The sequence below is a fragment of the Trematomus bernacchii genome, unplaced genomic scaffold, assembly GCF_902827165.1.
Source record: "Trematomus bernacchii unplaced genomic scaffold, fTreBer1.1, whole genome shotgun sequence".
Taxonomy (NCBI): domain Eukaryota; kingdom Metazoa; phylum Chordata; class Actinopteri; order Perciformes; family Nototheniidae; genus Trematomus; species Trematomus bernacchii.
The window spans coordinates 9,040,250-9,112,338 of NW_022987803.1; positions in this window are offsets into that span (position 1 = coordinate 9,040,250).

Below are 72,089 nucleotides of genomic sequence, written 5' to 3' on the forward strand. Positions count from 1 at the left end.
TCACCAAGCCAGCCCATGCTTTAATATAGATATTATGGATATTGTTATAATTCCTGCTGTCTTTTGTGAACTTCTAATTATTTGTAATTGTTCTGTTCCACAGATGCTGTAGTAAACCACCATCCAGGGACCAAGACATCAGATATAAGAACATCCATTAACACAAGAATTTGTGAGTAAAGGCACGAAAAAAACAAGATTGACGATCAAATAGGGTACAAGACTGTTTTTTTGGCCCTGTTCCGGACATTGTTTTAATGAGTGATCAGCTCATGTTTAAAGTTGTCACCAGGTGAAACAAAAAACAAGATTGTTAAATAGGATAACAGACTGCTCTTTTTGGCCCTGTATGAAATAACAATGCATCATTTATTAACTATACCTATACAAAATGTAATACATTTTCCCTTCATTATGTAATAACACCTCCTTTTGTAATAATTTGCCCATTATGTAGTAAACAAGTTCAATGCAAATATGTAATACATGTCGCCACATTTTGAAATATATTATTACATATTGCTGTGGTTATTACAAAATGAGTTGCAAACAATAACATTACAACTGTTTATTTATTCAACCATGAATCATCCTTACTCATAATTTAAAAATACTTCAGTAGAATATCTTTCATTGGCCAAAACTAGATCAAGTGTTACCATATTCATTAGCCAACATGTATATCAACATCAATTTTGGGATATATTTACAGTTTGGTTATGGTTACATAATGAATATTACAGTTTTTTAAAAGGGCAACTCACGCATTTTGTAATAACCATTGCAAAATGTAATAATTTATTACAAAATGCAGGGACATTTATTTTATATTGCGTTCAGGCTGTTACAGAATGCAGCAGATTATTACAAAATGTGGGTTTTATTACATAATTACATAAAAATGTTCTTGAGTCATGACATAATGTGTTGTTTATAGGCCTTTTCTTTTATTCGTTCCTTGTCCTTCTTTTAATGAGTATTTTGATAACTGTTACACATTGATAGAAAAAAACAAATTAAGCTTCTCATTATTCAGACTCAGCTCTCAGCGCTTAAGCTTCTTTTAAATGTTGATAAAACCAAGGTAATGCTCTTTTCAAAAGCTAAAAAGACACCAGAGCCTGTTTTAGATATTTTAATTACACAAGGAATAAAACTTGAAGTGGTTACCTGTTACAAATACCTTGGTATCTGGCTTGATGATTGTCTCACTTTTAAACTTCATGTCAATAACCTGCTTAAAAAACTGAGGGTTAGGCTAGGTTTCTTTTCCAGGAACAAGTCCTGTTTCTCACTTGAGGCCAGGAAAAGGCTAGTCACTGTGACCTTTTTACCTGTACTGGACTATGGTGATCTGATCTATATGAATGCACCTGCCAATTGCCTGGTCAAGTTAGATGCCGCCTATCACAGTGCACTGAGATTTGTGACAAACTGTAAAGTATTAACCCATCACTACCCTGTATGCAAGGGCAGGTTTGCCTTCACTAACTGTACGGAGGCTCAGTCACTGGTACATTTTTATATACAAAGCCATGTTAGGGAAACTTCCTTCCTACATCTGCTCCCTGATCTCACGGCGAATTGTAAGTGGCTACTGCCTGAGATCGAATGCTGTGGTTTTATTAAATGTGCCAACTGCTAGGACTGTCTTAGGGAAGATAGCATTTAGATGCGCAGCTCCGCTAACTTGGAACAGTCTGAGCAATTTGGTTCCGCTAAATGTTTTTAAAGCAAGGATAGATGCTATCCAATCGGAAACTGTTGGAACCTGTAAATGTTACTAGCTATGTAAACTGTAGTCACTGTAAATATGCTGTATGATGTCCTTTTTTGTTTTTCTGTTATGTTTATATGTATTCATGTGGAACCTACTTGCAGTAGGTCACCCTTGAAAAAGAGATCAATGATCTCAATGGGATTCACCTGCATAAATAAAGGTTTGAAATGAAATGAAAGATTTTTTTTATCAGAACATGCATTTCTCCTCATTGTGAACATATATTGCACTCATGTTCAGAATATATGGTACGTACATGGTCTTTTATAAATCTGAATATATATAGTGCATACATGTCCCCATATAATTGTGAATATATAGCGCATACATATCCCCATATAATTGTGAATATATATAGTACATGTCCCCATATAATTGTGAATATATTCTGCATACATGTCCCCATATAAATCTGAATATATAGAGCATACATGTCCCCATATAATTGTGAATATATAGCGCATACATATCCCCATATAATTGTGAATATATATAGTACATGTCCCCATATAATTGTGAATATATTCTGCATACATGTCCCCATATAAATCTGAATATATAGCGCATACATGTCCCCATATATTTGTGAATATATATAGTACATGTCCCCATATAATTGTGAATATATTCTACATACATGTCCCCATATAAATCTGAATATATAGTACATACATGTCCCCATATATTTGTGCATATATATATAGTACATGTCCCCATATAATTGTGAATATATTCTGCATACATGTCCCCATATAAATCTGAATATATAGAGCATACATGTCCCCATATATTTGTGAATATATATAGTACATGTCCCCATATAAATGTTAATATATAGTAAAATGTATGTTCACATATATACACACCAATATATTATATATATTTACATATATTACTCAATATATGGAAAGCGGCAATTACTGATGTATTATCCCATATATTACAATATATTATCACAATATATTATTCAATATATATATATTGTAATATATTAACACAATATATTATTCTATATATCTTCAATATATTTTCAATATATTTTGTAGATATGAATAAATATGTTTTTCATGTTGATTATTAATCAGTATCACTTGGTGTAGCCAACAGCAAGATTTCCTTTATTAAATCTTTTCAATTAACCAGTAAATCAGAAAACAAAATAATGCAATATATTGACAGTTAATATATGGGGAAATATATTTTCTTTGCGTAAGGGTCTCTGAGAGGTTTTTCTGCAGCTCCTCATTGGTAGCCATCAGATGCTGGTTCTGCTCCTTGAGCCCTGACTGTTGCCCATACCTGGTGGATAACCCTTTGGGAGCAACATTATTCCTTGTCCCGTTGTCACCAGTTTTCTTTGTTTCTGCAGTGAGCTGCGCACCTCTTGGAATCTTTGAAGACATTGTGCTTTATCGTTTTCGAATGAATACGATGCAGGTCAGGACAAAGGCCTTTATCGATACGAAAAATGTGAGATTTGTCAACAGTCACAACTGACATGAATCTTGAAATCTCACCCACGGGACAGTACATCGGCCAAACTCACACTTTGCCAGATTCACTGTTAGCGAGGCTCCTGCAAGTCGCTTGCGAAAATCGGTGCAGAAACCCGGTGTTCCGTCAGATTTAGGAGCAAGCAAACATGGACTGCTCCAGGGGCTGCGGCTAGGCTTGGCTAAGCCATTTTCAAGCAGATAATCCACTTCCTTTTTAATTTTCTCCCTTTTCTCTATGTGACAACGATACGCATGTTGCCTAACTGGATGAGCATTTCCAACATCAATGTCATGCTTTAACACATTAGTGCTCGATGGCACATCACCAAATAGGGTCGGGTGAGCATGAAACAAGCCGACTACGTCGCTTCGCTGTCTTTCTGGAAGATACGCCAGGTTAGACTCTAAGCTCAACATAAACTCAGAGTTCGATAACCTACCACACTGCTGACCACCAGAGGGCACTATCAAATCATCCTCAACCATCGACAATGCACAGGCTAGGGAAGTGGCCACGCTGGGAACAGCAGTCACACAGTGCGTTGCTGCTTCCCCTGGGAGGCTTCCCTAGCATGATAGGACTTAAGCATGTTAACATGGCACAACCTTGTTTTTCTCCTACGCTCAGGTGTGTCAATGATATAGTTGGTGTCAGACACTTGCCTTACAACCACATACGGACCTGAGAAACGCGCGTTGAGAGCAGATCCGGGTGTAGGCAGCAACACCAGCACCTGCTCACCAGGCTGAAACTGCCGCTTAACTGCTCTCCTATCGTACCTGTTCTTCATGTTTTCCTGCGAGGATGCAAGAGCTTCCCTTGTTAGCTTAGTCGCCTGTTGTAAACGCTCACGACACTGGGACACAAACTTCTTCACATCAGTTTTCGGAAGGGACTCAGACATCAATTTATCTTTCAGCATCTTTAATGGGCCACGCACATTGTGCCCAAACACTAGTTCAGCTGGGCTAAACCCAATAGACTCCTGCTTTGCATCACGAATAGCAAATAACACGAAGGGAACACCCTCATCCCAGTCCCTGCCTGTGTCATGGCAGTATTTACCAAGCATCGACTTCAATGTCTGATGCCAACGCTCAAGTGCCCCTTGTGATTCTGGATGGTAGGCACTAGACACTGAATGGGAAACACCCAATGACTTTTTGGTTTGTCTAAAAATCTTGGAAAGGAAGTTAGTTCCCTGATCAGTCTGCACAACCTTCGGCAACCCAAAGGTGGTAAAAAAACTTGGTCAGTGCTTTAATGATGGCGGGTGCAGTGATTTTACGCAAAGGGATAGCCTCAGGGAAACGGGTCGATACACACATCACAGTCAGCAAAAACTGATTACCTGCCTTGGTCTTCGGCAACGGACCGACACAGTCAGCAATGATATGGTCGAAAGGCGCACCCATAGCCGGAACAGGACACAACAGCGCTGGGGGAACTACCTGATTTGGTTTACCCACCACCTGGCATGTGCTACAAGTTCTACAGAAACACACTACGTCATCTTTCAATCCTGGCCAAAAGAAATGTTGAAGGATCCGGTCATAAGTCTTAGTCACACCTAAGTGGCCAGACCACAAGTGCTCATGTGCTAACGCCAGAACCTGCTGCTGACAACTCACAGGAACCACTAACTGATAAACGCTGTTCCAATCAACACCTGAACCAACTTCTGCCTCACTTGATTGGTCAGCCCACCGGCGCATCAGCACCCCATCATCCACAAAAAACAACTGTTTCTTATTGCATTCGTTAGGGTTCTCAGCAGCGTTGAAACACTTGATCAAGGTAGGATCATCTCTCTGTGCCGTGATGAGCGCCTCACGGGTCAAAGGCATAGCCACCTCTGGAGCAATAGGTTCCATTTCACCATCACACACTGTTGGAGGACCCTCCACTAATCCATCAACAGAGGTCAACCTGTCATTAGATAGGGCAGAAACAAGGCAAGAATCAGACAAATCCACATCCTGAGCCTGCTTACGGGCCTGAGCTCTGGTCAAAACACTAACTGCAAATACGTCCGGATGAGTCAGCGATAGGTTATCATCTACAGCACCAGGAACTGGAATGTCAACAACCTCTGGAGTAGGATACACTTTACCTCCGGCTATATCGTTTCCCATTATGAAATCCACACCGTCGATTGGAAACCTGGGGAGTACGGCAACTGTGAAGAAACCAGTAGCCAGTTTGGACTGGATATGGACATTGTGGAGAGGTGCGGGCACAAAACCCATTTCGATACCTCTTACCACGGCACTTGCATCACAGGCGGACTCAGTACTCAAGGGCAGAGCACTGGCAAGAATGAACGACTGTGAACCACCACTGTCTCGTAACACCGTAACCTGCCGCTGGTCATCCACCTTCCCTGATAGAGAGACAAAAGCAGTGGAGATGAACGGCTTAAAACACTCATCAGGCCCCGTTTTAACAGTGGTCTGACCACTAGGACACACTGTTTTAATCAAGCCCACCCCTTTTGGTTGCTTGCCACCTGCTGCCCGCTCTCGCTTCAAAGCAGCACAGGCTGCTATCACATGACCTGGGTCATGACAAAAAAAACAAGCTCTGTTTAGCCTGGGATCCAACACTGGAACACTGGCACAGTGAACGTAATTGTCAGGAGCTCTACGATAAGTGTCTCGCTGAGGAGGATCACGCTGAAAAAAAACGCTCTTGTGTATCAGTGCAAACTCGTCTGCCAGAGTGGCAGCCTGCTGAAGTGTAGTTACTTTCTGCTCGTTCAGGTAGACTACCGTACGCTCAGGTACACAGTTTTTAAACTCCTCTAACATCATCAGCTCATACACTGAAGTAATGTCATCAGCTTTACAAGCTCTACACCACCTGTCAAAGAGGACTTTCTTCTCCCTCGCGAAGTCCACGTAAGTTTGGCCAGAAGTTTTCTTCAGGCCGCGAAAACGCTGCCTGTAGGCCTCAGGCACAAGCTCATATGCCCTGAGAATTGCACCTTTAACATTCTCATAAACTAAACTATCCTCGACAGAAAGAGAAGAGCAAGCCTCTTGAGCCTTGCCGACTAGCTTACACTGTAAAAGAATAGCCCACACGTCTTCTGGCCAGCGCAGAGCAGCAGCAATGCGCTCAAATGCACCAAAATAGATCTCCACCTCTGATTCACGAAACACAGGGACCAAAGAAATATGCCTACTCACGTCGAAGGAGGCAGCAGGACCAGAAGATGTAACGGCAGAATCACCCCCCCCCAGCTGCCTGAAGCTCTAACTGACGCATCCGGACAGCAGTGTCTGCCTCCAACTTCCTGATCTCCAGCTCCCTCCTGAGCTGAAAATCCCTATCACGCTCCTCCTTCTCCCACTGGAGACGAGCCATACGCACTTTTACCCTGGCATCTAATTTAGACCCCGTAGATGAGGACCCTGCCGAAAACGAGTCAAACTGAGGCATGTTGAAAAGTTTTGCCTGTTCCGTAGCACTCTGAACACCTGGAGTAACACCAACACGGCCTCCACCAGGAGACTCTGCTGCTACAGCCCCGGCCACCGTTCCCGGAGATTCCACTAAAGTAGGCAGACTCAAAACCCCCTGTTCAACTAGTCCCGTTAGCAAAGTAGCCTTGAGTTCACTTTTAACAAGAGCAGAGGAGACAGAAACGTGATAATGGTCAGCAACTAACCGCAAATCAACCTTCCTACACCAGTCTAGCTGACCCACTGTAGGACTGGCCACAAACTGCTCCAAAACAAAAGCCATCCTTATCAACGACTACTTACAATTTTTTATTTATTATTTATTTATTTTTTAAACAAACTTCCCCAGATCCTGCCTACCAAACTTACCTAACTATCTTCTGGAGCGTGCCGGGCTCGAGGCGACTTTAAAGGCAAACATCAGCGGCCGAAACCCTGAAACGCCTGCCCCCAACAGGGAATAAATCCCCACCCAGGATTACCCCGAAAATAAAAAAGGCAAAATAAAAAATGAGTGCCTGAAGGAAAGACTGATTCAGCCCAGCTAGACACTGCCCTATCTAAACTGAGGAAGCTTTTAAACAGCAAGATACTTCACAGCCAATGCTACCAAACACAATGTCAACGCTAAACCACAAACAGATACTCACTCTTTGTCTCAAAGATTGGACGAGCCCCCATTTGTTACGTTCCCTCCAAAATCTAGGGGTACGAAGGGGAGTAACAAAACACAGAACGACCAGCACGAGAAAAAAGAGAGGAAACTGATCTCTTTTTTCACAACATGAGATTTAATCCAACAATAATAGACAAACAGGTCCCACACAGAGACCCAAGACGCCGTGCAGCCAGAGGAGAAAGAGGGTGTTTCTCAATCGCGAATACGCTTGCTTGGTAGCACATGTCTGCCGAGCATCTTGCTTCAGAAGCGAGGCAAGAATACTTCCTGGCATTCGGAAAACAAAGAGTGGAACAGGCTAGCAAGTGTGCAGGTGTGCGTCACATGAGAGGCCCCGCCTTACATCTTCCGCCACAGATTTGGGGAAATTGGTCCGTGCGCAAAGCATTGTGGGGATTTTAAGACCGCGGAGTCTACTCATGTGCAGCCTCGATATTTCTCCAAACGGAGTACGCCGGGCTCGGTAGATTTCCAAGTATGCTGGAGATTGGAACAGTCCTTTGGCGGCACTCGATGACGTAGTATGCTTGAAATAGTGGCTCTGAAGCAGCTTTACTCGCGATTGAGAAACACCCAGAGAGACCACTGCAGACTTCCTCAGGTCCTTTAATGGCGCATTTCCACTACACGGTCGGCCTCGGCCACACTCGGTACGGCTCGGTACGGCTTGGCCGCGTTGGGCCTTAACAGGGCCGACTCACTTCATGCTGCGCTTCCATTACAGTTTAGGAACTGGGGTAGTTACTATAGTAACGCAGTGTAGGCGGAGCCGTGACGTCATCTTCAATGAGAACTCCAGAAACACAACACAGCCGTTAGCTGTTAGCACTCAGAGCTCACAGCTCCTTATATATGTTCAGAAACTCGACAAAAGTTAAACAAGTACAAACCACAGACTGCCTGTGTCATGGTGAATACAGTCGCTGCTTTATTTATGTCTGTATAGGCCGTTGTTGTGAGTGTGGACGGTCAGAGCATATACTGCGTTAGCTTAGCCAATCTCCATCTAGAAAAACACGCATTTTAAAAGGTTTTTCGCCTGCCGTCTGTCTGCAGACTTGACAAAGCATTAATTCATGGTTTTTACTAACCGGTATCAGTATGTTGTTACTTCGGCATCATTTTGAAACGTGTATTACAATTAAATCACGGTCAAATATGTCCATCTTGTTGTAGTTCTAGCCCTCTTGCCAGCGCTCCTCTCTCTAGTTTAGCATACTCAGCCCGACTCAGCCCTGTTTGTTGGCCCCGATAGAACCACAATTTTGTCGGGCCAGAAAAGAGGTGAAAAAGTGGCCCCGGGCCGGGCCGGGCCGTAACTAGGCCTAGTGGAAGCGCAACCAAAAACGGGTACGGCACGCTTAAAGCGAGCTCCGCGCTATAGTGGAACTGCGGCATAAGGAAGGCCCTGATTGGGGATTGGGAGCACCGGGAGAGAGGCTGCACCTGGAGACAATCAGGCTGCACCTGGAGAATCAGAGGGAGAGAGAGAAAGACACACACACACCCACTACGGCACGTAACACTCAGATTTAACTATGATGTATTGATAAGCTGGATGCAAAGTCTACCTCAAATCAACACATACAATATTCATAATTGAAGGCAGTGAGAGTTAAAAAAGCCAACGCATCAGGCGGAGTGAGATGGAGATTTAAAGGCCGGAGCGAATGGATCCCAAAAGCTTCTGATGTCCAACAACATTAATAATAAATATCACCACAGGCAGCCATTAGTGCGAATGGTTCGTAGGTGGGAAGATAAAACTGATTCATCATTTTAGATAAGTGCTACGTCTCCAAAAACTCCAGGAACTGCAGCTGAAATGGTGTCTAACAAACGTCCATTTGAAAAATTGCCAATTTTTGTGAAGCTACCGAGTGAAAACAAATGAAGTCTTGCACATTTTAAACCATTCTCAACATAACTTAGTTTGATAAAGCATTACTGAATTATGCAAACTTTCTTGTTAGCATGTCTTTGCTTTGACCTTTTTTTTTATGTTACAGTGAAAGATTGTTTTAAAATTCAGAGATACAAGGATGATGTAAACAGCTGAAATAGTAATAAAACATGATTCAAATAGAAAATATAGTAATAGTTTATTTGCTCGGTTTTCCACTCCCGAATGATACTCCAGTCTACAGGGTCTAATTGCCAAACACCATCAAATAGTTGCTATTGGTAAAACAAACCCGATTGGCTTGGAAAGCAAAAAAATGTTTGCTAAAAGGGAATCAAGGGTTCTGGTGAAGAATCCCTACAGCTGCCCCATATTGCCTGTATTCATTTCATCATATACACCTATTTATTAGAGTTACTTGATATTTTTCTTTTTTGAATGACAGTTCAGCCCTACATTTTGGTGTTAAGAATTATCGAATGCAAGAGGCTTTAGAATGTCTTAAATGATTAAAGAGAGTGTAATACACTCTCCCTGACTCTCAGGGCTCTATTCAGAAAAGCTCCCCCATCTGTAGCTTTAAGTGATGGATTTAAAAATAGTATGCAAGGGTAAAGATCTGCAGAGTATTGAGCTGTCAGGCCATTAACATCTTTGAGCCTTGATGATAAAACATTGCTTCTGAATCTGCAATATTTACAAATCTAAAGAAGGAGAGAGTGCTCACTAGCAGCCAGAAAATAATGAACGTCCGCTCCTGCTGTGTTGTTGGGCTTTGGTCCACATCCAGAGTACAACCTGCCCAGCATGACACCGCTTACTTTAGCTTTCACTCGGACTGTCACCCTGTCACCTTTACAGCTGCTTAAGTGATAGGCCGCTGTGTATTAAAAACAAAGATTTATCTTTCTATCTGTTGTTTCTAATCCATTCAATGCCCCTTGATATTTGAGAATACATGAATTCATTTGCACCTAATTTTTAGTGAAGTCTTTAATGTGCAGCTTGGGTAGTTTGAGGTGCAAATTACAATATGTAATGTTATTGTAAATATAAACAAGAGCTTTTTAATTTTAAAAACGGTCTGTTTATCCAAACTGTGGGGACTGCCATCTACTGAAGATAATACACTGACAAACACTCCCATTAAATTGATAATTAACATTATCATAAAGAAGAAAGTAAAATCCTTAACAAGAAGTCTCCTTCATGTTCATATTTTCAAATAAATGGAACAATTAAGGGACTAGCATACAGTACCAAATGGGATTAGATTTAGTTAGTTTTCAGAGGTAATTTAAGGATGAATTATTAGGTATTCTAAGAGACTGTTGTTCCCCGTTGAGCTTTATTCCTGTTAACCCACAGGAAACTCTTGTTAAAAAAAATTACAAAAAAGCAATTACATATTTTGTGCATTTAAGAAGAGATTGGGGATTGTAACCTGCATGCAGACAGCAATTCTTCTATTTAACACATCCTCTCTTTGTCCCTATGGTGCGGTGGTTTAGAAGCTCATTCACTCAAGACTAAACTGTGATGGGCGTGAGCTGTGAGAACTGATGTTACCCTTGGGCCACTGTAGCTGCTGATTGCTGGTCTAACTTGTAATAAGATGTTCCATGTAACCGTGTCTATAAAGCAATGAAGCAGATTATGGGTGCATCAAATTCCCTTTAGTTTTAAAATGACAATCCCCTGTCTGTCTTCAGAGCACCAGTGGGTTGGTCTGAACTTTTGAACCCGGCGCACTAATAGAGTGGTGCAGGAATGAGTCCTAAATCTGGAAATTAATTAGCATTCGACCAATTCTGGTTCCCTTGTCTTGAAGTAAACGTTCTTTCTTAATCGGAAATTTGGCTTAGATGTCTGTAATGAGGTCTGTGGTTAATAGATTGCTTATGAGAGATGTTTTGATCTAAGACATAAGATACATCAGTAAATACCCAACTTGTGAATGTCTGAAGCTTCTGTTTATACAAAAATTGCATTTGCTAACAAATGACCTAATGAGACTTCTATATGTCATCATGCCTAACATTAAGCTGCCTTCACATGATACCTGATTTGCCCTTTGCTCACCACAAGGTTGGGTGCAGAGCCTCGCTGCCAAAATAGCTAGTTAGTTTTGTTTAATGATTGCGTCCCTTGCTAGACTGTGCTGCTACATACAGCTGTCATCTGATTGGTTGTGCATTGAAAGGTTATTGGTAAATGAGATCAAAGTAACAAAAAAAGTAACTTGGTTAAAGTTAATATACCTCAAATAAAATCATTTGAACTTTTTGTTCCTTTATCTTACTGGTGGTAATGTGAAATCATGCGACGGTGATGTAATTTGATTATAGCCTAACATTAGCATTTTACTTCAGCTGATGCATTTACACTTCAAAAATCATCATTGGTGTTAACATGTGGAGATACTCCTGCTGAACAAATGGGTCAAGTATCATAAACATGGGTTTGCCACAGATCTATGTACTGAAATATTCAAAAATCCAACGGAAAATCCCATCGTATCTTATTGAGGGAGCCCTTAGAAAGCTAACTTTCTGGGCGGCCTACAACAATATGTCAGACCACTCTATAGACTGGGGTCTGTAGTAAACTGACCTGGTCACCGAGACAGCATGACCACGTATGCCCTGGCACAGACTGTTGCCTTCAGGTGAGAGTGTTCACACACCTGGCCCAGCAGAGTGCTGTCCACGCCGAATAGCAGGCATGTGCACACATAGACATCAAAGTGGGCTTGAGCCCCTGCCCTTTTTATTCCTCCAGAGAAAGGGCCCTTTTTTAAATAAATGAATATATATCTACTGCTGTTTGCGCACAGTTTCCCTTTCCAAAAATATATTGATTGAATACAAAATAAAAACATCAGGTCAGGAGATTAGACTGTGAAGTTCCGATGCTCTCTCTACCCTCCCACCCTCCCTCCCTCCACGTCTCCTGCACAGCGGTGCGGACAGTCATCTGCAGTCACTTCAGACAGCAAGCACCTCCCACTTTACTGTGCCATGTTATGCTGGCTTTTCTTGGTTTATTTTGAAGGTGAGTGGTGATGAACAAATTACTAAACTGCCAGTGCCTCGAGTTTACAGCTAATTAGCTAAAAGACAAAAACAAATATAGTTAACTAAGGTAGGCTACTAGCTAATGGATAAGTTAGCTCAAGGTTTAGCTAAGACAATTTATCATGGGCATACAGGCTAATGTACTGTACTTAAGGGGAGACACTAAAGGTGAATACAGTCAAATGTGTATTAAATAACGTCATCACAATCGCCACATTGATATGCAAATTAGGCGCTAACTAGGCCTAATTAAAATCTGCTAATTTGCATGCAGTTACCAAGGCATTGCAGGTGAAAAGGATAAAACTAAAAACAAACAAAAAAACATCACCTCACAACTTCCCCAGATAGTTACTTACGTCAAGTCAGTATTTCCCCCTGAAATGTTATGTTTAAATGCAGATTAACTTTAAATCTATAGATGAATTCAGACATGGTAGTAAAACGAACACCATTTATATGTGTTTTTTGGAAGTTTTCTTTCCATTAGAGTGAAAGAAAACATGGAAGCAAAATAGACCAAAATAACAAGTACATGAAAAAACTATCTTTTTGCCTGTAATGTCCTTAAACAGTAACTTCATAATTTTGATTGTTGGCTGCTCATTTAATAACTATTAATTGTACTATTGTTGTCTACTCGTGTGCTTAGTGAATACTAAAGAAGACCATTGTCTCTGTGTTAACTGATTATTTTGTAGAATTCTGTTGAGTATTAAACAATTGCGTGAGTGTGAGGGTATTAAAATAAATTGGTCAGTAAGTCAGAGATGTGCAACTATATTTAACTTTTTGTTTTAAAACATTTATTTATAAATGATTATGGGAAGTGCCCTTTTTCTCACTTGAGCTCCCGCCCCCCAAAATGTCTGTGCACGTTAGGGCTGCTCGATTATGGCAAAAATCATAATCTCGATTATTTGGGTCAATAATTGATATCACGATTATTAAAAACGATTTACTTTGAAAACATAAATTTATTGGAGAAAAAAAATGTGAACAGTATGTTTTTAACAGTTGATTACCCTGGACTTTAAGTTTAATTCAACTGAAAAACCAAAAAATATATATATATATTATAATAATAATAATAAAAAAATAATCGTTTTATTTCGATTACGTTGTTTTCGTAATCGTTGCAAGCCATAATCGTAATTGCGATTAAAATACGATGAATTGAGCAGCCCTAGTGCACGTCCCTGCCGAATAGCTTTTAAGAATCACACATAACATGCACCTAACACCTTCTACAGACTGCATAAAAAATCCTCACACGTTAGCAGACCCGGCGCCAGAAGAAATCTACATAGAGGGCATATGATTTTCATGGGAGGGCACACAAAACCGCCATGTGCCCCCGCACAATATAGTTCGTATCAAACAGCATGACCAACAGAATTGCGTAAAGACACACACCTATCGCAAATAAAAAACGCAAATAAAGGGCAACATAGAAACCACTTTTGAAACATTGTGTGCGTGGCGGCACAAACACTGGTAACTCATGAGGTGGTAGCGGAGGGGGGAGCGGTAGGCCCACACGCTCCGCCGCCATGGCCATCACCAGCGGAAAATCCTGGCTGGCAGATCTGTGCGGTGGACCCTCGTGGACACCGGACCCAGAAGCGCCCGACAGCGAGATGTCCTCGTCTTCCTCCTCCTCGACAAACGGGGCCGGAATGGCGAACACGAAGGGCACCTCCTCGGCCACCTCCTGGTCATCCATCTCCACCACCTCGAGGTCCTCCTGGTCCTGTGCCTCGTCCGGCGAGACATAACGCGCCTGCTCGAAATGGTCCAGGCGATGTTGACGTCTAAGCCGCGGGAGCTCCCGACAGGTACTGCAGGAGGGGGAATGTCCGCCACCCTCCACGGCGTGGTCAGCCCCCAGACACTCGAAGCTCCATCGATGAGGATCGGCGCCCGCGATCAAGCCAGGGCAAGTAGGGCAAGGCCGAGCTTCCAGGAGTGGTGAGTCCATTATTATTTCTTCTTCCTTGCTTTCGTTTACTGCTTCGGTTCAGTTGTCTGCTCGCTGAAGAGAAAAAGGATGACGGTCGGAGGGCGTAGCCGCCTTATATACTGTGGGCCTGCGCGCGCATTCAGGTAGGCTCGCCCCGATTGGCCGGCTACGTTTACGTAACTCAGTAGGTGAATGCATGCACGACATGATAGAGAGTAGTACCCATAGAGTCCAGTAGAGGGTGGAGCCTGTGTGAGATATAACAATACATTCTCATTCTCAATCTGCTCATCCTAACAGGGATTTAGAAAATGACCTTATTTTTAATGTTGTGACTGACACTGCCTACTGCATAAACAGTCTGTCTGATGAAATATGTCATCAGTTATCTTCTCTTGAATTTCCAATTAGATTTCCATATTACTGAGACTAATGTATTTACATTCAGTGTCTTCATGTCTGATGTGGGGCTGGCTCTTTGTGGCGTGTCCTTCCCTTCCCTGTCCTCTCCGTACAGACTATGATGTAACAGAAATTGCATGATGATGGAAGCCAGATAACCTTGGACTGCTCCTCTGTGCTTTTAGTTCCATTACCGTTCGTATGATAAAATGTACTTCCGTCAAATAGTGAGCGTATTTGCAAAATATGAGATGAGAGGCTCAGGGCTGAAAAATAAAGGCATAGAGTCTGCATGGCTTTTTGTTTTTATTATCTCAGCACCTTTTATGAAAAATACCTGGGTTTCGTGTCTGTAAATAATATAAAAGATTATCATATGTTACCCTATTTTATTTTCAATTAATAATATAACTTTCGGTTGGACAAATATAAATTAAAAAGTCGATATTTTCAGGTTCATATTTCTATTTTGTGCCTCTACTGTGACATGTCTCCATGCTTTAATGTTCTAAAAGCTCTTTATTTTTCTCATACTGCCTGTGCTGCAGCACTTCTTTTCACCCTCTGTCTGAAACCAGAGCCCAGTCTGCTCTGATTGGTTAGCTGGCCAGCTCTGTTATGATTGGTCAACCACTCAGAGATATGTCGGAGATGTCCCGCCCCTCAGCCTATCCCGTAAAATGTGTTGGAGCGCTAGCCAATGAGCCTGAGTGTTACATAGTGATGTCATTATGTAATGGGAATAAACAAAGGAGTCCAATGGGGGCATTTCAGGCGGGGGGGAGTGTATGGGAGAGCAACTCCCTCTGGAGGAAACTTTGAGATTTTAGCCTTTGCAGACCATTTACATGGACAAAAACCTATATGACACACTTCAGGAAAGGGAAAACCCAATATTTAGTGGTCCACATAAAAGAGAGGAAGATGGCTCTTTGGGTTGATTTCTTAAAATGTCCTTTTAACATAAATGAACTAGGGCTGTCAAGTTAACACGTTAATAATGCGTTAACGCAAAAAAAAAAACTAATTATTTTAACGCGATTTTTTGTCCTCGGCCGCCCCGTAGTTTCAGAGCGCATCGAGTTTAAAATACCATCTACAAGCTGATGCTGACAGCCCCGCTCCTGCTGCCCGCTTGTGGCAGACCACACTTCCACGCTCACCGGCAGGCCCGGACTGGCCATCGAGAGGACCGGGAGGGTGTGTGTATGTGTGGCGCGAGCGAGGCACACCTTACGTGTTGTTGTTGTTGTTAGCATCTGGTGCTAGCTAGCTGCGCTAACGGATATAAGGAGTTGTTTAAATGAAAACAGAGGAGCGACATTGTACGAAAAGTCAGCACACTCAGCACGGATAGTGCGCGCAACATGATTGCAGCGTCCAGGCAGCTCCCGTTCGAGCATATATGCCTTGAGCTGCACATAGCTCCAACGATCCATCACAGTGTCTCCACATTCACTCACACACACACACACACACACACACACACACACACACACACACACACACACACACACACACACACACACACACACACACACACACACACACACACACACACACACACACACACACACACACACACACACACACACACACACACACACACACACACACACACTGTATTGTATTAATGTATGAGAGAGGTTCCAGGTTGAATTGAGGTGAATATTTGTAATGTTCAGAGGTTGTTGTGTTTAATATTCATGAGAATATTTGTCATTGTTCAAATGATAATAAACAAACATATCAAGCATATTTGTCCACTCATATGTTGATAAGAGTATTACAAAAATATCCCTCTAAGGTACATTTAGAACAGATAAAAAATGTGCGATTAATTTGCGATTAATCGCGATTAACTATGGACAATCATGCGATTAATCGCGATTTAAATATTTTAATCGACTGACAGCCCTAAAATTAACCTAATATTATAGTAAAATCTAGCAAAAGTAGTGATACGTTCCTAAACTTTTGCATGAGAAAAAAGCATGGGGGACTCTCTCACACACAGATGTGCCTGTTGATCATATGCAAGTGCATTATGCATGAACACACATCTTCCCTGGTGTATAACATACCAAAAGTATATTTAAAAAAGGATTACATTCATGTTTGGAGGTAATTCTTGCTGACCCCAGCCGCTCCTGCCAGTAAAAACCTCTTTTACCTCCTGTACAACTTCCAGTAAAAATAACCCGAGGTTAGACTATTCATACTGACAGCTTTCAAATTGTTGGCAAAGTTTTGCATGTATTGCCTTTCATGTTGAACGGTTGTGAACCATTTGTCCAAATTGCACTTGAAAGCAGCTTTCACCCCCCCCCCACTGAGATCAGACCAGATGCTAACTTTATTCCACATACGATGTCTTACAGAAATGTTCGAGCACAAATCAATGAAGGAAACTCATCTGTAGAAAATCCCATCCTACTTCTTTCATCCTGTGCAGTTAACTTCATATGGACTGAACCTCTGCATAATCAGAAATGTATGAACACATTAGATATTACCATGAGACTCCCCCAGTTGATTACTTACATTAAGACCATTGCTTTTTGTATTACCGTTTTTCTTATCTTTGAATAAATATTTGTAAACTTACTTAAAACTTGACATATTTTGGATAGCTCTTTGTATCAATTTATAAATAAATAAAAATCTCAACAGCTATTAAAATAATCAATTTTTACAATTATTTTTAGGAATAACATGTTATATAAATGAGGTTTTGAAAGATACCGTAAGAAAGCCCTCATTTAATAACCTCAGTTTGGTGAAGTGCTACTGAAAAAAAAACATATATTTGGGGTAAAGAGCCTAGGTCTTGCAAAAAACAGAAGTGAACATCTCCTTAAATAATCAATTAATAGAAATCATCATGCTTAAATAAGGACATTCATTTTTTTTAAACAAGTTTTCAAGATTGAAAGTTGGTGGATATATGCAAATAGGTTATTATTTAATGCTAACCCTCTCTGGAAAATCCTAAATTGTAGAATAGTTTGGCCATTAAAATGCTTTTTGATTTGATTTCTAGCGAGAAGTGTATATTGTACTTTTAGAATCCACGTCCAGTGGATGTGTAGGATCTATAGTTTGATAGATATTACAAAGATGATTTGAGGTCTCATCAGGAGAACGTTAATATACTATGTCTTTCCCCACAGCGTCCATGTAAACTTGGCGTCAACCCTCACGGGGTGAAAACAGTATTTCCGGTCTCGAAGTTTTCATAATAAAACCGGAAGTATTCCCCTCACTGTCAAATGATTTTACAGTGATATCTGCAGTACTCATCCACTAAAAAACATCAGTTTATCCTTGTTAATTACACAACATTGATTGGTTTAAATTGTGTACAATGCTTTTGTGTTTTTAACCTTCGATTCGGAGAAACAAATAGTTTTTTGGGAGTTTAGGATGGCCGAAGAAACTACACTACCCATAATCCTCAGCTATCGCTTGGGACTACAACATCCGCTTTGCTTGACAAACCCCGTGATTAGCCTCAAGCTCTGTGATTGGATGTTGGAGTGGCAGTGCGCCAAGGTTACGCCGAGCGTCAAACAGCTCTATGAAATGGAATGAAACCATGGCAGACTATCCAAAAGTCTATCCCCCCCCCAGAACTACACATGCACACATGCTGGCTATTGTGTTTCGCAACATGTTCTATGGCACGTCGCTACTGGGAATTGTAGTTTTAAAAGACGTTTTCGTATTTCCCATAATTAGAAGTTGCCAGTATTAAACTGTGTACACTGGTGTTATCAAATTTAAAACGTATAATTAATAAATGGGTGAAAATTGCTTGTGTCCATAATGGGCAGCATTAATATACCCACATCACAGCTAAGGTCAGAAGAGCTTTATTTAATAGCTGTTCCGTCTGTGACCCCTCCTGTTGTTAATTGATAAGCCTGAAACGGGGGGTTACGTATTGTAACCCTAGTTATATAAACACAGGCGGAGCCCTCTACTGGACTCTATGGGTACTACTCTCTATCATGCTGTGCGTGCTTTCACCTACTGAATTTACGTAAACGTAGCCGGCCAATCGGGGCGAGCCTACCTGAATGCGCGCGCAGGCCCACAGTATATAAGGCGGCTACAGCCGCCGCCCCACTATATACACTCTTCAGCGAGCGGACTAGGAAAGACAGGGCCTCCAGGTAGAGGGCTCCGCCTGTGTTTATATAACTAGGGTTACAATACGTAACCCCCCGTTATATCTCACACAGGCTCCGCCCTCTACTGGACTCTATGGGTACAGTGGGCGGAGCCCCGATGTATAAACGCCCTGTCGTCCAACAACATCGACCCACCACACCGTCCCTGACCGGCTTTTGGCTAACATCCACTGCATCCCCACTTCCTCCCATCCGGTTGTAATCGTGGAGAAGTCGGGGCCGCAACTTGGATAAGGCACACTCACACACGCTTACCTCGTGTAGAGTGTGCATGGAAAAAACTGTGCGGAGACTCCGTCTGGAGCCTACCGCGCACCATGTTCCCCAGGTCCCTCAGGAGCACGGGAAAACATAAGTGCATCACATCCCCCACACTCACACACGCTCCGTGTAGAGTGGGCATGGACAATAGTGAGGAAGGCTCTCCCCGCCTGCCCATAGGTAGGCGGGGAGAGTCCTCCAGCCCTGTATGGGGCTGATTGCGCACCATGTCTCCCGATTCCCTCAGGAGCTTGGGAAAAACACAAGTGCTTTATGTCCAGGGGGGGGTCAGATACCTGCTGACCCACAGCCACCCCCCTCTCACCAGTCATGCGTTGCCTCGGCAAGCACCGATGACGAGAAGGAGCCAGACATGTCCAGGAGATAACATTTTATGAAGGGGCCTGGCGTAGACCAAGACGCCGTCGTGCATATATCTTTTACACTCACGCCGCTGAATAAGGCTGTTGACACAGCCACAGCCCGTGTAGAATGTGCACGGACCCCAGTGGGGAGGGCTCTCCCCGCCCGTCCATAGGCATGTGTAATGCACCTGCATAGCCATCCTGTTAGGCGCTTCTTTGAGAGGGCTTTTCCAGCCACACCATCCCCAAAGCACACAAACAGTTGTTCAGTGCGCCTAATGGCAGCCGTGCGCTCTACATAGCATGCTAGGGCACGCACTGGGCAGAGGAGGTGCAATTTAGCCTCCCTGGCCCCAATATGGGGTGGAAGATTAAAGCCACCTAACTGAATAGCCCTTGATCTGAATAAACTTCTGATACTCTTAGGAGTAAAGGAGGGGTTCGGCCTGAGTGTTGCCCCGCTACGGTCACCCCGGATCAAAAGACAACTTGGGTGTACCGACAGAGCGGTCAGCCCGGACACTCTTTCAGCCGAAGTCAAGGCAAGTAGCAATGCTGTCTTCCATGACAGTGCTTTCAGGGAGGAGAGCTCCAGAGGCTCAAATGGTTCTGTGACCAGAGCCTCGAGCACCAACGGCAGGTCCCACTGCGGGGCGGAGGCGTGCACTACTGGGCGCTGCCTCCTGACCCCCTGCAAAAACCGCGCCATAAGCGGCTGACTGAAGGCTGACCTGCCTCCAAATCCCTCATGGCAGGACGAAATGGCTGCTGCATACACCTTAATTGTGGAATGAGCCAGCCCCCTGTCCACCAGTATCTGTAAGTAGGTAAGAATAGAGCCCAGCGTGCACGACAGAGGCTCTAGACTCCTTCCTTCACACCATCGCCGGTATCCCGCCCACTTTGGCCTGTAACAAGCTGTGGTGGATTCTGCTCTTGCTGCTTGGATAGTCTGAATAACGTTATCAGACAGCCCCACCTGTCTCAGCCTGTCCCTCTCAGGAGCCAAGCCTGGAGAGGTTGGCCCAGAGTGGGTAACGCCCCTATTGCACCTGCTTCCTGAGACAGCGCTCCCCAGACCTGAGGAATCGCCCAGGGCTGGCCCACCATCATCTGTGTTACCCCCTGTGTTACCCTCCTGGGATGACCGATGTGCCTCTCTCCTGCCTCTGAACGGAGGAGGGATGCTGCAAAACTGGAGTGAATAACCCAGTCTCAGTGTCCTGTCCATCCGCTCTGTTAATACACCACTGATTTTCCATTCCCCATAACATTGTGTTAGGGGATGTGCAATCGGCTGCGGAGCCGCAGCTATGAAGCTGTGGTACTCTCTGGTGGCCCACTCCGCCGTCAAACCCTCCATAAAAGGAAGTTTGACCCATGGGAGGCTGACACAGAAAGGGCCGTTTTTCTATAATGTAGTTTCCACTCAGAGAAAAAAACGGCCGATTTTTAACTGAGGTCCCTGAACGCACCACGGCATGCTCCCGTGAGAGCGCGCACTCCACCATAATGCTGTTTTCTCTTAGAGAGAGATAAGCATTAATTGGAGCTTCTTCTGTCCATGAACGCACCGCGGCCCGCTCTCGGGGGGGGGGGGGCCGCGCGTCGTCATAATGCCGTCTCTTTGAAACGGACATTATGGGGAAATGTGGAAAATGTGGAATGTGGAGAGAGATGACTCTTACTCTGGGATAAATGCAATCGTTTTTACTGAATGCATTTTACACACACATATCACTCTAGAACTAGAGTTACACTACGTAACCCACTGTTCTTCTGCGGAGGTCCCTGAACGCACCGCGGCCACTCTCACGGGGGGGGGGGGGGGGCCCGCGCGTCGTCATAATGCCGTCTCCTTGAAACGGACATTATGGGGAAATGTGGAATGTGGAGAGAGATGACTCTTACTCTGGGATAAATGCAATCGTTTTTACTGAATGCATTTTACACACACATATCACTCTAGAACCAGAGTTACACTACGTAACGCACTGTTCTTCTGCGGAGGTCCCTGAACGCACCGCGGCCACTCTCACGGGGGCCGCCCCTCATAATGGGTGTCCAATTAACATCGTATGAAAACGGCCTTGCCGATCTCAACGAGACATTATGGGAAAATGTGGAATTGTGGAGAGATATGACTCTTACTCTGGGATAAATGCAATCGTTTTTACTAAATGCATTTTTCACACACACATCACTCCAGAACTAGGGTTACTATATACGTAACCCACCGTTCTTGCAACAGGGCTTCTTTTCGACTTTGGAGCCACAGCTAAGAAGCTGTAGTATTCTCTGGTGGCCTACTCCGCTGCCAAACCTTCCATAAAAGGGAGTTTTGGCATGGGGGCTGACACAGAAAAAGGGCCGATTTTCTACTGAGGTTCTTGAACGCACCGCGGCAGCTCCCGTGGGGCCGCGGCTCTGTCAAATGCCATCTCTTTGAAACGGACATTATGGTGAAAAGTGGAAATGTGGAGAGAGATGACTCTTACTCTGGGATAAATGCAATCGTTTTCACTGAATGCATTTCTCACACACACATCACTCTCTTGAACCCGCACAGTGCTTTGACAGCACTACGGTTTATTCCACTCACGTGCACGCGCCCACCTGCTGGCTCCTATACTGGAGTTTACAGAGGGGGCGGGGAGTGTGGGACAGTGTTCTTTCCTCTGGGGATGAGCAAGAAGCAGCCTACTCCTCACCCACGTGACCAAGGAGATCGATCCAAAGAGCCCTTCCGTAAACACGGGGGCTCCCAGGAGATCAACACGGTCCTTTTTGAAAAGTGCCATGCGGCGTGATCCCTCACCGGGACAACGGCGGCGGCCACGATCAAGCTACAAATAATCGCTCTGATCTGGTGAGGTGGGGGCATCTCCAGCAATGAGCGAGATGCCCAACACACCCGTGTTTATCTGCAGTCGCCCTGTCACGCGGTAGCGTGGCAGAGCTCTTTTCAGCTCCCTGCCCAGCCTGCTGCCCGCTGGGAGCAGCTGCGCTCCGCCGCCATGGTCATCACCTAGGGCGGTGGACCTCCATGGACCGAACCCGGAAGTGCCCGACAACGGCAAACGGAGCCATCCGTCCCGCTGGAATGGCGAACGTGAATGGCACCGCCTCGGCCATATCCTGGTCCCCCAAACACTCTAACAGAGGTGGTGGAGATCGGTGCCCGCGATCAAACCAAGGCAGGTGGGGCATGGCCGAGATTCCAGTAATGGTGAGTCCATTTTTCGTTTCTTCTAATCTTCTAATCTTCGTACGTTTAACCCTTCGGTTGTCAGCTCGTCTGAAGAGAAAAAGGATAGTGGGGCGGCGGCTGTAGCCGCCTTATATACTGTGGGCCTGCGCGCGCATTCAGGTAGGCTCGCCCCGATTGGCCGGCTACGTTTACGTAAATTCAGTAGGTGAAAGCACGCACAGCATGATAGAGAGTAGTACCCATAGAGTCCAGTAGAGGGCGGAGCCTGTGTGAGATATAACATGCACTTGTCAAGGTTCAGAGGCAAATTTAGCAAATATGGCAGTAGACATCGATCATCTTAAGATAAGATAAGATATATTAAGATAAGATAAGATATACTTTATTTTGTATGTAGGCTACTCTTAATATTTTAATTTTTTCATCAAATATAACATATTCAATAAAAAAATTCAATGACGTGTAGGGATGCTCCGATCGACAATTTTGGGGCCGATCGCCGGAATCAGTATCGGCCGATGCCGATCCGATCGAGTGGGCGGGGACTATGGCGATCTTCCATTTTAAAGTGATGTTTAAAACTCAGTTAATGGGGCTCATTCACTGGCGCTTCCACAAACACACAACGAACATAATTATTACATTCAAATGAAGTACATTATTCAAGTTTACATTAACTTGGGATAATAACACGGGAGAAAATTTGAGCGGGTCGTTCTCTCTCCTCTCTCGATCTCTCTCTCGAAGAGAGTATACAGCGAGGAGAGAGACTCAGTCGAGTCTCATCTCTCTCTCTCTCTCTCTCTCTCGTCTCATCTCTCTTCTTCTCTCTCTCTCTCTCTCTCCTCTCTCTCTCTCTCTCTCTCTCTCTCTCTCTCTCTCTCTCTCTCTCGCCTGTCAGTATCGTCTCATGCAACCCTGTCTCCTAAAAATTACGTTCCCACAGAACTAAACTGCATTCTCAATTACGTTTAGCTAGAAACGTATTTTCTCCCACATTACGTTTGTTATGAACGTATCTCAAATACGTTTATTTTCTACATATCTTCTAGAAACGTATTTTCTCCCACGTTACGTTTGTTATGAACGTATCTCAAATACGTTTATTTTCTACATATCTTCTAGAAACGTATTTTCTCCCACGTTACGTTTGTTATGAACTTATCTCAAATACGTTTATTTTCTACATATCTTTGCCATTTATTGTCTTATAATAATGATAATAGTCATTTATAAATATTATTTTAGAGCACACATTTGAAATCGACGATCGGGCTCGATATCCTATGGTTAAATTAAAATCAGTAGGCGAGGCTGTAATTTCGCCAGCTGCGAGGCAGAAAATAATAGTTTTAACATGCCAAAAAAGCTGCTGTTTCGTTTATAGAAAGGACAGCAGAAGAGCTCTGTGGCTTCAGGCTTGATCGCCGTTCAATTGACAACGTTGGTTTCCCCAAAAGTGGGTGGGGCTGTAAAGTGACGTAGATTTTACTCTCATCTATTATTCAAAACCATTCTATTTATTCTAACGTAAATTACATGCCAGTGTTTTATCTTTTTATTAAGCGATTTGTTTCTGTTGAACCGGAAGTACGTCACTTCACTTTGTCTTCTTCGTCCCTTTTACGTTCCAGACAATGCATGGCTCAGCGTAACAGACTGAACAGCGACCCCAGGTGTGTCTACATTGGAATTACATCTTCATTACTGAAGGAAAAATACTTTACCTAGTGTTTGTTAACTGGGTTTTTAATGCAGTTGGCTTTTCTTAATGGTTACAATATTGCTATGAGTTACAGTATATATCTGAAGCAAATTATGTTTCTGAAGATGTGTAGTCAATTCCACCCTTCAATCTAGCATAAATGTGAACTCTCATTACAGGAACAGGTGTTTACGCGATGTGAAATCCGAAAACATTAAAAAAAATAATAATAATACTTTATTCCGAATGTTCTTGCTTTTCTCTTTGAAAGTCATCACATAACGGCATTGTAATACATGGTTCGGCTGCATTAAATATTACACATCTGCCGTAGTTCTTTATTTATAGAGCCCTGATGAGAAGACTTCTGGACAAACAGGAAGAACTGCCGCCGAAACTGAATACGTGACGTGGATCATAAATATATCAACAATTAAACAACATCTTACATTTCTTTTCACAAAATACGTCTCCTTGCAGTATCAATACTAATTCGGCTGACTTTTATATTTGATCCAATTGGTAGTTAGGTTATATTTACACCATAACGGTGCACAGCTGATAGAAAAGGACTTGTAGTTTTTAAAGATATTACTGATTTTCTTTGAATATAAGAATGTAAATACTGAGTTGAGAGAATAGTCAGGGGATTTGGGTGATGGGAGACACATCTATGGAATCACAATTTCAATAGCTTACCATTAAATGACGGATATACCTTTCTGTCTGTGATGTTTTACAAATCAGATATTAATGTGTAGAAGTAAAACATGAGAAATAATATAGCAATATCCTGTACAATTATGTAAAAACATGAATAAAACTACACATCTTCAGATGTAAGTGATCTCTACAATAAAACAGTTTAGTGCCTGATGTACAAAGATATTGAGGATATATGAGGATGTGCAAAACAGACAAACTAATGAACCTTTATTAACACACTAAAGAATACTTTAGGTTAAGGTCTTCTTTCAAATAAGAAAAAAGCTTTGGGGGTATCTATCTACAGATAAATATTAAGCCTCACAAAGTACTTAACATCTAATATATTGCTTTCGTGCAATGTTAACTGTGTTGAAGCACTTATTTTAACTGATATTATATATATATTAATTATACTCTTATGTATGTAGATAGTATAAGAAATGTGCAGAATTTGAGTTTAATGGTGGAGGTATACACACATATTGATAGATGTCTTGTAATGCACTGTTGAGGAACCTGTGACCCAAGTTTTTCATTAATTGCATAACTTCAACATAGTTGTGTATATGATATGTCAATAAACCTTAGAAAATCTTGAAAGGGATGTGCAAAATAGCTATTATATACAGTTTTTAATTAACTATTAGTAGAGAATAACGAGTAATGAATATACTTTATAGAGATCTGCAGATAAATGTTTAGTCTTCTCAAGCACCAACTAATATCTCTCCTGATTGTTGGCACTTGACAATCACCTTTCCCTGAATTTTACTCAGGTGTAACTAAAGTCTGCTTTAAGGGCTGTTTATATTTCACATCATTAATCAGAATCTGCAAAGTAACTAAAATAAATATAGTGGAGTAAAAATACCAGGTTAACCTCTGAATTGTAGTGGAGTAGAATTACAAAGTAACAATGAGCTGGCATGTGGATATATTAATGCTTCCCATTATGGACACAAGCGATTTTCACCCATTTATTAATTACATGTTTTACATTTGTACACACCAATTTGTTTCCTATCCCCTAAACCTCCAGGGCTGTACACAGTTTAATACTGTCAACTTCTAATTTTGGGAAAAACGAAAACGTCTTTTAAAATTACAATTCCCAGTAGAGACGTGCCATAGAACATGTTGTGAAACACAATAGCCAGCATGTGTAGTTCTGGGGGGGCGTTCGAGTCCAGTTTTGGAAAGTCTGCCGTGGTTTCGTTCCATTTCAAAGAGCTGTTTTGGCGCTCGGCGTAACCTTGGCGCACTGCCACTCCAACATCCAATCCCAGAGCTTGAAGATTAATCACGGGGTTTGTCAACGGGACTGTAGTCCCAAACGATAGCTGGGGATTATGGGTAGTGTAGTGTCTTCGGCCATCCTAAACTCTGATTTTTTTTTCGGATTTCATATCGCATTAACACCATATCCCGACGTGCATTGCGGCTAAAATGTCCAATCAGCGAGCTGAGGATCTTTCCTACGTCACTTTACAGCCTCGCCCACTTTTGGGGAAACCAGCTGTCATTTGAACGGCGATCAAGCCTGAAGCCACAGAGCTCTTCTGTTGTATACTGTCCTTTCTTCTTAGAGGAAGTACAGAAACACGTAACTCTGGATTTGTTTTAATGTTTGAGGTGCAATAAACGACACAGCAGCTTTTTGGCATGTTAAAACTATTATTTTCTGCCTCGCAGCTGGCGAAATTACAGCCTCGCCTACTGATTTTAATTTAACCATAGGATATCGAGCCTGATCGTCGATTTCAAATGTGTGCTCTAAAATTATATTTATAAATGACTATTATCATTATTATAAGCAAGACAATAAATGGCAAAGATATGTAGAAAATAAACGTATTTAAGATACGTTCATAACAAACGTAACTTGGGAGAAAATATGTTTCTAGAAGATATGTAGAAAATAAATGTATTTGAGATACGTTCATAACAAACGTAACGTGGGAGAAAATATGTTTCTAGAAGATATGTAGAAAATAAACGTATTTGAGATACGTTCGTAACAAACGTAACGTGTGGGAGAAAATACGTTTCTAGAAGATATGTAGAAAATAAACGTATTTGAGATACGTTCATAACAAACGTAACGTGGGAGAAAATACGTTTCTAGCTAAACGTAATTGAGAATGCAGTTTAGTTCTGTGGGAACGTAATTTGTAGGAGACAGGGTTGTCTCATGCAGCTCACTGATCCAGTAATGAGTGACCCGACAGTGAAGAATAAATATATTTGTAACTAGTTTAGCTTGTTCCAGAGATAAAATAGCTAAGTGTGTTAGGTCTAACTCTTAGTGTGTGTTTTGCTCCGCTCACCGGTCCGTCACAGCGGGTGGAGCTGCAGGATTTCTGCTTCACACACGTTGCATACCGCTTTTTATTGTCATTTTCGGACACCTGAAAATACTGCCAAACTGGTGAAGCCATTTTGGCGAGCTTGTTTTGCCGCGCACAGAGAAAAGTGTCATGTATTTTACGTCATCATTTTACGTCATGAGATCGGCTCTCGCGATCGGCATTTTTAGAGAGCACCGATAGATCGGCAGAGAGTGAGTATCGGCCGATATCGATCGGCGGCCGATCGATCGGAGCATCCCTAATAACGGGCTTTAACCACTAGGCGGTGCGGGTTAAAAAACGTTCAAGTTTACAGTGTTAACAGAATAAATTATACTTTATGAAGATGTTACAAATAACACACAGCATACAATGCCATAATAACTTTGTATTACTAGTGTAGGACAGCGGTTTTCAAAGTGTGAGGCGCGCCTCCCCTGGGGGGCGCCAGAGAGCTTCAGGGCAGGGCCTGCGTGAGACAAAAAATAACGAGAAAAAGATGAGTTAAGTGACACTTGCCCACTTTTGGCTGTCTGTGGAGACCGAGTTCCCCCACCTCGCCAAAAAGGCTGTAAAAGTGCTCATTCCCTTCACCTCCACCTACCTGTGTGAGTGTGGGTTTTCCGCATTGACTTTGATCAAAAGCAAGTGCCGGTCAAGGCTGCAGCCAGAGTATGATCTGCGTTTATTCCTGTGTGCATCAAAGACGCAGACTCATTGTTCCCACTAAAGTAGGGGTGAGTGTAATAAGGAGGAAAAGTTAACGTTCAGTGTGTTGCTGGGAGCATTTAAGGATGTATCCACGATGTTGAAAATGTTAAAAATGTTTTAAAAATATGTGTTGAGAACACGGCGTGCAAAGATATACGGGTCGTGCTGCAGCTAGATTTGCCTGTCCTCTGCGACGTGCAGTCAGGGGAGGCAGGGGAGGCAGAGCCTCACCTCTCATACTCCAATGTAACGGAAAAACAATTAAAGAAAAACTAAATAATAATAATAATAAAATGTCTCCACTGATCTTGTGTAAATGTGATTTCTGTATGATTCCAATCGCTTTTTATAGTCAAAATCAGCAAATTTGCCGAGATCCGCTACGGGAGCGATGAGAAGTGAGGCAGGGACGAGCTCTGCCTCACGTAAGCCCACAGTAACTTGCTGGAGCGCGGGCACTAATTTAGCGCGGCCACTTATTTTGTGAGCGCGCTCAAGCCATTTACTGTGGGGTAAGGTGAGGCACAGATGAGCTCTGCCTCACCTCAGAATGCGTCACCCCACAGAAACTGGCTGGAAAGCGGGCACTAAGCGCATGCCTGTTACCATCTCACTGTAGGTCACCAATGTAATGTTTGTAGATCCGTTTATTACATTTATCCTCGCCATCCATAGTCTCTAAATAACTTATTTCACGTATATATGATATTTAGGCTCGCTGGTCTCATCGTACAACGGCAATGAAAAAAGCACCAGGAGAGGCAGCCATAACCTCTGCCGCACTGAAGGGGGCGCACGTGAGCCCACAGGTTCTTGTTGCTACTGTTATTCTACGCAGAGACGGTAGACGCAAACAACAAACTAGACTTTTGAAACTAGAGGAAGATAAGGAGGACTTTTACAAAACAGTAATAGAGATTGTTGTCCAGAAGGATAGCATGGACTTCATCTTCAAGTCAAGGTAAGACCACAACTGTAATGAAAATGGGATCTTACTAAGAAAGAACAATCCAATATTTAGATTTTGGGTATCCTTTTGTTGAACGGTCTGTTTAAAATTAATCGAAGCATCAGACTAAAATAGCTTTTGAAAATAACAGAATATTTCGATTAAGGTCAAATATAATATTTGTAAATCTGACTCTGAAAGAGTCAGTGCCTCACCAGCCATGAACCTCACCGCACGTCACTGGTGTGTGGTATATATTCATGCACGGACACGCATGTTCCACAACACACAAACTGAACAACACTCAATTGTCCGATCGCTACCAGTGTCCTTGCGATCTTGTTATAACAACAAGTGCACGTTACTGATGCAATATGGTTGAGACCATTCGGGCTTATTCTAGAGGGGTGCAAGGAATAGTCCAAGTAGTGGGGGAGTTTTATACAATATGTTTAAAACATAAAGATAAAAAGCTTTAAAAAAGTTATTGTTTAAAGGGGACCCATCATGCAAAATGCACCTTTGTACGTCTTTTATACATGAATATGTGTCCCCGGTGTGTCAGGGAACTCACCAAGTGTCAGAAAACACAACCCTCTCTCTTTTCCTCCATACCCAAAATCTCTAAAAACGGGGCTGCAACGGATCTGATACAGACTGATACAGATTTGAAAATAGTCTGACGTCAGTGACGAGGAGCTCCGCCTATATGGCCAACTCTCCACCAATCAGGGGAATGACAGGTTGCCGTGGCATGGTAACAGCATGGTAACAGCATGGTAACAGTATGGTAACAGCATGGTAACAGCATGGTAACATGACGCTCGTAACTCGGCCCCCTCCTTTGCAGGGGGGCGTGGTCAGCTGCAGCGCATGCAAAGACAGGGGTGGAGGAGAGCAAAATAGAGCGAAATGAGGCATGGCTAAAATGCATGATCTGTTTGGTATTTTGAAAAAGAAAACGTATAAATATACCTTATATAGGTATGGCCCTACAATATATTATTCAAATATAGCATGATAGGTCTCCTTTAATGTTTTAAGAAGGTGACGCTACTCAGCCAATCAAATCGGTAGAGTCAGTGAGTCAGCACGATGGATTCAAACCAAGCGGCAAACTCTGGGGAAGAGCCGGGACGCCAATACGGAAGTGCCACAAACTGCAGTTCATATATTGGCCGATAGGCGATGACTGCAGAAAGGAGCAATTTCCATAGAGCCCCATGTTAAAATGCCCAATTTCACAGCAGAAAAAAAACGTTTCTAGCCCTGGCTGCAATAAATATTATTATGTATATAGTTAGATTCCACCTTCATGATTATGGATCTGTGAGTGAATTGTTTTCTAACATGACCCTTTTATTTATATTAGGTCTTAAAGTTTTTGCATAAATTAGGGCGTGGTCACATTGAGTGACAGCTCTGTCAAGTGACTGCTGCTGTTAGCTTTTTGTCTCTCTGCTAGCTGCTCCGTCTCCGTGAAGCTACAGCGACTCTGCCTGGTCAGTTCATCCAGGGAACACAACTTGACCCCGGCCGTGTTTGTTTGTTCTTCATGCTTATATATGGGACTATTGTGACTCGCTCTGCGGTTAAAACAGACGGTGCATGAAAGCCGTTTTGCGGTAAGTGAAATTCGAGTACTTTATTTATGTGTTTATGATTTCAATCAGCTACATAATGAATGTTAAGGCTTGGGTTAGCGTGTAAGTGAGTGGTAGCTACATCGGTGCTAACGATGCTAATCTTAGCCTCCAAGTTAACTTAAAACCATAGACTGTATATATAAAGGTTAAAACGAAATAGACAAGTGTTAAGCGTTAAGTGGGATAATACTGTAGAACAAAAGGCTTCTGTTTGAGGTTGATAAAATAAGGTCATCCTTGTAACTTAGAGAGATATTTTATTATGTAGGTAGGAACTTTATGCATCGCTTAGGTTAATTTAAATTGGCTATGCTCAAGTATGTAGACAAGCTAACGTCGAAGTAGTGTATGTGAAATCAACCTCACAATAAGATGTGTGTATATTACAATTATTAATGTCATATTTCAAGATGATTACTTAGATATTACAATATGGTTGGTTGAGCTGGAGTTCATTATTGAGCTTACACGTTAACGTCACAGTCATCTGAAGAACGAACCCAAACCTTGTTGTTTTTATTAATTGCATTACCAAATTGGTATCAAATAAACAGTAAGCATTGGTAACACAACTTCCAAAGTTACAGTAAAATAAAAAGGACCCTGACTCGGAAAATACACAATCCAACATGTTCAACAGAAGATAATAAGTTATATTGTTTGTACACATGGTTCTTTACATATATATCTGTTTGTTTAAAGTGTCCAGGTGATTCGACAGGCTGGACCAGAGAGTGAGAGACAGAACTGGACTCCTCACAGCAGTGAACTTCAGCACAGGTACAAATACTCTTTTTTCATACTGTACAAAGAATCAAGAAAGATATTGGTTTAAATAAATGAAGTATTGACTTTAATACACTGCTATACATTCCATTAAACAATACTAAATACTAGATCACCTACACATCAGTGAAGTTGAGGGTTTTTTCCATGCAAAGGGTTACATTTAGATGTTAACAAGCAATATGACTTGTCAGCTTTCTAATTTAAGGTATTGAAGGCAAAGATATTTAACGCATAGTGACAACTGCTATTTATCTCTCAATATTGTCTGTAAAAACGTGGTAAAAGTTATTCTTTCAGTGAGACAACAGAGCAAGCTTGTTTTAATAACAGTTAAATATTATTTTGATAATAAAATACATTTCAATGTTGATGAATTTCATACTGTTCATTCATAATCTGATTGTCTTTGTAGCTCACTGTTGAAAAAAAAAAAAAAACATTACAATTACAAAATAATTATATCTACAGCCCCTAAACACAAGCACACCTCTTTCATAAATAACACACTTGTTCTGCAATAATATGCTTTATGTTTCCTGTAATTTTTGTTAGGAAAGGACATGCCTGAAAGACACGACTCAGCATCTCCTCTTTCTCTGAGGGTCAAGAAAAACATCCAATAGGAAAATTAAAAGCTGATGTTATGAGATGTTAAGACCAGTACAGGACATTCACTAAGAAACCATTTTTATTGTGAAAACACAGTCAGCTGATCGAATGCACCTATTTCCACATCTACACTCCATCAGCTGATTATTTCTATTTGCCTCACTTCATGAGCTTCACAACATGTACCTTGTACCACAGAGTTTGCAACGCAAATAAATGTGGCCAATCTTCAGTCGGATGTGAATGTGTAATCTAACATTTTCAGTAAGAATAATGGACAAAAGGAGTGCAAATACAAATTCAATTTATTGAAATGTGAACCAAAAGTTAATCAAACATGTTTTAAATAAAAAGCACATATGGACAGAAGGTGTAAACCTATTAAATGTATAAGTAAACACATTTAGTCAAATAAAGTGACAGACTAGGCCTGATCAGGTGGTATCAGCTATGCATGGGCTCCTCCATCAGGCCTGGTCCTCCTCGCTGAGGAAAGACCCTCAGTCTTCTCCAAACCAACAGACAGGACGTCCATCACACGGAGGTTTCTCCCTGAAGTCTCTGCAGCTCTCTGGACACCACGCTGTCTCAATCCATCCACACTGAATATGAGAGGGGAAAAATGAAAATAATAAATGCTTTAGACAATAAGAAATATAAAGTTGACTGTTGAGTTGCTCAGTTTTTTTAGATTGTCAATACTATTACTGTATAACTAATATCTCAGGTTAAGAGGCACCTTCAAATAAAGATTGGTCTTTAAATACATTTTGTCTTTTGAATTGTTTGTCTAAAGTCAAGGATCTAGAACTGGTACTTGTAGTTTTAATGATACAGTCTGGTTATAATGCTGTTTGGAGGAGGCCTCACAGGTAAGAGCACTAACTAGCTATCATCACATGTACCTTAGCTTAACTTAAATGTATTAAACGTATAATTAAGTGATGGCAAAATATAAATAACTAATGTCATGCAAACATATTACTATTTTGCTTGATTCCAGTGTTTAATTTAGCACATTGCATACAAACGTTAAGGGATTTTAAGATTCTGAAGTATTATGCTAAAAACTCAACTTAGATTATTATTTATAGTTTTGCTGAATAGTCTCATGTCCGCTTACCTTAGAAACGTACAATGCGACGGCAACTCTGCAGATGGTGAGCATGTTAGCTTAGCTTGGTAGCTTCAGCTAGCTCTGTTACTTCCAGCCCGGAGGCAGAAGGTCCCGCCTCGGCTCCGCCTCTTTGCCCTTATTTGGAGCAGGCGGGAGTGGAACTCTGACGCCACTGTCGAGCCGTTAGTGGCCGACTCCGCCTACTAAGGGCTTCTCGGCAACTCTGCAGAATCCTATGGGTGACGTCACGGACCCTACGTCCATTTATATATACAGTCTATGATTCAAACACACACACAGATACGAGACAAGAGGAGAGAAACAGTCGGAGTAATTTCAAATGGCGGAAGGTAGACAGCGAAAACAGAGCATTTAATTACATTTTCTCTTACTGGACCTCTTTGAAATGCAATTGAATACCCCTGCATTATAGCAACAACAACAATAATAATAATAGCAATAATAATTGGAAGGGGGGGCGCGGCTGTTCTTATGTTCTCTAAGGGGAGGCCTTCCCACACTTTGAAAACCCCTGGTGTAGGACACTTATGTATGTATAACATCTGAAGATGTGTAGTTTTATTCATGTTTTCACATCATTTTACAGGATATTGCTATATTATTTCACATATTGTAGTTCTACACATTAATATCTGAGGTATATCCGTCATTTAATTGTAAGCTATTGAAATTCTGATTCCATAGATGTGTCTCCCACCACCCAAAACTCCTGACTATTCTCTCAACTCAGTATTTACATTCTTTAATTCAAAGAAAATCAGTAATATCTTTAAAAACTACAAGTCCTTTTCTATAAGCTGTGCACCGTTATGGTGTAAATATAACCTATCTACCAGCGCCATATAGATAGAAGAGTTACGACAGCGGATGTCCAAAATGCTTGATCGTCACGTGGTTCAGGGAGAGTCAATAGTTCCCCGGAAGTTCGTGGCGGGACATATGAATGCATGATTACCGGAGATAGAACTACGATTTTTGGTAATAAGTAGTGAATAAAGGTCTTGATTTGCAATATTTATACAACATACCGATATGTGCATGTATTTACATCAATATGTTTTAAAAATAAAATAGAATCTGCTAATATTTATGGATAATATTAGGAATAGTGTGAACAACTAGTTTACTTGTTAACATATACATGTTAGGCTGTTGCCTTGGTTAAAGAGCCTGTTGCTGTTGTGTATTGCTTTGAATGATTTAAAACAAATATTATCTTCTTAAACAGGTATGGTAGTCAGGAGCATCACTTCCTAATGTTTATTGATATATTTAGAGGGAGGGGATGGTAAGGAATGCTTCAAAATTTAGATTAGATTCATTTCTACCATTTTTTTAATTCATGGTGGTTTCAGTAATCCCATGGTACTTGAGGACATAAGTAATCTAAATGACTAATGTACTCTTTATGACTTTCAGAAAGGACAGGAGACCAACAGGTGACTATCAATGGACTAGCAGCAACATGATTATGACGTTAAAAGTGTTGTTTTAGGAACATCCATTGTAAATACATGGAATTCAATAAACATTATTATAGCATGTCATGCAGTTTGTCTGTGCCTTTTCCTCCGTGTTGTCCTGGCATATCGTCTCCACCATGGTTTGCTGTGCTGCCTGGGGATGCTCCAATCGCTCAGAGAAAGGAGTAAGAATCAGAATGTACGGCTTCCCCACTGACACAGAGAGGAGGGAAAAATGGCTAGCTCAAGTCAGCAGGAGCAATTTAACAATCAAAACAGACAGCCGCAACAAAATATGTGAGGTAATCATATTCAAACACTGCATTTGCACTTTTTCACAAAACGAAGACCACACCATTGGGAAGCTTAATGTTTGGTTTAATACAAATAACAGGGAAAGGCTTGAAAAACTCTGAGAGTTGAGACTCAAGGTGCAGGGTGAGGGTCTCAGTGCAGGTATTCAGGCTCTATTGAATCCCCCTCTGGTTCGTGTGCTGAAAGAGGGAGAAACAGACAGGAGAAAGGGTTATACACACCTATATAGCACATCTATTGGATGGGAAATTGCCTTGGGGAGATTAGGTGTGGTCTTTGTTTCCAACTGAAGTTATGGAACTTTATTATTTGTGAGTTTAACAAAGTATGACAAATGGCATTAGTAATGGGTGTGATATGAATTTGTATAAAGTTGTCTCACATTCTTGGTCGTATTTTACGTACAGTATGTAATGAGTGTATACATGTCCAGTAAGTCCTCCACCTGTAACATCACTGCCCCTCCACCTGCCATACAGTAGGTTACTAATATACACTAACAAGATTACTTATATAATACAGTGATAGAATACATGTTTAGTATGCTTACTTATATACAACAGTAGTATTAAATGTACCTTGTGTTTTCACTCTCACTTTGCCATCATTTCAAAATCAGCTGAGCTGCAACATAATACAGACAGGTAATAATCAACAGAATACACTAAAAACACTCACCCATAAATTACGTTTTTGTTTACTGTTTGGAAGTCTCAAATATGCACTCTAAATTAATATCAAATAGCTCTCTTCCTTATTATTGTGTAACGTTAACTTTATTATACTAGCTTGTAGGTCTACTCCAAAATGGAGATCGTAATTTCTCCACTTCCACTCATTACAATCACACGTGCCCCAATGTTATATTTAACTAGTATTATATTCCTCCACCCCACAAAAAAATCACGTTTAGAAGCCCTTTTTCTCTAATTCCACAACGTTGGATGAAATAACATTAGGAGAACGGATAAATAGCTGTTCATGGTTAACGTGTGTTGCTAACTTTATCCGGTATCCTAGCCTAATCTGTTATCTGTAAACGTTCCCTAAATCTACTGATTTAGGGATAATCCACTAACATCCTTTAATACACATGTTCATTTGACTCAGATGTGCTGATAATATCCGCAATATAAATCTTTAAATGTCTTCTTACCTTTAATAGTCCATCAAGAACGCTGCAACTCTACTGCGCTGCCAGCCACAGATCGTGGAGCCTCTCGAGTCAATAGTCCCCCGGAAGTCAGCGGCAAGCTAACTTCCGGGGAACTATTGACGGCTCCACCATCCGCCATTGCTGTAAAAAAACTGGTCCATTGGAGTGAACGGAGATGTCGTAACTCTTCTATTATACGGCTCTGCTATCTACCAATTGGATCAAATATAAAAGTCAGCCGAATTACTATTGATACTGCAAGGAGACGTATTGTGTGAAGAGAAATTGAAGATGTTGTTTAATTGCTGATATATTTATGATCCACGTCACGTATTCAGTTTTGGCGGCATTTCTTCCAGTTTGTCCAAAGGTCTTCTAATCAGGGCTCTATAAATAAAGAACTACGGCAGATGTGTAATATTTAATGCAGCCGATCCGTGTATTACAATGCCGTTATGTGATGACTTTCAAAGAAAAAAGCAAGCACACTCGGAATAAAGTATTATTTTCTTTTTCTTTTTTTAAATGTTTTCGGATTTCACATTGCATAAACACCATATCCCAACGTGCATTGCGGCTAAAACATCCAATCACCGAGCTTCAACGATAGCTGAGGATTATGGGTAGTTCGATGTTTTAGCCTATCAAAACCTCTGACAAAAGAAATGTGTCTCTCAGAATCGAAAGGGAAAAATCGATGGGAAAAACACAAAAGCAGTGTACACAATTTAAACCAATTAATGTTGTGTAATTAAGGATAAACTGATGTGTTTTAGTGGATGAGTACGGCAGATATCACTGTGAAATCATTTGACAGTGAGGGGAATACGGTTTTATTATGAACACTTCGAGACCGGAAATACTGTTTTCACCCCGTGAGGGTTGACGCTAACTTTACATAGGGGGAAAGACATACACGTTCTCCTGGCGAAACCTGAAATAATCGTCGTAATATCTATCAAACTATAGATCCTACATATCAACTGGACGTGGATTCTAAAAGTACAATATACACTTCTCGCTAGAAATCTAATCAAACAGCATTTTAATGGCCAAACTATTCTACAATTTAGGATTTTCCAGAGAGGGTTATTTGTGAATATACGGAGCGTTTGCAATTGCCGCAAATTGTTGTTTCTTACACGACCAAGTGCTGTGTGCCTTTGAGCTAGCCCTGCGTTGTAATATAACATATATTTTGAGTTTGTGTATAAGTTTGCTTACATTTTGGTAGAGCCCCCCCTGGAGAGAAATGCACCAGCCGCCACTGAGTACAATATATACAATATGTGCAAATTGTTCAGGGTCATTGACATTGTGAAGGCCGTAATTGTTTTTGAAGTCATTTATGTTCACACTGTACAATAAAAGGACCATTATGCATCAACATTTTTAAATTTCCTTCAATAAAAACACCTACAGACTCAGATCCCAGATTTCGATCTCCCTGTCTATATCACATACACAGAAGATTGAAAATAAAGTTGACTTTGAAATTCACTTCATGTAACAGCCTTTTAAAAAAACACTGTCAGTGTTAGTAGTAACCATTAGAGTACTTGTGCAAAAACCTTTGACTTAAAAACAAAAAAAGCAATATGCTCCATGCAGAGAGATGGTGTTTTATTTTTATTTTGTTAAACCTAGAGAGCAAGCCAAATGCTGACAGTAGATATCACATTGTGTGTCAGTGCTGAAGACAAGAGTGGAATGTGTCCTGTTGTCTAGCCTGTTAAGCCCTGAGCCTGTTTTTCTGGTCTCAGGCTCGAAAATGACATTCCCAGAACAAATGACTTTTAAAAGGGGTAAAGGCATAATATTTTTTCTCAAAGCAATGATAAACCTGTGAGTTGGATGTAAAAGAGTCAGAATCAATATAGATTTTTTTTTTATTTTAATGTAAATTCAGATTGAACATAGTAAAAAAAATGTAAATTATAGTGTCCGTCCAAATTGTATTTTTTACTTATAGTGAAAACCATCCTTGAATGATGGGATAGTAGACTAAAAGCTTTAGGAATCCAAACTATAACATATAATAAGTACCCTGTATCAAGATTGATGCAAAACAAGTGAAATGTGACCTTTTTAGAGAGATTTAGAAAGAAAAAAAACACTTCTGGGTTCATTTGGGTGCATTTTCCATACAGATGTAGCACTCCAGATAGGACTCCAGCTTACAGCTTCCTGCCTAAGTCCTGCCTAAGACCTGCCTAAGATCAGCGTCTGGGAATCTTAAGCCCTCCCACTATTTTCCAAGAGGGCGTTGCCAGATTTTCAATTTCAGGATTTAACCAGGAGATGGCGCTTCATTCACAAAGACAGAAAGACAACTTTTCATGGACTTTCAGTTGTGTTTTGAAGAGCATTTGAACACATCAATATTTTAGATCAAATAAAGTATATCTAATCCTGTAATTCAATAATATATAGTTTTATATATTAAATAATCATAATAATCATAATGTAAATGTTTACATTACACTTCTTTATTTGTCATGCTCATACTTTTACCTTTACAATCGTTTGCTTTAATATGCAGTATATTTTTGGTATATTTTTGTGTTTGCTTCCTCCTGCTCCCTTTCGGACACATACTGTATGATTTATTATTATTATTAATATGAAGATATTATTAAGATAAGATAAGATGTTACTTTATTGATTGAACATTTTAGTTTAGAATGTGCTATCCCACGGTAATTCAGAAGGCTCACAGGTCACATTCCGACCATTATTTAAAACAATAGGTGCTTTCACAACGTCTACAGTTTGATTTGTATAGAGCTGTGGCTGAATGGCCGGCGATTAGGTGTGGCGCATTTATCATTAGGTGCCGTCAGATTTCATTTAAAAAACAGGTCTGATTTTAAGACTATTTCTGCGCTCATAAAGAATGATAAGAATAAGAATAATGCGTATTGAACTGGTTTAATTAATTTGTGAGTTTATTTAAGGTAATTAGGTAGAAGCCCTTTTTTATCAGTAACAAATTTAGCAGTTGAACATAAGTCAACTAACTGAGTGTCACTTGCAATGACAGTGTTGTGTTTTTATTTTATGAACCTTTTACATTAAAAATGGTTGTTGAATATATAAATATTATTATGAATATGGATAAATACTAGGCTATTTATTATAAACGTTAGTCCTTAACATCTATCACTGTGTATATTACCATTCTTTAATTAAATGTTTGATAAGTGCATGCAGATCACAGAACAGTAAAACACGTACACAGATACATTATTTTGTATTTTTATTGAAGTAGCCTTATAGAACCTGATGACAATGTCAATTTCACTTTCCACTATGTCCACCTTTATTTTGCACAACCAATGGCAGAACTCTGTAAGTAGTCGACTACAGGTATCTTGGGTCAGTCTTGTCTTCCAAAAATCAGGAAGTAAAGTCCCCTGGTTTGTGACAAGATGTGAAGTCAACAGATAGTCACTCAGAGGGGGGTACTATTTATTTTCAAATCAAATTAAATCAAATCAGGTTTTATTTATATAGCACATTTAAAAGCGATTTTTGGTCGAGCCAAAGTGCTGTACATGTAATAAAAACACATTACTACAATCACAATAAATGACAATAGTGCATATAGGCTATGCCACCCATTTACATGTAGGCTACACCGCTCTTCCCGTCAAGAATTTGAATTTGAATGGGATGGGGAGACGTGTGTGATTAAGACCCCCTTTACACGAGAACGAAACGGGTTGTATCCGCATAGTTTCTCTTGCGTATAGCCCTTTTATTTACACAAGGCCGTAACAAAACAATAGAAACGGACCCCACAAACGATAACGAGTCCCAAGGTGGATAGATTTGCAAACGAAACGCTCTGGGGGGTCAAACGGCTCTGTGTAATCGCCTCTATACAATAATTTCCCGATAGATGAAGCCATAGCCCCGCCTCTCCCCACCTCTGCTGCTCACTGCTGTAGCATGGTCAGTAGCTACTGCTAGTGCTACTGCTACTGACCATGCTACAGATGTTAGTACAACATCTACAGCTCGACCATGCTACAGATGTTAGTGCAAAATCTACAGCTCCTCTACCACAACCATCAGCAACAAGTGGACATGGAGAATTACATGAACTACTACATGTTGCTAAATCCACCGCGGGGCATAAACAGAAGGGCAACCATGGCAACCATGCTCCGGGGTCTTCTTCGCTGCTTTTGGTGTATTTTGTGGCGGCAGCAGCGCCACTTACAGGCCTGGCATATGTACTACAGCGTTTCCAGCGAGTCGAGCGGTCTCGTGTGAACAGACACGTTAAATTAAACGAATGTGTGTGAACGGAAGACTTTTCTCACTTATTCTGACAATGTACTTAACCCCAAATGAAAGAACCCAATAAAAAGAGTTGTTAAATAATAGTGAAGTCACGTTGTAATAACAATAACTCATCTCTCGGTTTGAGTGTTCTTTTTCTGCTTTGCCAAAAGCCACTGTGTCAAGTGTCAAGTGACTATTTTTCTAAGCGGATGCATGTCAATTTAAATCAATACATATAACTATTTTTTAAATCAATAAAAACATTTTCTAAATCCATAAAAGCATTTCAATTAATATTGGGAGTCAAGTCGTTACTTTGTTGAGAATGTGGCCATGTAATAAGCGGGATAATTTGCAGCGACTTGGTCATTATGGGGAAAATAACACCTGTCGGGATCCTGATCTGCCTGACGAGGCTCCATTAAAATATAAATATTTTTAGTGAATTACTGAGTTTAGGCACGTTAATAACGTTTTAATGAAGTTGAATACAGTATATTCATATTTGTCAGTGATTTCATGTCAATTCGGCGAACATAAACATAAATGATCGTGGTGAAGATGATGATTAAATTAGGATTAAAAATTGAGAGCCGGGCTGCATTTCCTCCCGTTCGTTTTTTTCGACTAAACAACATTATTCTGTTAAATAACAACATGGTGATGTTTTGTAAATTATTACATGTCTCTTATTTAGCACAGAGTATGATCCTATCCGTTACATATGGATCTTAACAAAGATCTGCTATACAGTAGTACCAGACATACTGTACATCCAGCGTGCTGTATCAGACTTTATTTCACATGAGCTCCAGTGTGGAACCCCACTGCACCACCCTGGTGGATCAATGATCCATTGCAGCTTCATTATAATTAAATGTATTTATCACGGGAGCGGTCTCAAGTCAAGCTGGAGGTTTTCCCTTGATCGAGAGCAGACCCTGTGCCGACCACGGCCCTCGCGTTTCAAACTGTCCTAAATTAGGTGCTACATCTGTATCTCTGGCCCCCCTCGTTCGATTTTGATGATTGACATCTCTTTTTAACCGTTAGAGCAGGGGTGCCCACACTTTTTCAGCTTGGGAGCTACTTTTAAAATGACCAAGTCAAAGTGATCTACCTACAGGGCCGCCCCAGCCTAAAGTCATGTGGTGAGGCTGTGTGTGTCGCGAGCGGGAGGGGGGTGCTAGTGGACTGCGAGCACCGGAACATCGAAGCGGCGGAGAAACTATGGCGCGCTTACACTTATTGTGCCGCATTTGCGCTTCAGATGAGGAGGTGAGGCCCCCCTTATACCCTTTATTTAGTAGAATTGTATAAATTGGAAGGCTAACTAGGTAATCAGCTCGCCGGTGATTTGCAGCTGGTGCGGTTGACCGTGCATGCGTAGTGAACTGCGTGTTAGAAAATATGAGATCTCTGACTGGCTTACCTGTACGTCAATCAAGTGGCAATGCCATAGTAAGGATGGATGATAGGCTAACTTTTTTTTTTTTTTTTAAATGTAACTTTTTTTATTTTATTTTTTTTTTCAATACCATGCGATCTACCAACACTACCTTTGCGATCGACGTATTGGGCACCCCTGCGTTAGAGCCAATAGAATCGAGGGGAAGTTCCTAAAATCCATCTAAACATTACTCATTGATGAATGAGTGCTGCGCAGCCAGAATGCCCCGGAACCGGAAGCTGCGATACACTCTGGTGGCTACCATTAGCAGCTAATTTAAATTCTCCGATTTTTGCATAAAAATTGAATTATGGATATCAATAATTTTTTCAAAGTGACAGACACATTGGATTAACCTATGGATTAACCTTCAGCCACGTTTTTATCGTTTTAATGCCATTGAACACGACTTTTGATCAGAAACCAACAGCCAAGGTGATGCTACGTGTTGTGATGTCTGTGTTTGCTTCCTCTGTCGCGAATTCTGATCGCTCAGTGATGATACAAATACCTATATAATCTGTGGAATCTCAGTTTTAATCGGATATCTTGTATGTGCAGTTACGATAAGTAATAAGGGTATTTTTACCTTGAGTTCTGTGCTAAATGCTAAGGGCTTCAGTTAGCTGAGTTTCTAACCGTTAAGTGAGTATGACACATTCATAGGTTTTTAAATATTAAGAAGCCCTGAGACACAGTTTCGTGAAAAAACTACCCGCCAGACCCGGATTAGGTTCCTCTCAGGCATAACAGGCTAGGGACCGTGTGGCGACTCCCACATCCTCCTGTGGGCGCTGACACTCCTCCTGTACCACCTCCTATTCCTGAGAATAAAGAAACACTCATAGTTAATACACTGATGTGTTCTATCTCCTGGACCAGGATGTTTTATTATTATTATTATATCCTCCCAACTCACGAGATACTGCAAACTGCGGCCCCGACAGCGAACATCCAGAAGACGCCACACAGTACACAGGATGATCATTGATTGTGTCTTACCTCGTTATTTACTTGCTTGATCCTGTTTGTCTTTTCTTCCCTTGCAGTCCTGCCTGCTCTACTCCAGCCCCTGTAGACAGCTCAGACCCCACCCATTACCTCAGATCCAGATTCCTTTCCATCCGGCTCCCCTTCACACCACGGACTTCCGATCACAACTCTGATACACCCAGCCTTATCTCAACAGTAAACCTTTTTTCAAACTACTCCTGTGGCTTTCTGTGTCCATAAAAAAGGGTTTCAGCTGGTAGGAGGCTGCTCAGACTCCAGCACACCTGCAGAGAATCAGAGACAGGGAGGACCACTCAGGGTAGTGAGTCAAAAGTAGGTCAACAGAGTGAATGTAACAGTACCCCCCACCCTCCCCCCACCCTTTCTAGGAGCTTCTCCTAGCGCCCAACCGTGTCCTGTTCGGGTTAGAGGCGTGGAAATCCCTCCCTAGGGTCCAGAATCTGACGACGGGGCAGGCTGAAACGCTCCTCAGGACCATATCCCTCCCAATCCACGAGGTACTGCAAACCCCCTTCGGTGGACATCCATAAGACGCTGATCTGTCTGCACCTGGCTCCACCTGTTCTGCCGCTCCACGTTAGATCTGTGGGCGCTGGCACTCCTGCTGGACCACTTCCTATTCCTGAGAATAAAGAAACACTCAGAGTAAATACACTGATGGGTTCTATCTCCTGGACCTTAGTGTAGGTTGTGATCAGTGCTGTCTTCTTACCTGTTTTTTGTGAAACAGGATGTAGGCCGACTCCTTCTGCTGCTTACACACAGATACTCCTGTTGTTTTAACGACTTCCAAGTCGTTGAAGGTGAGCCACCTGTCGGTTGGCTTGTCTGGACTGTTGACGGGATGAACGCTGTCACAGATGTAGTGTCCTAAAGAGATAGAGAGAAAGAGAGAGAACTTTGTTCAAACATTGAGTTGCCGCTTTAAGTGGCACCAGACATTAAATACAGTATTTGCTTTTGTATTTCCCAAGTTATACAGAAATTCTTGTTTCGAATGACTAAACTGAAGGTCCCATTCAGCATACAGTGTTTGATTATTTTACCTCCTTCTCCACTGTAGCCTAGATCAGGGGTTCTCAAACTTTTTGTTTATGCGGACCACTATTTATTATCAAGGATTTTCGCGGACCACCTCATATGCAAACCGTAAAAATAAGTACATATATAAACGTAGTGTTAAAACGCCGATATTTTTTTTATAGTTAATTATAGACAATTAAAAGTAAATTGAAGCCTATCTGATACTTTTGTTGCACGTGTGACCGGTGTCTGTCTGCGTTGTGTATGTTTCTCAAAGAGGACGGCGGACAACTTCTTTCTTTCTTTTGGTCCTGGACCATATATTCAAATCTGTAGCATACAATCATAGAACACAACAGCTGCATCAGCGAACATGAACTGCAGCTCCAGCTCTTTCAACATCCAATATTGCAGGAAAGAGACACATAACACAACGTTTACAATATCAAAGGAACTTAATAAAATGACAGCCTACCTGTAGCATACAATCAAAGAACACTGAATATAAAATAAATTAATAAAAACGTGTACAATGGAATGGAAATAATCAGTCGGAACGGCTCATTTCAAAATAAACGTGGATTAGCATAAAAAAATAGTTTTTCGGGGTTCTGGTGTTTTGTTAGATTTTAAATAAACAAAGTCTTAGAAAATAAGTTAAATTAATCATACGTTTAGTGAGTACATTATCAATATAACGTTCTATTCATGTTAATTATTGATGAATGATGAAAGGTTACTTAAACATTTTTTTCTTAATGTTCTAAAATAGTTTGGGCCCCTTAGAATCGTCCCTTACAGCGACTCTGCATATTTTGCTTAATATTTGGAGTACAAAAACAATCCTGATATCATTAGAAAGCTAGGAATCTCCTCTTTCCAACAGTGTATACAACTCAAAATGTGTCTTCGGGTCACTGCGACTGATTTTGATCGAGCAAGTCACATATGAGGTGGTCCCCGAAAATCCTTGATAATATAAAGTGGATTTTATTTAGCTTTTTTCCACGGACCACCCTCGCCGACCACAGTTTGAGAACCGCTGGCCGTTTAGCAAGAAGGCTAACTACCTGTAGCAACACCAGTGCTATATTTTGCTTCCCCTGCCTCCCTTTTCAAATGTCAGGATCAGAGCTTTGAGCTAGCCCTGCGTTGTAATATAACATATGTTTTGAGTTTGTGTATAAGTTTGCTTACATTTTGGTGGAGAAAAATGCACCAGCCGCCACTGAAGAAAACTATCCCAAACTTTCAAAATGCAGTTCAAGAAATAAGGTTTTTACCTAGTGATTCCCCTTAAATTTCTTAAATTCACAGGGGCATGAACAAACCGCTCTGTAAAAACCATTAGAATATATATATAATATATATATAAAACACTTTTTTAAATATGTCTTCAAGCTAACTGTTCCCTGGCTTACACCTCCATGTTTGAGACATAAAAGTGGTATTGATCTTTTTTCTTTAAATCTCGGCAAGAAGTTTCCCAAAACTATTTCTGTAGGATAATCATTCCTCCCACTCGTGTTTGTGAAAATAAGAAATATAAACACAAATGGCCTGTTTACTGGCCTTTTTAAAATTAATTTCCCCCTGAGATCCGGCTGTATTTGACAGTAAGTGTTCTGTATAGATGGGGGTTAAAATAGCAGCACTTTCTGCTGAAATCTTAATGGTCAGACCTGCAGATAAAACTGAAATGTGTTCCTCTCTCTCCGCTGACAGCCGTTTTAACAGATAATCATAGCGCTGGATCAGCTGGTGAGGCGTTCATGTTCCGTGTTCAAAGGGAGACATATTGAAGTGGGAGCAACACACGGAGAAAGAGCCCCTGCTGGAAAGACAGAATGAGATTAGCGCTTTGTAATGAATGCATTAAGCAGAAAATATGAATATTCTCACTTTCAATTCAAATCATGTTGTGTTCTTTTGTTTGTTTTCCCTGTGAAAATGCTTTTTTAACTCAGATTCAATTGCTTTATTGTCATACTTTACATGATAATAAAAAAAAGAATTTGAAAATAAAATTGAAATATAAATAAAACTGTGTAAATGAATGGTGCGCAATGGAGCAAGTTAAATGCAGAAATAACTAAGTTTAATGTAAAATAGTTAATTACATGCTTATTACACGGCCACATACTAAATAAACCAATGACTCACCACAAAATATTGATTAAAACAGATTTTATTGACTTAAAAATTATCGTATTGCTTTTGCTTAGAAAAAATAGTCAGTTTTACGGCGTACCGTGTTCCCTTTAGTGTTTACTTCCTGTCTGTCTTCTTCTGTTGATCTCTCTGATGTCAAGAGCTTATCAACGCCGGCTCTGTTGTGATTGGTCACCTGCTCAGAGATGTGTCGGAAATGTCCCGCCCCTCAGCCTATCACGTACAATGTGTTGGAGCGCTTACCATTAGAAGCATGAGTGTTAATTAGTGATGTCAATATGTTACGGAAGTTAATAAAGGAGTCCAATACAGGCGTTTCAGGCACGGGGGGGGGAGGGAACTCTCTCTGTAGGGAACTTTGGTATTTGCAGACCATTTACATGCACCAAAACCTATATAACACACTACAGGAAAGGTAAAACCCCGAAAAGCATAATAGGGCCCCTTTAAAAAAGACTGTCAACCGATGGGTTCCAAACACAACAAGGTGTAGAATCCACATCACAAATTCTAGGAGTTTCTAAAGTTTTTGCTGTATTATTGATATAACAGCATTTCCAATTTTAGATCCACTTTGTCCCGCGAAGAAAAAAAAATATTCAATCAAAACTAGATGTATTGGTTTTATCCACATGAGCCCACACCATTACTCCTCCACCGCTTCAATTTGCTTTGTTCTACTGAAGTGCACCTCCATGCTTGCCTTCGCAAATTGCAGTTTTTAGTTAACACGACGCTTAATTGCAGCACATGCTCGAGTGGCCACGGTACCCCATCAGAGGCAAAATGAGCCGCAGCAGCGCAGCGTAGATTATTCTGGAATCAGCCGCTGCGGTGCCAGGCTCCCACTCTAAGCCCCCCGGTTGCAAAAACCAGAGCCGAGTCCATCTCTTGGGCATCGGCACCAGATGGCACAGGCAGAGACAGAGCTGAGGGGGGAAATGGCGAAGAGTAGCGAGGAGTATAGAGAGGAAATGAGGAAAAAAGTTGGAGATTTGAGTATGGAAAACACTCTGTCTGATCATTAGATTTCTAAACTCTGAAGGCTGCGGGTGGATTTGCATAGCCTAGGGTTGGCAGAGGCCCACTTTCCCCTCGCTGTCTTTCTGAAAGACTGCCAGTGCATTCTATTATTTGTGTCAAGGCGGGTTCTGTGATGAAGAAAATAACAGTGCTGGCACATAGTCAGAGTTTACCGTCTCTCCCCTCCCTCCCTACTGGTGCTCTGTGACTGGCTGGTTCCTGAATGCAACCCAGATATCTGCTGAGGAAGGAGGGAGGGAGGGAGGTAGAAATGCAGCGGGTGAAAGAAAGTGTAAGTGAGAGAATGTGTTGGAGAATGAAAGAGATAGAGAGATCAGTGAAGGACACATACTTTCTACAGGCAGAGCTCGAGGCCTGGCTTGCTCTGAACGCGCAGGAAGGCAGCTGGAGAGAAGCTCCCACTGTTTAAATGTCTGCAAGACATTAGCTCGCTAGCTCCCGAGCCAACAAAATAGCAAGGACACACAGGCATGCATGCACAGGAGGATGCTGGCCGAGGAGGAAAGACGGACTGCAGAGCAGGCCAGTGAAATGGATCAAGAATTTCAAACCTGCTTTTATCCAACGTTCCAGAAATGTATGCTAATTAGCACATGTTGCATAGGATAATGCCTTATTTGCATATTAAGTTATATATATTTTTTGTGTAGCAAACAAACACAGGATGCAGCTTAAAGTGCGGTAGGAATTTGGCACATAACACAAGACAAAGGAAAATGGTTATAACATATTTTTACATGGCTAAATTGAATACTCGATGCTTATTGGTCCATTTAGAACATTTTGCGGTCTGCTCTTTTTCGATAGCAGGTCGCTGCTAAGGATAGCAGACTGTGGAAAACGCTCTGATCATGGACTAGGTGCAGTCATATCAATCAGCAGAAAGAAGTCTGGTCAATTTAGGGTCAGAAGTGGCCAAATAAACAAAAGGTTTTCCTCCATAAGAAAACGCAGTCGAATACTTTTTTTTGAATACTTACCGTACCCAGTAATGAAAAGAAACAGACAAAACGACAAAAACACAGCACAAATATTAAAATGTATAAATGAACAGATAGATAAATGCCAATAGAAGGGAGATATTGCTCATTAAAAGATCAAATGTTTTAAATTGTTTTCACATGACATTTCAGAAAACCTGTAATACAGAAAAAGTATTAAGGCATTATTCACTGGTGTCATGCTTGTATGCTTGTATCTCCTAATATAAAAACCCTATCCCCCCAAAATATATAAAATTATTCAATTTAGATTAGTTAAAGTGACAAAATTCATTGCAGATTAGTAGAAAAATAAACATTTAATATTAACAGTAGAAATATGTATACACAGTATAAACTAAAAAGAAAACACAAAATATGAAATATACAGAATAAGTCAGAGCTCTCTAGAATGACACCTAGCAGTAGCATTAGGTCCATAAAATGTATGCTTTATATACAAAATTATGGAAATATTAGTTAGAACAAATATTTAACTAGTCCATGTACCGATATGTTATCCTACAGTATTTTACCGAGTGTACTCTCCACACAGAATACTTAATGGTGTTTACTGGTGATTTTTTCCCCCAAGGTATATGTGTTTGCATGTGTTTGCATTTACACATGACTGACATGTCTGATGTTGTGTTTGTTCCTATTCCTATCATTTTAATATGCATGATGCCTTCTTATTTACTGCTAGCCAAAGCCTTCTCACCGCCATCTCTAATACTGTGTGTACCTCAGCGGCTGTATTCCTCACAGGAAGCTCTCAGGCTATTGTTATTCATGGCAAAGGTGTTTTCACTGTCTCTGCATATTTTAGGGATTTGAATAACCATTCCCTTGTGGCTGAGAATCTGCTGACCTAATGAGCCAACCTGACTGATTGACACAGGAGACCATGATAGGAGCCATTCATCATCCCCTGTGAATAAACATGGGATATTTCATCCTCCCAATGTATCCTTGATAATAGATCATTTTAATCCAGTTGGAAGAAGAAAAAAAAATCCAATACAAACTGCCAACATGTGCCTGACAATGCCTGATCACAGACCCACGCCTTCGATCCACATGAAAAGGGAGTGGAGGCTGCCAGGAATTTCAAAAATATGAAATGATGATTGATTTTTAGGTTCACAAAAGAGCTCATTTTACTATAAAAAATGACTGGTGGCAATACCAATTGAAGGAGAATTTGTTTTTCGTCTTACAAAAAAGTTACTTCAGTTGACAAGTTTTGAGAAGCCATCTTTAGGAGAGCAATGAAATGCAAGCACATGAATGACAATGCTTTGAGTGAATTTTTTTTTTGTAATCGTTTCTTGTCGCTTGAGTATTCAGAGGCGAATAACAAGGATCTTGTTGGAAATCACTGCTGTTCTGGCTTTGCTTCTAAGAGGTTGGATAGACCCAGACTTCCCTAAATCTGGCTTCATCCTGTCAAAACAAAGATTAGTGCATAAGCCTGGCTGTTTTTTTTCTAACACTTTTGCCAATGGGAAATGCAAAACAAATCTAGAATTAATTCTTTGAAAATGGGGCTTTCAAAGGTGAGAGGGAAAATTGCACTGCAATTATATGGGTCATTAAACTAATTAAGCCAAACTGGAGTACCTTTTTAGAGTTCAAGGGCGAGTACAAAGTCGACTGAGACTGTTATTATGTATAAAAAGTATGCAAATGGGGGAATCTGTCATTTGTTACCCTTAAAATGCTGTTAATTACCTCATACTGGAGTAATGTTAATTTTGTCAGCTATTGTTGGGTAGGTAAGTTTGAGAAACCGGCTCGAGATCGCTAGAATTTGAAAATACACAACCGGAGAAAATCTGCCACTTCCTTATAGAGCCCCTCCTCCAACACACACGAATGCGCACATGACCAATGAGGGCACGAGATAAGTTTGTGCACAGATGGAAGGCTGTTCGGGCCGGCTAAAATGATTGGTCGTGCTTTTTACAGTATCACGGCTTCCACAGATGAATTTTTTTTATGGATTTTTTGTCAAAGCACTTAAGATATTCATTGCTATCGGGATGTTAAGAGCATTCCATGGAATATAACCAAAAGTGTATCTCGAGCCGGTTTCTCAAACTTACCTACCCTACCTTTAATTGAGTGTTACTGCAAATGCCCTTGTTCGTTTGTTTAATCAAATGTAGTTAACCTCATCCATCTCTTATTTAGACATTTTTTTTATTTTGGTGAATAATAAGTTTTTGATAAATTAAAATGTTTTGACTGAAAACCTTCGGCTGCTTATTGCTTTGGATTGCGTGTCGTCAACCCCGCTCTATAGTGGCAAAAGGAAACCTTGGATGCCACTACATCAAGTCCAAAAACTCCGTAAGGAAGAGACGCACACCGTTTGGATGTGTTAAAGTCTAAAAGGAAATCATAACGGTGATGCACAAATTGGAGGAGGAATGTGAATACCTGTGGATCGGCTGTGAAAAGAATGTGATTGAATTTGTTTTTGAAACATAGGAAGCCAGTGGCGTGCTCTGTGAGACTCATTAAAGGAGCGCAACGTCTTTTACGCACGGCCTAAAAACAAATAAATAAATAATGTCGGACAATCCCAGGACTTCTGCTGACGCAGAAACATTGTTAAAATCACTCAAAGCCTCCCGCAGTGGGAAATTAGGAGCATGCACAAGGAAAATGAACGAAATGAAGGCCTTGCTTGTGGATGATGGGAATGTGGAACATGTGAAGGAAGCTTTGGAAATGTTTAAACAAAATATATGTGACTTGTGCAGTGTTCATGAATCCGTACAACAGCTTTTATCAGAGGAGGAGAGAGAGGAGGATCATGTGGACTGGTTTGAGCCAAGAATGACACATTTTGAATATTGTATGAAAGATGTGGATGTGTGGAAAAGAGAAAACATTGCACAATCAAAGATTCATCCCCATGACAGCATCTCTAATGTTTCACACAAGTCAAAGAGCTCAAAACCCTCTTCAGTCTCCTCAGCATGTATAAGAGCGTCTGCTGAAAAGGCTGCCCTGCTAGCCAGAGCAGCTGGATTAAAGGACAAACATGCACTGCTATTACAACAAGCAACACTGGAACAAATGGAACTGGACACAGAAATTGCAGCATCTGCTGCTAAAATAAAGGTTCTGCAAAGCATTTGCGTGGAGGGAAAAATGGATGATCAAATTCAAGATGGAATGAATGCTTATCTGGAGGAAAGCAAAGAAAGAAGCACAGACACTTTGGATCCTGAAATCTCAGCCATGGAGTTCATGCAATTGGGTGCAGTGCCTCAAACACCACTTCAAAGGACTGTCATTAATCTTCGCAGCCCTCAGCAACCCACAACACAGTTTAGACCTTTCAAAATGCCCACAATGCATAGCTCCACCCAACGCAATAAAACCCATGATAACCTCAACACTGTTATACAGAGACAGAGAGATATTGCTGACCACATCATTATGCAGCAAAAACGTACCTTGTTACCAACAATGGAGATAAAAGTGTTTGATGGTGATCCACTTGAATATCAGTCCTTTATGCGAGCTTTCGAACACCTTATTGAGGATAAAATAGCTAGCAGTCATGACAGGCTCTACTTTCTCGACCAGTACACTTCCGGCCAGCCCGAAGATCTCGTTCACAGCTGCCTGCATAAAGAGGCTACACAGAAGCCAAACAGCTATTAAAGGAGCACTTTGGGGACGAGATTAAAGTAACCAGCGCCTATTTGGAAAAGGCAATGAACTGGACATCAATTAGACCGGATGATGGCAAAGCGCTTCAGGCATATGCAATGTATTTAAGACAACCCGGTATCACGGCAAGACGTGAACATGTGACGATCTACCATGCTGGGAGACGTGAATATGTCACGGTTTCGTCCCTTCAAACGTGACAGTTACACGGTATTGTTAACATGGCCCAACCAGTGGAGAAATACCCGGAAGTGCCAAGCAAATGGTCTACCGCGCCTATTGGTCGGTTTTTATTGTCAAAATGAGATGTTTTTAATTTATTTTTTAATCGTCACACTTGATTTCGCCGATTTTCTTGTTGCCCTAGCTGGTCGACACCTCTTTTAGCAGAAACAAAGGCTACATTAATGTATTAAATCGATGTTAATCCATGTGTGTGGATCATAGACTGGTGTGGATGTGGAATTAACGGACATGACGTTGTGTGATTGCGTTGCCAGGCAACGCAATTTACAAACTCTTCAACTTCAACCCTAATTATATTTAAAAACATTTTAGAAGGCCTGACGAAATACTTTAATGTAAATTCAAATGTAAATGTGAAGGGATGTGTGTAATGTGATGATTGACATTATTCACCCACGGATCTATGGTTGGGGGTATTGTTCCGCACGGACATTTTAGTTAACCGGACTTACTGTTGATGTGAAATCCGAATTTTTTTTTTTAAATACAATAATACTTTATTCCGAGTTTGCTTGCTTTTCTCTTTGGAGGTTATCACATAACGGCATTGTAATACACGGTTCGGCTGCATTCAATATGACATATCTGCCGTAGTTCTGTATTTATAGAGCCCTGATGAGAAGACTTCTGGACAAACAGGAAGCACTGCCGCCAAAACTGAAAACGTGACGTGGATCATAAATATATCAGCAATTAAACAACATCTTACATTTCTTTTCACACAATACGTCTCCTTGCAGTATCAATACTAATTCGGCTGACTTTTATATTTGATCCAATTGGTAAATAGGCTGTATTTACACCATAACGGTGCACAGCTGATAGAAAGGCACATCTAGTGGTTAAAGCACGTTATTGAATTTGATTATTTTATTATTTTTCACAAAAATTAAACCATCAATAGCAGAAACAGAATTAACTGTCATTAGTAAACCACCCAAAAAAAAAGATCATAAGTGGTTTTGTTTTATATATATTTGAAGGATAATAATAGCAATGTAACACTGTCTATGACACTTACTGTATAACACTGATTTGAAAAACATACAGAAAAAACTAATTCACTGCCCTTAATAAAGTATTTAAATATACATTTCAGGTGTGCTGTTTTGTTTAGATCATTAACATCTGGAGCTCTTTTAATGTCCTTTTTGATTATTGTTACACCAGGTCTTGTCAAAACCTTTATTCCATATTCAATAGCCATTACTAAACAAAACAGCAATTCTACTCCACTACAATTCAGAGGTTAACCTGGTATTTTTACTCCATTACATTTATTTTAGTTACTTTGCAGATTCTGATTAATGATGTGAAATATAAACAACCCTTAAATCAGGCTTTAGTTACACCTGAGTAAAATTCAGGGAAAGGTGATTGTCAAGTGCCAACAATCAGGCGAGATATTTGATAGTTGCTGCTTGAGAAGACATTTATCTGCAGATCCCTATAAAGTATATTCATTACTCGTTATTCTCTACTAATAGTTAATTAAAGACTGTATATAATGGCTATTTTGCATATCCCTTTCAAGATTTTCTAAGGTTCATTGACATATCATATACACAACTAATTCAATAACGTGCTTTAACCACTAGGCGGTGCACACAAGGTACACACAGCCATAATAACTTTGTATTATTAGTGTAGGACACTTGTGTATGTATAACATCTGAAGATGTGTAGTTTTATTCATGTTTTCACATAATTGTACAGGATATTGCTATATTATTTCACATGTTTTACTTATAATATCTGATTTGTAAAACATCACAGACAGAAAGGTATATCCGTCATTTAACAGTAAGCTATTGCAATTCTGAATCCATAGATGTGTCTCCCATCACCCAAATCCCCTGACTATTCTCTCAACTCAGTATTTACATTCTTATATTCAAAGAAAATCAGTAATATCTTTAAAAACGACAAGTCCTTTTATATCAGCTGTGCACCGTTATGGTGTATAACGTATTTATTTTCGGATTTCACATCAACAGTAAGTCCGGTTAACTAAAATGTCCGTGCGGAACAATAGACCCATAGATCCGTGGGTGAATAATGTCAATCATCACATTACACACATCCCTTCACATTTACATTTTAATTTACATTAAAGTATTTCGTGAGGCATTCTAAAATGTTTTAAAATATAATTAGGGTTGTAGTTGAAGAGTTTGTAAATTGCGTTGCCTGGCAACGCAATCGCACAACGTCACCTCCGTTAATTTCACATCCACACCAGTCTATGATCCACACACATGGATTAACATCAATTTAATACATTAATGTAGCCTTTGTTTCTGCTAAAAGAGGTGTTGACCAGCTAGGGCAACAAGAAAATCGGCGAAATCAAGTGTGACGATTAAAAAATTAATTAAAAACATCTCATTTTGACAATAAAAACCGACGAATAGGCGCGGTAGACCATTTGCTTGGCACTTCCGGGTATTTCTATTCTAATACCGTGTAACTGTCACGTTTGAAGGGACGAGACCGTGACATATTCACGTCTCCCAGCATGGTAGATCGTCACATGTTCACGTCTTGCCGTGATACCGGGTTTATTTAAGAGGATGCTGCAATGCTATGCAATATTTACAGTACATGGATGAACTAGATATTCCTTCCAATCTAAGATCAATAATATCTAAACTCCCTTACAAACTGCAAGAAAAATGGCGGACAGTGGCTTATGATATATTACAGAGAACAAAGAGGAGAGCTAGATTTCGTGACCTTGTGGAGCTTATGGAAAAACAAGCTAAAATACTCCTGGACCCATTATTTGGGGATATACAGGATCGCCACATCTCTAGCCCAAGGATGGCCACTAGGAGCCAACCCATGAGCCACAGAACACCTAAAAATAGAGGCAGCAGCTTCGCCACCATCATCGCAGCAGCATGTGATCAGGAGAGCAGGGCCGCACCATCAAACACAGAGCAGCGTTGCACCTTCAACGTTGACATACACCGAGCAAAACCACACACACACAGTGCATAACAATGGACTCCAGTGCACGCTATTACGGGCACTATAGAGCACGCACAAAAGCGCGAGCACACACACACACTATTAAGATGTAAAATATTATTTTACCAACAATGTGGAATTTACATTAATTGAAGTAGGCTATCAAGGCATTGATAATTCCTGGCTACATATTACACAGATTCTGCGTAATAATGCCCTGCCCCTGCATCTTCTATTTCAATCATTTTAGCAGATTTAGCGTTTTTAGTGAGAAAGAATTCCGAGATACGTTTTTGCGCCTTGTCAGTTACTTTTTTATTTTTCTTCCCTGAAGCTAAATAATTTATTATATAGTTTAAAATGATCATTTGAATAATAATATATAATATAAAATATATCTCAGGCACAATGAAATGAAATAAAAAAATATATAAATAACATTTGCAGACAGAGGAGCTCCGCCTGCCTGCCACTAGGGGGGTGCTGCAGCGCCCTCAGCACCCCCCTTCCCGCGCCCCTGCCCAACAATACTTCACATTGACAGTCCACTTCTACAAAAGCCTCCCCCTACTGAAACAAAAGGAGCTTGGGTCAACAGTGCACTTGTCTCGGCTGGTGAAGCTACTGGGGTAGGGATTGTGCCCTAGCCATAGTGCCTGTTGGAGTCAAGGTTGACAAAGGAGATAAGTTTATCTTAACCTATGCTTTTCTTGATCCCGGCAGTTCAGCGTCATTCTGCACAGAGAATCTAATGAGACAGCTGAATCCCAAATCATGAAGAACGACAGTCGTTCTACGAACAATGGGTCAGGAAAGACTTGTAAAGAGCAACAAACTCAAAGGATTGGAGATAGAAAATGTTGATGGTAGTACTTACCTTGACCTACCTCAGGTGTACACACAGAGTAAGATTCTTGTCTCAAAAGAAAATGTACCTACCCAAAGGGATCTGGAAAGATGGCCTTATCTAAGTGACATACAGCTGAAAGAAATTGATGCTGACATAGAGCTTCTAATAGGAGTTGATGTTCCTAAGGCAATGGAACCTTGGGACATAATAAGAAGTCAAGGAAATGGACCATATGCAGTCAGGACAGTGTTTGGATGGGTTGTAAATGGACCACTCAACGCTTGTACTGCTGTGGAATCCGGACCTGTGATGACAATGGTCAACAGAATATCAGTAGCCAACCTGAATGATCTCCTCATCACACAATACAATCAGAAAAAGATTATGAAGAGAAGAAGGAAATGTCAGGTGAAGACAAATGGTTCATGGCAGAGGTGGGGACTCGAGTCACATGACTTGACTCGAGTCAGACTCGAGTCGCATATTTTTGGACTTGAGACTTGCTTGACTAACATTGATAAAAGACTTGACTTGACTTTGACTTGGTATTCATGACTTGAGACTTGACTTAAGCTTGAGACAGATGACTTGAAAGGACTTGACTGTTTAAAATTAAATATTTGCGTTTGTTTTTGTAGTGAGATATTACGTTTAGTTTTTTCGAAAAACGTGATTGGGTGATTATAGCGCCGTGCGCGCAAACCTGGCAACCCACTAGACGGCAGGAGTGTCAGTTAACCTGGCAGCGGCTAGCGTTACTCCAAAAATAGTGAAGTTTGGATTCAAGGATTATGTTGTCGATGACGCTAATAAGAAGAGAACAGCGGTATGCAGGGTCTGCAGCATAAAGATCAGTGACACGACCACCACAACATCCAACTTCATTCGTCACTACAAAAAAACCCACAGAGAAAGGTGCGTGAATGTGTTGTGTTAGCTAGAAAGCTAACGTTAAGTTTAAGCTACGTTAGACTTGGTTTCAAATCGATTAAGCATTGCAAAGAGAAGACAAAACGGTAAATGAACACTAGAACCGCCAAGGGATTCATTTTGACTAACCCTGATACTGACGGGCTGTCAGGAGAGAGAGAGAGGAAAAGAGATGCCTCGTTTATTTCCCCTGTGTTATTATCAGAAGTTACTGTAAACGTTTGAATAATGTAGTTCATCTACTTTTAGTAGTTTGTTTAAATCTTTTAATTATGTTGTTGTTGTTTGTAGAAGTGCATCATTCCTTGATTTATTGTAAAATGAATCTGAACTTTTTGATCTGTTATGATGATAAACTGAAGCAATTTCTAAATTAACCCAATTAACTGAGTTTTAAATCCTAGCTATATTGTCTGCAGTTCTAAGGTTAATATGAATCTAATATGATTGTCATCGGTCTAAATTAAATTTCAAATGATTAACTGTGTATGTAATGAAGATCATAGTGTGGGTTAAATCCATTTTCATAACCACTGTCTTTTAACTGATTTAAATGCGGAAACTGGGGTTATTCATCAGAATTTCGTATGACTTGACTTGACTTGCTTGACCTGAGCAATGACTTGACTTGACTTGCTTGACTCTCACCACAGTGACTTGGGACTTGCTTGATACTTGTAGGTCAAGACTTGCACATGTAGGACTTACTCCCACCTCTGGTTCATGGAGATAGCATCAAGCTCAGTAGAACTCAAGGATGGACACTATCACCTACCCTAGCCTTTTCGAAAAAAGGACATAGTTATGCCTGACAACTACGAAATGGTAAAACAACGTACTCTAAATCTCCTCAAGAGGTTTAAGAGGGATACAGGATATGCCATGGAATACAAAACATTCATGGATGATGTGTTAAAAAAGGGTTATGCAGAGAAAGTGCCACCAGCACAGCTTAACAGGAATGATGGACAGATATGGTACATACCTCACCACGGTGTTTACCATCAACAAAAGCGCAAACTTAGAGTTGTGTTTGACTGCACTGCATCATGCAAAGGCACATCTCTTAACAAGGAACTTCTCCAAGGTCCAGACCTGGCGAACACTCTCATTGGAGTTCTGCTTAGATTCCACCAAGAACAAATTGCTTTCATGGGGGACATCGAGGCTATGTTCTATCAAGTGCAAGTCTAGAGAGAGCACAAAGACTTCCTTAGGTTTCTGTGGTGGCCAGATGGAGACACTGAAAATTCATTGGAGGCATATAGAATGAAGGTCCACCTCTTTGGTGCTGTGTCCTCACCTAGCATTGCTAACTATGCTCTCAGACAAGTGGCAGAAGACAACAGCTTCAAGTACGACAAAGAGGTAACTGCAACAATCAATTCCAACTTTTACATTGATGATTGCCTCAAATCAGTGGCCACAGTTGAACAAGCTATTAAGCTTATCAGAGACCTCAGAGACGCATGCGCCAAAGGAGGTTTCTCATTGACCAAATGGGTCTGTAACAACCGTGAAGTGCTTGCAAGTATACCTGAGCATCACAGAGCGAAGCTATTCAAGGGTTACGGACCATCAGCTATCTTCGCTTTACAAACAGTATGGGAAGGGTCCATGTTTCATTTATTTTGGGAAAATCCAGAGTGACTCCACTCAAACAGATCACTATTCCCAGGTTGGAGCTTACTGCAGCAACACTTGCAGTAAAGGTGGACAGGATGTTGAAAAGGGAGCTTAAAGTGGACCTCAACGACTCAACTTTCTGGACAGATAGCACCTATGTCCTCGGATACATCAGCAACCAGACTAAACGATATCACACATTTGTGGCAAACAGAGTTTCAGTGATCAAGGACCTATCTCAGGAGAAGCAGTGGAGGCATGTGAGCTCCATGGACAACCCTGCCGACAACGCATCCCGTGGGCTGCATGTAGAAGACTTTCTAAAGACATCAAGGTGGTTAACAGGACCTAAGTATCTGGAAAAGGAAAAAGAATATTGGCCAAAAACACCTAAGAACCTGGGCCCAGAGGTTAGAAAGGACGTAGCAGTTAACAGTTTGATTGTCCACGAAACCAACCCAACCAGCAAACTGTTTGAGTATTACTCATCATGGAGCAGACTGCAGAGAGGGCTTGGATACTTAAATTAAGAGGAATTCTTCTTCTGCTAAATCAAAGAAGGAAATCTGCAAAAGCTGACCTTGCCTCAGATTGGACTCTTTCGAAATCCCTAAAGGACAAAATGAATAAGCTAAAGTTGACATTTGGATCACAACATCTGTCTGTGGAGGACATTAGAGAAGCTGAAAAGTCAATAATTCACTCTGAGCAAAGACGTCACTTCTCTCAGGAACTTGTACTTTTGGAGAAAGGAAGGCAAGTAAGAGCAAGCAGCTCTATCAGGAAGCTGGACCCAATCTTAGTGGAAGGCATGTTAAGAGTGGGAGGGCGAATAAGCAAATCAGCAATGCCAATGGATCTGAAGAACCCCATTATCCTGCCCAAAGACTCTACTATATCCAAACTGATCCTGCGCCACATCCATCAGCAGATTGGACACTCAGGGAGAAGCCACATGCTCGCAAGACTAAATCAAAGATTCTGGTTGCCTCGTGCCAACTCGGCAGCCAGAAAAATAATCAAAGCCTATGTTTTCTGCCGAAGAATGCTAGCCACAGTTGGAGAGCAGAAAATGGCTGACCTCCCAGAGGATCGGGTGTCTCCAGATCTTCCACCCTTTATTCATGTTGGTATTGACTTCTTTGGACCCCTGGAGGTTAAACGAGGCAGAGCAAATGTAAAACGTTGGGGAGTGATCTTCACTGCCTTGTGAGTCGTGCCATACATCTGGAAGTTTCAAGCTCATTGGACACTGACTCCTGCATCAATGCTTTGCGCAGATTCATATGTCGCAGAGGGCCAGTGACAAGCATCAGGACAGAAAATGGCACAAACTTTGTGGGAGCACAGAAAGTGCTAAGAGCAGCTCTTAAAGACCTGAATTAACAAAAGATTCCAAATGCATTACTCAGGGACGGAGTAAAATGGACCTTTAATCCGCCATATGGAGCCCACCATGGTGGAGTTTGGGAGAGGCTCATCAGACCTGTAAAAAATATTCTGTGTTCCATTCTAAAAGAACAGAGATTGGATGATGAGACTCTACAGACAGCTTTGTGCGAAGTTGAGGGCATCATGAATGACAGACCATTGACTACAGTTTCAAGTGACCCGAACGATCTCGAACCCCTCACGCCAAATCACTTCCTTCTGCTAAAAACAAAACCGATTATGCCACCTGGACTCTTTCACAAGGAGGACTTGTACTCACGGAGATGGAGACAGGCACAATACCTCGCAGATCTCTTCTGGAGGAGATGAATAAGAGAATATCTCCCAATCATGCAACAGCGAGTCAAATGGCACACCCCCAAACAGAACCTTCGCCCCAATGATCTCATCGTCATCGTGGATAATACAGCACCAATACATTCCTGGCAAATGGGCCGGGTGATAAAGACATTGTCAGGGTCGAAAGGGCTTGTCCGAAGTGTCTTGGTGAAAACCAAGAGTAGCACCTTACAGCGACCAATTGACAAGCTCTGCCTGCTTCTGGAAGCAGTTGATTGAACACTTGGGCCCGTTCTCATTTCATCAAATGTCCCTCCTCGACTCCCCTCCTCGACTCCTATCCTCGAGACTTAGTCCCGCCCACAGGAGATGCGAGCGGAGGAGCCGAGGAGGGGAGCCGAGGAGAAAGGAGGGGAAGCAGCAGGCGGTTAGAGAAATGAGAACTCCTCTCCTCTGAGCGGTCATTTTAAAGAGATGTCCATTAATGATGACAGCTGGCACAGCAGCCCTCTGTCTGATGGACAGATGTGTTCATGATGACTTATATATTTACTTTTAATTCATTCACAGTGCGGTATAATGAGACAATAACAGGCTACAGATGCGGACATACACACAGACACACACACACACATATATATATTTATATAAATATATACAATTTCAGAATCAAACAGAGCACTCTCATAATAACGTAACACTATCAGAGACTGGATATATCCCCCCCCCTCTCCCCTCTCTGGTCGCTACAATGAGGGAAATAAATGACGGCCAAAAGTTTTATTTACAAGTATTACAAGTAAGCAGAGGACACCAAACCAACTGAGACCTGTCTGTCCGCTGCATCTACGCACACACTGTACCACACACACCTACACTACACACACGCACCTACAGCTCCTAAAGCATAATCAGGCTACAGCCGTTGTGTATTTTATTATGTGAAGCACTAAATGGTTTTAGAAAAATATCGACTTTGTTTGTAGATATCTACTAAACTAAAGCAAATAGGGTAGGCCTGTTATACTGAGTAATATATATTTTACACACTGCTCTGCTTTCTGCACGGACCTCACAGCTGTTCTCACTGTAAACATCGCGTCGCGATGAAAGCAGTTAATAAAATAATATCCAGGGGATGCATGCAGAGCTGTCATTGGCTGAGATAAGTCCGGCCGTGCGTCTCGACTCTTTGAAACATCACTGTTGCCGGAAATGCATCCACGAAGGAGCCGTGGAGGACCGTGGAGGACCCATCAGTGTATCCTCGGTTATAGCTCCTCCAGAGAGCCTCCTCGACGCTCGATGCTCGGTCCTCGATGTGCATTTCGAGAAATGAGATGTCCTTCAACATGGCGCGCTAAAATTCATTTCCGGGTCACTACCGGAGGACCGAGGAGTCGAGGAGTCGAGGAGGGACATTTGATGAAATGAGAAAGGGCCAAGGTGTCATGCGCTTGTAACCTCTGACACCCAGTATCACACATATAGACACATGCCCCCCCCCCCCCCCTTTTTCTCTTGAGCTCATGCAAACACACCTAACACAAACATTGGACTAAGAACAATGACAATGATTGTATATTGATGACAGTTACATTTTGAGTAACTGCTTGTTTTTTGGCTCTATTATAATGTATTAATTGTTTTGCTACTGCGTCAACAATTAGGGGCTGGTATGTTAGAGCCACAATGAACTCAAAGTTATTATTTAGATTCATAATTTGATAAATGAATTAATGATGGAAAATGATTTATATTGCCATGGTGAATATCTTTTGATGAAATTATTGTTTATTTTAAATCGTAAATATGATCTGTTTCCTTGTCCCTTCCGGTGTTTATTTAAGTGAGGCAATTGAGGACAGCCGCTGTGTATGAGACCTGATGAGATGGGGAGCAGAACAGTTTTTCAACCGCAAATTGTCATTAGAAATTAGTGTTGCAAATTGGACTGCAAAGTATAATTATTATAAGAAAGTATATCGCCGAAATATTGATTTAGATTTGTTATTTTGAGACTATTCAAGTCAATAATATTTTGTCAATAAATTACATTTCTTTGACTGAAAACCTTCAGCTGCTTATTGCTTTGGATTGCGTGTCGTCAACCCCGCTCTATAGTGGCAAAAGGAAACCTTGGATGCAACTACAACAGTCCTTTATGATATGCTAAGCTAAGCTAACCATCTGCTGTCTTAGCTATGCATTTAACTTTTGGTAATAAGATTCTAATTTCCCAAAATGTCAAACTGGTTCTATAAAAACAAAGATTGTATGACTTTATATTGGGTTCCTACCATTTAAATCCAAGCAAATATATGCAGTAGGCTACATGCCATTTTGTAGTCATTTCAGAGGGAAGTGAATCCAAATTCACCAGTAATCAGCTTTAAAAGGGCCTGAGTTGATTGCTGTACTGCATTTCTGATTGTGAGTACAGAGGCTGGGGATTGCAGAGATTACATATAATAGTTGTTTGATGAAAAGCGCATGAATAGTTCTCTTCACTTCCTCCTTAACACCAGCATTCCTGCTTGTATTTACATTACAGTAATGCTGGCTCTTAAGGTCCTTACACACCAAGCCAATTTTCGGGGTCGATAGATGTCAGGCCGTCGATGAGCGTCGTGTCGCCCTACTCAGATTGGTGTGTCTTGGTGTGTACTGCACCGTCGTGTCTTTTCGGCCGAGCCGTCACCTTCTGCCGCCGATTCGAGATGTTGAATTGGGTCTGCCAAAGAAATCACTCTGATTTGCTGTTCAGCTAGCGAATCAGTGCATGAGAAGCGAAACGGAAGTGAGGGACCCAAACAAACTATTAAGAAGGCAAATCTGAGATTTCATTTAACTCCAGCTCTCGACACAGGTTCGGGAAAGCCCAATGAGCTTCTCGCTGTAGAGTGAAAATGGAACGCACACGCCAGAGGTGGGGACTCGAGTCACATGACTTGACTCGAGTCGGACTCAAGTCGCATATTTTTGGACTTGAGACTTGCTTGACTAATATTGATAAAATACTTGACTTGACTTTGACTTGGTGAGGCGACGTGAGGCGACGTGAGGCGACGTGAGGCGACGTGAGGCAGGCGACGTGAGGCAGGCGATGTGAGGCGACGTTCCGTCGGGACGTGTTCTTTGGTGTTCTTTGGTGTCAGTTTGGTGTGTAAGGACCTTTACAGAACACTGCCTGGCATATGTCAGCAAGAAAACTGTGGTTTAAGGACCTATCATTTATACTGTGCCATAGCCTGTTTAGTGTATCTATTTAGCAATTGTATGGTGGTTGTAGTGGAGTTTCCTGAAACATTCATGCACACAGCCGTTAGTCCCTATTTAAATGCTGAGGGTGAGCTGACTTTAGAAACTGCTGAGACCGGGAAACATACAGTAGGCTTGCCCTTTATATCTTTGGCAGTTCAATCCCAAAATCCCTTAGGGAGGCGCACACCCATTTAAAGGCCGTTAAATGATGATTGATGAGGCATTCTCACAATCAGCGTGGCCCCTTCCACTCCTTTGGAAACAATCTGTTATCCCAAAAACACCAAAAGCTAGGCCACTTTGTTGTATAAGACCCCCTAATTTTCTTGCAACAAGGGAAAGGGAGCCATTAGCCGTTTAAGTGACAGCAGAGAGCTTCGGAGGGCAAGTTGTCCAGTGATGGAAAGTCCTCATTCTAACTGGAGGTCAGAGGGCTGCTAGTTTGTTGTACCCCTCAGGGGGCTCACACAGCACTCTCACTAGCTCCGTGTTAAAGATAGCTCTGGAGAACATATGGTCAGGAGGAAATATCAGGGGAAAGAAAATAGCATTCGAAACAAGTGGGGACATGTTTGCTTTGAATCTATGACGGAAAGTGTGTGCTGCATATTATAAACTATTAATCAGGATGCTGTTATTTAGTCTTGTATTTCTTAGGCCTTTATAGATAAAGAATAGCTGTTTTATTTTAGCATTCTCTGCACAATCTTAGTTTGTGCTTGTTACATTGCATTACCTGTTTTCTTACCATAATCGTAGCAGAAGTCGCGTTGGATTCAGGAAAAAACATGTTCTTCTATCTTTATAATTTAATTGAGAGTAGAATTATCAATATGTAGCCTTTCATTTGCGTGTGCTTACTATCACAAAGTCAAACATCTCAACTGTTGTGTTTTAAATAGATAGAACAGCTTAATTACGGTGTGTTCAAATCTCTTATGCTAACTAACATTTAACAGCTGATGTCTCAATTGTTCAAAACAAATTGTTAAAACAGCTAGCCTCTTTTGTTGTATTGTGCTAACTGATGGTTAAACCAGTTATATCAGCAAATAAATTCCATTATAAAGTTTAAAGTGCTGTTTCACGATAATGCTTTCAAAGTGGCCACAAATGGAGGGAAAGGAAGGGAACACTTTGGTTCCATGTCTATCATATTCTAAACAACCTTGAAAAGGGAAATGTTCGGCTTTCAGGGACACAAACAACATGTGAGTAATGATTTATTTTTCTTGAGCCTCAGATGTTCCATTCAAGTTCATACTTTTGCAAATCAGACATGACCGTGTTTCATAAATGCGGTGGCGACAATACAGTTCTGTACAACATTGTATGCATTTCTGTCCGTCTACATGCCATGAATGGTTTTCATGTGGAACTGAGTTTATTCATCTTCTTTCCTAAGTAAATGAAACAAAAAATCTTCTGACGGTCATGTATACTCTTTCGCAAAGCGTCCTATTACTGTACATGCGTCTAATGTCGATATAACAATTCAAACATTGAGTTGTAAAAGCGAACAGAAAGATGAGATAAAAGAATGTTAATGGATGATTGAGACAAGCGCAGAGAGTAGAAGAACCTTCCAGCGAATAGGAGATGAAATCTACAATGGAGATAAATTGGGATTCGGGACACTGTCTAGAAGCGAATTGATTGTCAGGTTGGTATTTTCCTCCCTCCCCTCCGTCGTAATAAATGTTCCTTTCTGCACTGGTATTGATGCCCCTCAGCAGAGGTGCAGTATGTGAAAATAAGGGAGAGAAATAGAAATAACCCAAAGGAGACAGTGAGAAATAGACAGAGAATACAGAAGCAGAAAGAGAAATTCACAAGGAGGACGAATTACCAGGAGACAGATAGAAGAGAAAATGTCCCTTTGCCCAACAGAAAAACTGTATTGACTTCAGCAGTGCGAAAACTTAAACCCTTAAAAGGACTTTTGTCATCAATGCAACTAACAAGGTATGCCCTGACTTATCAGACAAGAGCCCACTGAGCCCTTTGCCCTCACATTACAGATTTCCCACTGAGAGCAAACGGGAAAACTCAATCCTTGTTTCTGCTCTCCCCGGGCCGACAAATCTTTTTCTGATTACTGGATACATGTGGGGGACTCTGGCGTTATAGGGATATTGTATTTCCCTTTAACAGATTTGTTGCTTGCATTTGTTCGAACATAGACACAACAGAAAACAGTAGGAAGTCTGGCAATGATTCAAGAAAGAAATTCTCTCTAGGAAGAGATAGTTTGGATTTTATGCAGTTGTGGATGGGAGCAACTGCGGAACACATTTTAGCCACCTAAAGAAGTCAATATCCATTTAAGGGTAGACTATAGGAATCATTTCCCTGCATTACCTTGCCATTAGACAAAGCTTTCTGGCGGTGAATTTAAGCAATTTCTTCTCTCTTTAAAGCTCCTTTGACAAAAACAGTCATTTTAGCCAACAAAATACGAATGGATAGTTTGGAATTTAAAGTGGGGTTGTATGAGGTACTTATGCATAGTCTGAATACACAGACACAGCACATACAGAAAAAAGAGGAGTACCATCATAGGCGCAAAGCAATGCTTGAACTTTAAATTCAAATCCGATACAAACTCTTTTCATGTGATACAAATATTGATTGACAAAACCAGTTTCTTTACTTCATAGAACACTGAGGTTGATGGTCTACCGTTGCCTAAATCTTAAATTTGATAATTTTTGTGTGATAACTAAACTTTATCACACAAATACACATATTAAGTTAGCCATATAGGCAGCAGTAGACCAGCAACCATGTCTTCTGCAAGGTAAAATCACTGTATTTGTCAAAGGAGTGGGAGCATACATCGCTTCAGTCTCTGTCGTAAAGCAGGGGAAACAACACAGATGTATCCTCACATTTTAGGTTGATATGTGGAACTCATTAGTAAATAATGTTGTTGCCTTGTATAACAACCCATGCTAGCCGACACGTAGCAACGTTATCATTCATTTGGAGTTGAGTTTCTGATATACGGCAGATGTCAGTTAACGTAAAGCGGACAACTGCAGAATTGGGTGACACATTTCATATACAAATAATCACATGATCCATTATTCATACGGTTACCAAAGAAGAAAATACATATTTAACTGCCTTTAGTGATTGATTTTCTACTTCACATACTTAATGCCAGTCAATCAATAAATACTCAATCATTTTATGAATGAAAACTATATTCAGTTCAATAAACCAAGTGGTGAGGCTACAGTTCTGGATTTGGTCTGTAAAAGTGTTGGCTTGTTGGCACTACATCAACTCATGTATTGTACTTGGGAACAAAGTAGAGATACTTATACTTAGTTTATTAATTTTTGCTACTTTAAACTTGTACTTTACTACATTACACTACTGTTACGTGCCGTGTGTGTGTCTCTGGGCTGCATGCTCATCAGAGTGTGAGACGTGTTAATAAGTAGTGACTATTTTTTTTGAGTGTCAAAATGATGATTATAATAGCTTACATTTATATGGCACCTTTCATATACCCAAGGGGAACCAAAACCCCACTCTGGGACAGAACACACTGGGACTACAAAGAAAAACAGGCAGGGAGACAGAAGGCAGATGAGGCGATGTGTGACATTGTTTGTGAGGGCAGGGTTTTCAGGTTTGACTTGCAGAGGTGGAGAAGTACTCAGATGTTGTACTTGAGTAAAAGTACAAGTACCAGAGTGTAGGAATACTCTGTTACAAGTAAAAGTCCTCTATTCAAAATGTTACTCAAATAAAAGTAGAAAAGTATTATCATCAAAATATAGTTAAAGTAGCGACAGTAAAAGTAGTCATTGTGCAGATTGGTCCATTTCAGAATAATATATATGATATGTTTTATAATGATTGATCATGAAAGTGTTCTGCAGGATTTTACTTTGCAAAAGAGTATTTTTTCCATTTACCACCACCACTTTTATCCTTTCAATGACCTTCATCCTCCCCCTTACCTTTTATCTCCCTCACTCTTTGCATCCTAAAATCACGACTCCCTCCTTATCCTCCCATAGCTCACATGAGGCTGTTCCTTGACCTGAACTCTACAGAGACTGCCATTCGGATTATGTCAGATTAAAGAGCCCCTCTCATTTGACTCGCTGTCTCCCTCCAACTGTCACTATCTTTGTGTCTTACTCCGTCTCTTTGCTTTGTTAAACGCGAGCATACCGCGTTGGAGAGAAGGAATCACGGGGATAAGGGGAGCAGAGAATCAGCCCATTGTGAACAGGGTGACATGACGGCCATTATCGTTGCATGATGGCCAATTATAACCTCTTTTTCACCATCTGTGTTGATGCCGTAGACAGGATTTCAAAGTGTAAGTGAAGTGCTGCCTCTTTAATGACAGTTTACAGTGAGTGTTTCTCTTTCCCACAAAGGCTCCCTCCATACAAAGCCAAAAGTGTCAATTTAGCACAGCAGCATTGAGCCCAAGGCAGTTGGCCACTACACCATATAAATGAGTTTCACTGTCATTGTGGTGCTGCCTCGATGACAGTTTAAAGCAAAAGTTAGAGGGGGAAAAGGAGGGGGGAAATTGGAGTAAAGTCATTTGACATAAGTGTAATATTATGGTTTAAAAGTTATACTTAAAAAACAGTCTAAACAACATTTGTTATAGATTTTAGTGTTGACAGCTTGAGCTCTTTATTAGGATAAAATCCAATATGGCCACAATAATCCTGGGAGCCAATTATATCTGATGTTAAATTCAAAGTGATTGGAACGGTTCACCTCAGAAGGACTCCGGATCGAGGTTAACTTCAGTGTTTTCAGGCCAAAATATCCCTGAATCTTTCCACAAGGATATCTTTTCATTTAAAGGGCCCATGTCATGCTTTCCGGTTATTACCCATCCCCTTGTGTGTTATGAAGGTTTTTATGCATGTAAACGGTCTGCAGAGAAAAAAAACCTCAAAGTACACCCTGTAGCGAGTAAAACTCTAACACAGAAAAGACCAGTCTATGCTGCCCCAAAACGCCTCGTTGGAGATTTCTCATTTTCCATTGTTTGCTTCCTGGGTTCTGTGACGTGTGAATACCCAAATCAACAACAAATGACCGGATTGGCCCAAATGGACCAATCCGCGGTGCACCTCACACACCAGGATCCCTTGGCTAACTAACAGGGAGTCCCTGGTAATAGACGAGTTGGGATCGTGGAGAAATTCTCTCCGCAGACCCATTCTCACAGCGTTATAAACCTTTTTCTTACTCAATATCAAGCCACACTTATTGTTTTTACTTCGGATGTGAGTGTTTGTGTGTGCTCAGGATGAGTTTCGCTTATTTTCGCTGTATCGCCGACCCGGAAATCTGTCAGCTCCTCGCAGCAACGAGCCTCGCAACGTCCCGACCAATCAGAGCACACTGGGCTCACAAGGAGGGAGGGGCAGGAGCTCCAACAAGCCGTTTAGGACAGAGAGTGAATACCTGGTGAATACACATACTATACAGAGATGCTGTATGAGAAACCAATGTGATTTGGGAAAATTGCACAATGTAAATCTATTCTAGTATACCTCAACAATGGAAATATGATCAGTAGAAATGGCCATGACATGGGCCCTTTAAATACAAAATGTAATCAAAGGATAATATCCTTGCAAACTCCTACCGATTACCCACTTTCACCTTTTTGCAAAGAAAGTGCTCTGCTCCGTTCAGATTTGATTAACAGAGAACTGCAGACAGAAGATAGATTTACATTCAGCCACTAAGGGACTGTATGAAAATGATTGGGAAGGGGAGGGAGCTGAATCTTCTGTTCAGTTTTCAATGAAGCAAGACCCTTTTTTGGACACTTCCCTTTAACATCCTCCACCAACATTATATAATGATATGTTAATGGGAACACAGCATCTTCTCAGGTGGTTCTTAAGAGGGACTGTTCATCCCAAAATCTAAAATACATATTTGTACACTTCCCATGTATTTGTACTTAAACGAAATATGCAATTGGTAAAAAAAGAAAGTTAAAAGGTCCTCCATTGCTGTCCCAAAATATATAGCCAAAACAGTGTGTAATAATGTTCATACAGTCCCTAAACTACAGGCAATTCAGATAGAGTTGTGTGTTTGTGTGTGCAGGCATGCGTAATCGTATATTTGGGTGAAGAGTCATGCTGAGAGACACTGATAATCGAGTGAGTTTCTATCAGTCTGTAAAGAGCACCCTAATAACTCAACACACTGGATATGCAAATTTGTAATCAAAGACAAAACCTCCTAAACATTTACAAATCCTCTTAATAACGCAAATCAAAGGCTTCCATTAAATGACGAGGAGGACTCTATACCTCCAGTAATTGTGATTGCGAGAGTGGCATCGTATAATATCACAATTGCCTGTTTCTGATTAATTGCCCTCCAGATGCATACTGCACATAGCCCGGCACTCAACTCAAGGACAGGCACCTGGCATCTGCAGTGTGCTGTGAAGAGAGCTGCCTGCTCATCACTGTTTGATCCTGCAAGCGCCAGCAAACCGGTGTTTTATCAGGACGGCTAATTATAGGCAGAGAGGGATGTGGAAAACGCATCCTGCCTCTAGAGGAACGCGGTGTGCCCACACATTCATTTGTAGACACACGTGCAGAGAGGCATCCACGGTTTGGCAGTGCACGTGCGTCGACAGTACACGGAGACGTCAGAATTTCCTTTGAGGTTCACCACTATCCATCTATCACAGGGACGAGACAGCGAAATGACACGGCTAACTGCTTTGCTCTGGTTCGTCAGTGACACAAACATTTCTCTAGCCCCAATTTGGGGCCCTTGAACTCTGCGGTTTTTGTTCCTATCCTCCCGTAACCCCGGGTTTCTCGATTGTAAGAAGATTCTTCGAGGTTGAGTCTTGTTTGGCGAGGTTAACATCTCACTGGGCTTCAGTGGAAAGCGCTCTTGCATGTAGAGGTGACTCGAGTTCACCTGGGATTTGCTGTGTTATTTGATGAAGAACAAAGAAAAAGAACACTGACAGTAATAGGAATGGTAATGACTGTTTCTAATTTTCATAATGATAGCATTTTGTGGCAAAAAGTTGCTTCCATAAATTAGAAAACTTTTCCCAGAGTTAAAAATACAAATACAAATAATACATTCCTGATCATCAATAATTTATAACATTTCTATTTGCTTTTTATCTGAAATGACAGGAAATGGAATATGATATTCTCAAACATAGGCAAGACAAACAGAAAAAACTGTTATTTTTTCAAACGAATCAGCACAGAACAAATGCTTCAGTTTCCTGACACAATGTCAGTGAAAGGGAGGCTGTGCTCTCTTTGGCGTCCAACAAACAAATCTTTGGCATAATTGCAGAGATTTGGCAGGGGAATTATCGACTCCAAAGCGCCGAGCATCAGTTAATCTCCACAGAAAAGTGTGTCGCCCTTCAAACCATCCGTCTCTCTGGTTCCTCTTTTATTTGCCAATCACTCGGCGTAGGTTTATGAGTAATAAGCTCGGCACGGAGCTGAAATGCAAATAATCCTCTTGAACATTTTGTGTGTACATGTGTTCTGCTCTCTGTTCACACACACTCCCAAGAATGTCAGCAGACGACGCTCTTGACTTGTGAGTCTTCAAAAGTGCCACTTCTACAGGAAAGCTTCTTCCACCTGCTTAGAGCACATTTCTCTGTGTTTCTCCGATGCCCATTTTCCAGCATGTTGTCCTTTAAGCGTAGTCAGGTCATATGAATTATTATAAGTCATTTACTTGGTCATGACAGGAGGAACTTGGCTCCACTTTGCATCAGAGGCCTCTCCCCGGGGCCCTGGAGTGTGCAGAAGATGGAAACGTTGATGCGTGCCATTCATCTTCATGTCAGAGTTTTGTGTGTGTGTGTGTGTGTGTGTGTGTGTGTGTGTGTGTGTGTGTGTGTGTGTGTGTGTGTGTGTGTGTGTGTGTGTGTGTGTGTGTGTGTGTGTGTGTGTGTGTGTGTGTGTGTGTGTGTGTGTGTGTGTGTGTGTGTGTGTGTGTGTGTGTGTGTGTGTGTGTGTGTGTGTGTGTGTGTTATTGATAGATGTTCTGACAGCGCAGTCCTCTTCCAACCTGTCTGAGGAAGAAGCAGCAGCCTGTTCTGATTTGTGTAGAGCTCCAAAGCTGCACATGTCAGAAAGCTGAACAGTGAGCGGATTGGGAATCTCTTTCTCTTCGCCTCCTTCTCTGCTTCCACTCTCTATTGTATGCATGAGCATCCAGACAGAGTGGCCAAGAGGTCCACTTGAGCAAATTGTCTATTTCAGTACCCAAACAAATATAACCACTGAATGGATGACTTAGAGGAGGCGAAACGAGCCCATACGTTGAACCCCCAAAGAGTAAAAACTGCAGTTTTACACCTCCAGTTTGGTGCGTTTGCCCCTGGCTAATTGAAAAAACTCTATTGCTGCATTTTAGTTCTGGTCCGTTTCCTGTTCACAATG